At 40.1% G+C, this 72,089-nt stretch overlaps 1 protein-coding gene across 1 annotated transcript; it reads right to left on the reverse strand.

Moving 5' to 3' along the window:
• Nucleotides 1-6,697: 6,697 nt before the first annotated feature.
• GATB (glutamyl-tRNA amidotransferase subunit B) lies at nt 6,698-48,773 on the reverse strand (the record flags this gene model as incomplete). Its single annotated transcript, XM_082483063.1, has 13 exons — nt 6,698-7,366; nt 9,924-10,058; nt 15,570-15,648; nt 16,062-16,195; nt 22,693-22,882; nt 25,012-25,056; nt 25,428-25,512; nt 26,530-26,643; nt 29,956-30,078; nt 31,058-31,256; nt 34,398-34,511; nt 46,434-46,584; nt 48,616-48,773. The coding sequence occupies 13 exons, from the start codon at nt 48,771-48,773 to the stop codon at nt 7,238-7,240; spliced, it is 1,656 nt and encodes a 551-aa protein (XP_082339189.1). The 3' UTR covers nt 6,698-7,237.
• Nucleotides 48,774-72,089: the final 23,316 nt, after the last annotated feature.

Here is a 72,089-nt window from a genome sequence, read left to right on the forward strand (position 1 = left end):
TCAAACTGTGAATGCCACAATTCCAATGATGTAGCCTTTGAGTGTGTTTTTAAGATGTTATGCTGTAGCAAAGAATCTTTCTGGCAATTTCAACCTATCGTTTTTCTTGCAGCCTACCTATAAAGTGACCACTTTGTGTCTTTAAAACAGTTGTGGTCATTCTCTTTTACCTTCCAACAATTTTTTGGATGCCCTGTGGATTAGTCTCGGCACACGCACAGAGGGTTTGTGTTAATTGGGCTAATGCATGCAGCAGCTTTCATTCAGAACAGCATCACCCCTTGCATGTGCTGATCTTTGGACATGTACAGTCAGTTGCAATTCATGTGCTGTGCCGTTGGCCCTACTTACTGCCTTTTTATTATTGTATTCTAGGCAGTTTTCTTAAATGTGATCTTTTCCATTTATGCCCTAAAGAAGAATATGGGATTTCAAATGAGATCAAGTTGTTGGTGTTGCCGTTTCAGATGTGAAAGATGCACTGCCTTTGTTGTCCAGGTAACTTCTGACCTTGGTTTGGAAGAACAGAAATGAAAACTGCTGTTTTCAGTTGTATTCCGTGGAGATGAGAAAATTCCCAGTAGCAGGCATGGCCTGTCCCTCCCACCGGCACACCCAGACACATCCTTCAGAGCATGCAGTTCATAAATTACTTATTTCTTCCTTCATTGGGCTTTGTCGCTTTGTAAAAAGTCTGATGGATCCAGTGGTGGTGTGCTGCTTAGTGCATTTGCCTTTCAGATGTGATTTGGTCTTTTCAGTAAGATCAGTAAATTTCCTAGAATGGCAGAAAACACGGAGTGATTGAGGTGGACCTCGGACATTGGCGGGGACCGCACTTTGGAATGGGAGCAGGACTGGATAGGCAGCAAGCCTGAACAGCGTTCCTGCCACCAGCGCCATTCTAATTGCTCTTTGGCCCGGGCACAATGCCCAAGTGGTCTGTGCACTCCTTCAGAGAAAAACATTTGCAAACAAACTTACTGCATCCCGCAGAGTCCAAGGGTTTAAGTTCAAGAGGTTAAGTTCTATTTACTGAGAGAAGTAGACCATCTAGCATAGCGCGTAAGCATTCACTACCCCTCTGTGCACTCTGCTTATGCCTCACAGAAAGTTTCGTGCTTCAGGAAGGCTTTTTAGCTCGTCTAAAATCCCAGGGTTAGGAAGAAAAGGATGGGAGCAGTGTGATTTCATGCAGTTAAATTATGTCATTGCATCATTTGAATTTGTAGCCACAGCTACTGTTTGAGGGCAGCTTAATTTAATAAGCAATTTACTGTGCTGTATTTACTGAAATTGCTATGTCATGCCTGCAGTTTTTATGACGGCTCCTATTACATTTGTAACATTTAAACTGCATCTGTGGTTATGAGTAGAATACTGGGATTTTCCTCTTTCTTTTCTGTTAACTCAGATAGCTCTGACACAATACATTAATGTTGCTGCTGTCTCCAGATCCGATTTAGATAATTACAGTATGTTCTTCCTTGCACCTTTTGAGCGCTATCAGCAGAAATAGAGGGTACATGACACTCAGGCTGCTTACGTTAATAAGCAAACCCAAAGGTAAACCACCACAGATTAGCAGGGGGCACTTGTCTCTGTGTGAAATGTGGTAAGAATTTACATCTGTGTTACTCTGATTTACCAGGGACCAGAAAGAAAAAGCTCATAGCAAACTTCAAAAATGAATATGACCGTGTCCTGTGGTAACAGTCCGAGTGGGTAGTACTGATATGTAATGGTTTGGGCCAGAACTGTGCGAAGGAGGGTAGAAATTGCTCCTTGTTAAGGTGGTTTCAGACTTGCATAAATATTCAGCTACAATGACAGTGGTGCCAGCTGTCAGACTGAAGACAGCCACAGAACGCAATGCTATCTCAGTGACACTGTTGGCGGTGAAAGCCCAGCTCTGACTAAACGTACTTTATTTTTTAGGGGCCCCCAGCTTTTCTAAACACATTGTGGCCCAGCATCAATGTACTTCATTTGTTATATGCTCAGTTGGAAGCCTCTTATTTATGAATAGGAGCATTACTTGGAATCTCAAAAATGTAGGTACTTAAAGTGGCGTTTTGTTGCTGACTGTGCAAATCTTCTTTTTGTTCATTGATTATAATGGTTCTTGTGTGGCAGCTGGATTAAATTAAGACTGAAGTCTCCAGGCTAAAAGCCCTGATGGAACTTTTGTGCAAAGGCTGCATTTCTCAACTAAGTAACTTTCTCTGGCGCTTCGGCAGACTGCCCGCATACAATTACATATTGTGGACTAAATACCTGCAAATTTACATTTCTGACGAAGCCATTCCACAGCAGCTGTATACTTTAAAAATAACTGGCTTGGATTTAGACCAAAAGGTAACGTGGATGAGTCAAATCCAAGACAACTAAACTGTGTGCGGCTCAGTGCTGCTGTGTCAGTTTGGCCAGAGCTCAGACGAAATGCCATCTCGCCCTCAAAGGAGAGGGAGCAGCTCCGGGACTTGATATCCCTTGCTGCAGCTTGAGCCAGGAACTCGTGTCTCTCGAGGTGTCTCTCAGTGTCCAAGCACAGCTTGGTGTTGGCAAGTCTGACCAGCGTCTGTTGTAAAACTCCAGAGTCGTAACATCAGTTTCTGAGCTTCAGTGTGAAAAACCTAGTGGCCTCTACGACCAGTCTGAAAATACAGCCTCTCAAGCTTTAGAAATGAGAAGGTAAAATATAATTTACTGATGGCTATGCCTGCTTAGTGGGTGTAAATGCTTTAGATGATAATTAAAGCTGTGGTTGATGTGACTGTATGTCAGAACTTTGGCATCATGCTTTCCCAAAATGCCAGTTCATGGAGGGAGCATTCCCTACAGTGAAACTGTTGGCCTTCAAGTGCTCGTTAGGATTAGCTCATGGTAGTACCACCTCTGCAGCTCTGAGTACTGAACCCAGCTCTAGGCCTCTCTCCAAAGGCTGCGATGACAAGGCAATGGATGTGGCATAAATTATTGGCTGCCCTTTAGGTGCTGGGATAATGTGGGGTCTGGCAGTAGAATTCTCTCTACGTATGTTACCTGACAGTTTGCAGCTTGTGGCGGGACAGGGAGGACTTGCACTGAACATTCAACCCAATGCAGGTAAGCTGCTAAGCACTTGGGTCAATAAAATCTTGACCTCCTATCTGCTGTATCTTGGTTTTGTGTGGCTGTTATGTGAAGCAGAATCCAGTGGACTTTAGAGTATTTGTAAACAGCACTGCAAGGAAGATGCAGGCAACAAGGGCAAAAAGACCACCAGCATGCTATTGCATCTTCTCCCTCGCGGTTTGAGAAGGCAGTTGAGTAAACACCCAATTTGTTTTTCACTATGTGAAAAAACCCAAACACTCTATGCGTTGAGCATACCCACAAGGCCATAAATTGCAGAGAAAGTGCTGCCAAGGTCAGTGGTTGTGAAAGCGTGTAGGTAGAGAGATCTTCTGAACAGAAATGAGAACATTACAGTACACCAACACCACGCAGCAAAAGTAGAGTGGAAAGGGGCCGCAGTGAAATCGCAGCGCGAATACTCGAGCTGTAAACCTTTTAGTTAATGTTCCTATCATATGCTTCTATTTTTAACACAGTTAAAATTAAACTCTGCAGCCAAGGCTGAGTGCTAGAAATTCTTTCTTCACTACTTCAGCGTTGCCAGCATCTTTTTAAACAACTTTCTTCTCTTCTGCAACCTCGGATATGGGATACTTTAGCTATACAGGATAGTAAGTATCATCTCTCTTCCCTCAGGAGTGACCTCTTAGAGGACTTCCAGCAATGAGTAGATGAGATTGTCATGCCAGTGTCTGGTGTCAGCTTTTAATTTGTGAGCATTCTCTTTGGCCCTCTGTTCGTGGAGAGTTACTGCTGAAAATCTGCACGGAACTGTCCTTAATTCACCCCGCCTAATGCCGTTGCACAGATGGCATCTGCAGTCAGTAGATCAGGGAACACTGTTGTAGCTAAGTAAGACTTGCAAGTTGGGGTCAAAGCCTCAATCTTAATTCTTGAGTTCCTAGCCTCAATACAACCACGCTTCAAACAGCCTCCTCCTCTGCAACATGTTCTGACATCGAACACTTCATAGTCCGTCTCGGCCTTTTATCTTGCAGATCCACCTGTCCTGTGGGGTTTTTCATTGGTCTTTACAACAGCAGATACTAAATTCCTTGGGGCTGCTGCTTCTGTCTTTTAATTTGCTCCATTGACCACTGCTATACAAATATAAACCAAATCTGTTTTGTGCAGTACAGAGTTCCCTTGTGGAGTATTTAAATTTGCTTTTAGCTCCATTTAAGACACAGAGGAAGGTGGTGGTTGTATTTATGCTGCTGTATCAGGCCTTGGCAGGCAAAAAGGGATCCGTTGTTTTGGTTGTATTGGTTCAATCAAAATGGTGTAAGGTGACTGATGAGCCCCTTAATACAGGCTGCCACACTGGCAGCAATATTAGCTGGCCCTGCTAAGCTTTCTCATCTCTCTGTCCTAGCACTGCCAGCTGCCATTGCTTCAAAGTTGGTAGCTAAATCTCCACAAACATTAAAAAGATTCATCATCTCGATCTCATTTGACTCAAACCGCTTTTTTCTATCAGAACAAAATTTACATTTTGTGTGTGTCTGCAAAAGATTTCTTTAAAAATTTTAGAAGTAACTGTTTCATAATATAGTGCAAAATTTATAGACTATAGCTGCTCTTTCCCTTCCCTGGAAGGGGGAAGAATATCACAATTATCCCTTTTTAATCTTTCTTGTTATCCATCGTGTCTGGCAGGTGGAGGTGAAAATAGATTGAGATTTACAGTACATCCATTTAAAGATCTAATGCTGTACTCATCTAGAACTTGGCTCGTGATTTTTAACAGATTTTGTACCATATTAGCAAAGTGTAATTACATAGGAAAATTGTGGCTAAAAAGAAGTAGCCATTAAAAAGACATTTACCAGCAGTAGCCATACTACAGTGGTGGAGATCCTTCCTTCTTTTAAATACCGCTTAATTACTACTCTTCCAAATACATTGTTGTTTTGCTTTCTCTTTTTTTAAGAGGCACCCACTACAGCAGAGGGGTAATTCAGCACAGCAACATCAAGCTGTGCAACCAAAAGCATTAACCTTGGAGGACCACCTTTTGGAAACAATTGTGTTTTTCTAAAATGGGGGAGTACCTTTAAATTAAGGTTCAAGATTTCGTGCAGAAGCCCTTGTGCCTTTTCCTTTCTTGCTGCCACGGCAAGAGTCAAACAGAATTCCAAAATTTGAAGTTTGCTGCATAATCTAAGCCTGTATTGACTAAACATTTACTTACCTGAAAACTCCCAACACTAAGTAAAAATGGTACTTGCTCATGAAGTGAAAAGTGATAGTAAAAGCCTTTGTGCGAAGGTCAGGTTACATGAAAAGCAGGGGGAGGTTGCGTTGGGGTTTAGGGTTTTTTAGGAGTTTTGCAGGGGGTTGGGTTTTGGTTTTTAAGGGTCACGTTTTTTGATTGCAACCATGTTACTGCTTTTTGTCAGCTGTATGACTTTTGAATTGTAAAGTGGTTTTTAATGAATAAAATGTATACCCATTATTCACATAAATGTATTTGAAAACCACAGGGTTTTTTTCCTTCTAATTAAGAGTTTACACTTGAACAGTGAGCCAGTTTGTACAGAAATGGCCTCCTCGAGTCACACATTAGCACTACTGCTCATGAGAACAAACTGCCATCAACCTAGTTTGAACTAGTGTTGCAAGCACCACTGTTTGCAAAAGGTGACTGAAGTCCCAGGGCCATACCTGCTGCACTCCTCTGACATCTGCCCTGCAGGCATATCCTAAAGAACAATTCTGAAGAAGTATCTGAGGGCTGAGATAAATGTGATCTTTAAGACACACGTTTTAGCAGCCTCCAGAGGGGATTTAATCACTTCAAACCCCTGGTACTAAATGGGAATTCTTTCCCTAGTAAATGTAAATTCGATAGGCTGCTTCTAGTTATGTTTCCTGTTAATGGTTTGATCAGCTGAAGTGGGTTGGGACTGGGAAGTTAACTCGAGGACCCTGGATTTCAGTGGGTACTTAAAACTAGGGGCTGAAAAATGGAAGGTATAAAAAAAAAAAAACCAAACCAAAAAACCAAAACCACAGCATAAAACACTTCTGATTAAATAGTGGAGCAGACCCTGGAACCCAGCTGGGTTGGTAAGCCAACTGCATGTTCAGTTCCTTCCCCGAAGTGGTGCAGTGCCAGGTGACAGCAGAAAGCCACCTGCCAGAGAAGCATGCAGTCCTGGGCTTGGAGCATTTGAAACACAGGGTCAAGTTTTCATCAGCCGAGAAAAAAACCAAACTGGAGCAAATGGTCCCTTTACTGAGCTACTGCCTAAGAGAAAGGCACTATGTGTTCCTCTGGAGGTTGTACTGGGCCAGGAGAAGCACACTACAGCAGAAGTCTGCTATGCTGAACCTCGGAAGGGCTCAGGCATCCATCTGTCAGGTGCTCTTCAGAAGTGAAAGAGCTGTGAGTAGGCAAAGCAGATGTTTGAGCACATAACAATGAGAAGGTGAGCAAACAATGTGACACCAAGTCTTAGATGTAGGCACATCTGTTTGTGGCACTAGCCTCAGGCACTGACTTAAGCAGCTAGCGACTTCAGCTTTTCCCCATCCCTCAGAAACCAGGAAGAATGAGAGCAGTAGATTTTTTCTGTTCTGCCAGGCATGGAGGCACACGTTGTCTTCTTAATTACTGCAAGGTGTTTTAATCATTGTTACTAGTGTGCTCACACTAATTTACAATGAGTTGTTAGTGTGCACCACCAGACTTTGCATTCACAGAATTCCATTCCAGAATCACATTCAAGTTCTGTGAACTTCCCTTCTCAGAAAAAGGCAGCTAGAAAAGCTGAGTTTACACTTGCTTTACTACAACACTAACCAATACAGCTTCAGCTCTCTGCATACTCACAGACACCCCTGGGAACTTGTTTCCCATGGCTGTGTGGAAATCACATTTCCGAATGCCACACCGAAGTGAGGGAGATGCAAATGACTGTTTCCTCTCCTGCTATTCTTTTGCTCATCTGCCTTTGGCTGACACATCCAGGGAAGGCTGGGATGTAATGCGGCTTGAGGTAAACCAATAATCCTGATGATGCACGACAAGGCACCAAAGTTCATTTGCAGTGAACCAGACAGAACGAAGCACATGATTTCTGTAGACACTTGGGCGGTTGTTCTCTTGTGGCTACTCTGACAGCTTCTTCTCTAATAATTGCTTCACCAGAACAGGATTGGATCGTCCTTGGGTTTCCCTTTGTACCAGGCCAATTAACTTATTCAGAACTTTTAGATTTCCTGCCTTTATCGCCATAACCTTTAAAGAAGAACAAAACAAAACAACAGACACCACTGTTACAGGTAAACTGGACATCTTCACTCATGCACAGCCAAGGTATGAATATTTTTGTCCTTTGGACCATTGCTGTAGAATGCTGTATTTGGGGCTGTTATTTATAAAAACTGCCTTCAGCTTTGCAATAAGCTCCTGCTCTGCTCCCATGAGACAACAGCGAGTCCCCACAGCAGCAGGGCCTTACAACTAATAGAAAGATCTCCTTTTATTAAAAGTCAGAAAACACTTTGAGATTTTAACAGTGTCTGCAACTTGAACAGCGACTTCCTGGAAAAGAGCCAGAAAAATGAGATGAAGTTCTTTTTGCTAATAGGATCTACCTTTTTACTCAATACACTGTTCAGTTATAACACTGTTCAGTTATAACAAGTAATTTGCATTGAATGACAATCTTATTTGATAATATTTGTGAGGTGCTTCAAGCACAGACATAGTTGGTTTTGTAGCAGTATGTTATTTTCTTTAAGCAAGGAATCCTTTGCAACATAGCAATTAATTAACTGATCAGAAATGCGACCTTCTATCAGACAGCTAGTGTTTGATGCACAATCACCTGCAAAATAGCAAGGACTATTTAAAAGCTAAGTAAAGAGACTGAAAAACGCATCAGAAATTTCACTTTCAGGCATTTCTAAAGGAGATGCTACTGCGGAAAGACAAGCTTCTGGCCTTCATGTTGTTTGTATGGCAGGGAAGACATTCTCTACATTGTCAGAGTTATTGCGCAAAACACGATAGCTTCAATTAAACAGCATGTCATATTTACAGATATTAAGGGAGGGATTGTGAACATATGAACCACCCACTGTGCCAATACCAAGCACAAATGCAAATATTCCTACTTGTTACAGTATCTGAATTATTGGCAGTCTAAAATCTTCTCTGTAGTGTCACAATATGGAAAGGGCTCAGGACTCCTGATCTGCTAGAAATTACCTAGGTGGGGCAGAGTGCAGTACAATCCAGACGATACTGCATTTCTCATAAAGCACTCGGTGTTGGCTTGAGCAACTGCTTGTAACTTAGTTCATTTTAAAGAAAGTTACTATCAAAAAGCAAGGCAGACTTTTTTTCTTTTTCTCGTCAAGTACTCAGCTAACTATTTTGTACGGTAAGCTCTCACAGCAATTTAAAGCAATGAATTAGAGGCCTTCAAGGCAGCTTTTGCCTTAGCAAAAGAGCACCTGGAAAAAGTAGGGAAGCAAGGCCATTCTGCTACATTTGGCTTTACTTAAACAGTAGAAAACAGAGGAATTACATTCTCAGAAAAAGCATTATTATTGAAATGGGAGTGTAGTTATGGACCTTCGGCTTCTGCACTTCCCACTCTGTTCTAATGTTCTTTCTATCCACACTTGTGCTTCTGGACCAGTCTGAAAATACAGCAGCGCTTTTATCAGGCTCTGCAAATGAGTCAGTCTGATGGAGGTCACGCCGACCTACTGCAAGCTCATTTTCTTTATCAAAAGCTCTTGCAGAGCTGTTAGCATCCCCCAATGAGATCTGGGGTGGGTGGTATTGTTCTCAAAAGATGTTAATTTTTTTTTTCCAAATGGCAAATGTATCTAGCCAATGTTTATATTAGAAGCAAGCTATTCACTTCTGCTTTTACATTTTTGCTCCAGAGAACATATAAGCACTTGTTTTCATTTTGCTTTTTATAAAGCAGATTTTAGACTCTGTCAAGATCCCTTCCCACTCCACCCCTTCATGATCAACAAAGGGTTTTTTTCCCCTTTTTCTCAGCTCAGACCTTGTTAGACCCATGAGCCACGCAGACTGCTGTGTGTTCTTGCAAGGAGATGGGGAAGAGCCAAAACCTCATCTTTCCTACTGCAGCATTTGCGCTGCTGCCACAGCCCAGCAGCAGAGCAGACGGCAGCCCTGAAGCCACCGATGCTGCTGCCACAGGGGTCCGGCTCCTCCCCACCCCACAGCCACCGTCAGGCAGGAGAGCCAGCTAGACTCGTCTCTTTGGCAGTGGAGGGAGACGCGGACAGGCAAAGAGCCAGATCCAAGTAAAATTTTTGCCTTGCCAGCTCTGATACAGTCTCTAATTCCATAACTAATGTATGCCTTGCTGGCAGATAACTTCAGTCTCCAGCTTCAGAACAGTTTAACAGCGTTGCCCTAATATCACAACAGATGACATAAAAATCAGAGTTACGTGGCCGGGTGGCCAGGTCAGGTTAATGACAGTATAGCTGAAGAGGGAAAGAGCCCCACAGCTTTCCTTTCCTGCATTAAATTTTTATGGTCTCTCAAAATGACTTAGCACATTAGCCAGACTGGTAATTTCTTCTGCTGATCATTTTGTGTATGCTTCAATTTCTAAAAAAACATTTCGTAAAATAGGAAAGGAGAAGAAAAGCCTGATAATATCCGAGCAGCAGCTTTAATGCTCCTATACTGGCTCTAGAGCCCAAATGACAAAAGGAAAAAAAAAGGCCATTTTAAGCCCCTTTTTAGTGCCACAGACTGCCACAGTGCACAAGCTTCCCAGCACCATCATAATCACCTCATTTTCTTGTCCATCAATCACCGCCTGGCAGATCTGTTCAAGCTTTTTTTGATCCTGTATCAGTTCAAGTTTCTTTTCTTTAACAATTTCAAGAGGAGTCTTCCCTTCTCCCTTCCACAATTCCGCAAGCACCTGAAAATCACAATGAGTAGTGAAGTCAGTGTCTTGACTTACTTATCCACGTTGTTTAGATGCAGTATTTCAGTTCTTATCCAAGAAGCCAGATTTTAGTTAAAGCAATGTGAACAAAGCCAAGATTTAAACCTGTGCCTTGCTGAAGGAGCTTTTGTACCCTCCCTCTTTTTCTGCATCCTGAAATAAGACAAAGCATTTTCACTCAGTGCATGAGTGCGGGTTAATGGTTCACAACCGGTCCTCTGTAGCCTACCGCAGTACCGGGACCTGCCTGCTACTACCAGTGATGGGACCTGTTCAAAGAAGTTTGCCTCACGCAGCCCTGTGTACCTTGCTGCATTTGGCAGCTGCTCCCTCACTGGGAGAGGGGGGGCACCACAGCAGAGACGGTCCCTGACTGCAAGGCTGTCCCTCAGGCAGTCCTCATGCTCATCTCACATTATCCACAAGAACTGCCTGAGAGCAGTGAGAAAATGCATTTCCATGAGCAATGTCTCTGCCCGGGAGCAGGCGATTAGCTGGCTATTGTACCAAGTCCAATCCCAGGTAACTCATCCCATTACCAGTGCTCATCAGCAAGCTGTAATGAGGATACATATGACAAAGCAGAAGAAAAATAGTGCTGAGCAGAATGAATGCAGCAGCTCCAGCCCACCTATGCATCACCTCCGAGTACCGGAATGCTGGGTGAACCCAGGCCTCTGGAATAATCACTTGTTAATGCTAGTGTGTTTTCCTATGCCATAGCAGGGCTATCGCCCTGGAATAAACTTGAGAGAGGAGAACATTTATAAAAAACCAATTTCCTTGGGCAGTCATTTTCTGTATTCCCTTTGCTCTTATTTCAGAGCTGTGGGAGGAGAGAAAGAAAACCATTATTAAAACAGCTGCTTGTGCTCCATCCTGAGCTGAAGATATGATTGTATGTCTGGGCCATTGCTGTGTACCAATATGGAAGTGGATGTCATGTCAGAATTTCAGCATTAAATACTCACTGTAGGATGAAGAAGAGGCTGGGATGGGGAGACGAGAAGGGGCATTCAAACTGCATGTTAAAAAATTAGCAGGGCAGCAAAACAACTTAGGAAAAATGAAGCACTTGGGACAGTATGTTAACTACCCCAGCAATTTTCTTCAGCATGAAGCATTTTCTGTTACAAAAGACCTTCAGTTAAGCAATTTTGTAGCCACAACAGGTACTTAAGAACCATGCACTGACACACTCCTGCAAGAGGAGATTTGTTTGCCAGCCGTACCCCAAAGCTTTTTATGGGATTTTATCTCTCTGCTGGAGACCTTGAGAGAGGGTAATGACACGCAGCTGTATTGTGGCAGCTACATTTCCCCCCCCCCCGCAAGAGGGTTAAAGGCAGATCGCAATATTAAACTTACTGATAAGCAGCCAAAGTTACAACCGCTATAAGTAAAGCTTTCAGATGTTTATATCTAAATAAATCAGTGCAGTATATGATCTTCCTTCTAGTGCAGTATTTAAAAATCATCATGCCAGTGCTACCTGGAATACCCCTAGAAAGACATACATCCCAACGGAGATTCAACCTGTCTGCAGCCACTTGCCTTTTCTTTGTTGCGCTCCACTGCTACCCCAGGCAGCCCCCTTCTGCTCCCCTTCCCTGAGGGACCAGGCAGGAAGCTTTCTGTCCTCAAGGCCACCCGGGGCACCAGGAAGGTACATCACCCCTCAGAAGGAGCCCTGTCCTCTTTGCACAGCAAAACAACCCGGAGGGTCTGAAGCGCTGCAAAATCAGGGGCTGGACAATGAATAAGCCATATCGCTCTCCTGGAGAAAGGCAGATGTGATTTTTAGGACTGGTATGTATTCAAGCAGGATGCCATGGACTGCAGGAGGGGAAAATCTGCAACAAACAAAATCTAAGCAGCCAACCATGGCAGAGTTACCCAGGAGCAATTCATATACCAGGCTGACTTAGATCAGGGGCAGGACAGCTTGACAGTCAGAGATCCAGCTCTGATTCCCTGCTATTCCTGTGCCAAACATCTCCTGGCACTGAGAAAAGCTCGCCCATTAGAAACCTTGAAGGCACCAGATTTTCCTTGTGACATCTGCATCCTGTGTACTTTTCAATTTGGTAACAAGCATCTCCACTTAGCTAGTAGAGCAACACTGTTATCAAGGCCCTTGCTTGTTTACAGGTATGCAGAAACGCAGAAAGAGATGTGGCCAAGACCTGTCAAAGATGCACTTTTAAAAATGTGTTTCTCCACTTGGCAAGGAGTACGAATCTAAAGAAAGCAGTTTAAAAAATGATTTCAACTCATTTACACAAACTGCCTGCACCAGAACAGGAGGATCAAATTATGAAGTCTCCAGAGCCAAAATGAGAATCTCAGACCTCATTTCCATTACTGAAATCTCAGTAGTTTCTACTATTGATTCTTGCTTGAGCGTGATTAGATTTTAATGATGTTCTGCTGCCGCTACCTACACAGGCATAGCAGCAAACCATTGGTCAAGATGAATTAATCAGGACTTGCATGTCTGGCTACCACGGGCATCATATCAAACATTTTGCAACTGGTGAACATGCCAGCTGAGTGCTGTGCCTGAGAACGCTCCAACTGGAAACCCTATCTGCAGTGATTTGATGCCAAGGGTGGGGGGAAGCAGCAGGCAGTACCACTCCAGTCAGTCCTGCAGGCATCTCTCCTTTCCAGTGATGGAAAGCCTCGATGTCTGGCAGTTGTCCCTCAGCCGCTGACAAAAGTGAGGGGCAGGCTGGGTCCAGCCTTCCAGATGGTATAGCCGTAATTGTCAAAGCAGATGGTTCTGTTTAGGTTTGTGTACTGTACTCATTTCCCCACTATCTACTTTAAAGTAGGGGTGCCAAGTGGGCCTGTTGAAGTTATTAATATGTGGGTGACCTATGCAACTGCAGAAGCAAACAAGACTTGGAGTCTGCTCTGCTCCACACCCTGCTACAGCCCCCCAATGAACGCGTGATGAGGGTGTCCATGCGGAGTTGCTCCAGCAGGGCTCTCAGCAGCAGGGGCAAGTTTCTGGCCCAGGAACCAGCCTCCTCCCCCAGCACTGTAACTCAAAGGCAGGCCCCTTGTGCCAGAGATGCACCCACTGCCAGCCCTGCAAACGAGGACTGAGGTGCCACCTCAGGCAGACTGGTTTTCAGACTGGTTTCAGCCCTGGGTGAGCAGCAGCAGCACCTCTCACTGTGGGCTTCAAAATGGTGCCTTTGTGGTGGGCCACAGCATGTGCCTGCGCAGGTCCCCTGATTCAGGACATGCTCACCCCAAAGCCCTGCCCACTGGCAGAACTGCAAGCTGCTCCCCTTTGCACAGGCACACCAGCCTGAAACTGCTTCGGAAACCTCTGGAGTAGGATGTTATATTTGATGGCAAGTTGGGCGTGAGCTCTGTAATTACCTAAGTGGTAATTATGGAAGCACACAGTGCCCTTTCCTTGGCATATGCATCCTACCATACAATGTTCTGTGTCTATAATCAGCGCTTACAGCTTTTATCTGTCTGTGTTTTAGCGCCTTATACAGCGGACACCAAACACAAAACCTCTTAAAAAATTTAAACTGTTAACAGCTTCCTGCAGCGAGCATGTATGTGTATACAGGTCTGCGCGCTCACCCCATGGAACCCTTCCATCCTTTCTCCTTGGATCTGTCTCTACCACTGCAGTTCATTCCCCCCCACCCCAAGTGCTGTAATTCATCTGCTGTTGTGTATATATAGCCCTTTCTGCCCTCAGGCCATCCAGTATCTCTGCCTACTGCTGAGAATTGTTATAAACATTTGTTATTCTTCCAACATCCAGGCAACCAAAATACTTTTCTAAATGTAGCAAGGTTTCTGCAGTTTGATAGCATCATTCAGTGATGGCAAACAGTACTGTTATTTCTCTGTGTCCAATTTCAGAACACCGAGGACAACATGCACATTACAAGGAGTTGGTAATTAAACAAGAAAAGCATCTCTGAAATTCTTGACATTTCATAAGCTGTCAGAAGTGCTGGCACACAAATATATCACAAGGCAAGAAACTCCTGTAGAAGAGCATTAGTACCCTGTCTCTACCTCCACAAAGAAGCCCAGAATCAAGACTGGAGTTCTGAAGCTTCCCTTTCAAATGCAGACACCAAACTGATGGGTGTGCCATAACCCCGCAGGCACAGAACCGCTCTGCGTTCCAATGCTTTTCCTCTTAATACTTTATCTCCTTTTTGAAGCTTTTACTTTTCCAATCCAAAATTTCCAAATGCACATGCCTGAAGTCAGGCACTTAAATCCTTGTTTATGACGCCTGTCATATGCAGCTGGCTATTCACAGAAGCAGACCAACAAGACGACCAGCTTAATTAGGAACTACAAGTATCTCCAAAAAAGAAAACAACAATCCAGGAAGTTTAAGTGTCTCCAAGTAGGGTAAAGAGCCACATTTGCAATAGTTACACACTTGGTTTATAATCATGCAAAAAACCAAGTGAATGGACTTCAGTACTATTCCAAAGTTGTTCTTGGATTAAATCAGCATGTGCTAGAAAGATGGAAACCCACCCTGTGTATATCAGTGTTAAAAGCTTGAAAGCAGACAAGGCAAGTTAACTATCTTCATTGCAAGTTAAATTCATTAACAGTTTCTCTGATGAAAACCTGAGAAGAAGCAGTCATCTAACGTACTTATCTAGAGGATAATAATCAATCTGAAAAGACAATACATTCCACATAAACCAGCTGGCAATAGTTTCAGGTGAATGACAGATACTCCCTATCACAAAAAGCCTCCAAATTTTGTCTACGTCTAGTCACCATACCCATCATAAGCAGTTCACAATTTTAGATACAAATCACCAAAGCTGATTTTTCAGACCGTCCTAAGCAAGATAATATTTAAGAGGGAGAAACTAGCTTTACCATCAGTACTTGCTTGAGAGGTCCACAATAGCACTTGCTTAAAGAAGCCAGGATAAAAGAAAGGCCAGACCTCTCCACTTTTGACTCAGGGGTACACCAAAGCAGAACTCTTTGTGACTTCACTCAGGTGAATGATATCCTTTTCCACATGCTAATGCTTGGGAACGTAGACCTTACTGTCCCTTATTACCTAGTAACAGATACTCTCAGTTTAACCGCAAGTCATGGATTAGCTCCCACTGACCTTTCACTCAGGTCTGACGAACTGTGAAACTGAGATCGTGTCCAGGCTCTTCAGAAGCAGGATCTATTTAACTCACTTCAGCTCACATTGCTTAAATCTACTATTTGGCTTGTGCCGCCTTCTAACACTGAATATGCAGATGTATCTGTAAAATTATCTACACATGAGGCATTTTCATCCCTTCTATGTATATAGTAGATACAAAATTTATCCTTCATCAACACTCTACATAACTTCCTTTTAAAGCAACCGATGAACTGGTACACAGAGATTATAAAATTGCCACACAAATGGAGTAAGCGGCCACAGATTCAGACCACAGTAAAAATCAAAAAGGTACTTACCTGCTTTGCTGCTGTAGAAGAAATTTCTTTTTTTTCTAGAAGGTTCATAAGGTCAGCCAGGACGAAAGAACTGACCGGGCTAAGGAAAAAAGGGTCAGAAGTTACCTCAGAGAATAAGGTGAGTAATACATCTAGGCTACTGTCGCTTGCCTAAAGATCACAGAGTTTAGCACAACAAGCTAGTCTTTTTCCTCATAATATGCTATATTCAACTTTGGTATTGACTGCCTGATTATGCCTTACCACTCTCATATTCCAAAGAAGGAAGACTCTGGTTACTGCTCTTAACTACACGGTCCTCTTCTCTGCAAGTTATTTGGTTAAGTTCATTCAGCAGGACAGCATCAAGGCTTAGGTATTACTGCCTAGCATAACAAACTTCACAGATAACAACTAAAGCAGAAGTGAGCAACGGAGTGATACGATACTATTCATGGCACATGAGAAAAGGAGCACTTTTGTTTCACCACTGTAGTAATCAATAAGCCTGACCTTTCCTTTACTGTCAGGGAATGTTGTTTCAAATAACTGAGCAAGACATTGAGAATCCAGCCGATCACTTTCTTTGGTTTCATCTGCGTCTGTTTTACCACATTTTCAAAGAACTCTGTTAATCCATCTTCATTCTGTTGAAGAAAAGTTAAATGCATCAAAAAGATACCAGAGTGCAAGCATGATTAATTATACAATTACATCTGGAGTATAAATACTCAATCCTAAAGTAAACTTGGTTTTGTGAATTCATTCTAAAGTCACAAGGCTTTGGACTAATTTTATTAACATAACAGCAAACTATGTTACATCTAGAATAGGTACATATAGCTTATCTGCCAGCCTGTCCACTTCAATGGAACTTCCAATAAACAAGTTTTTTCTCTTAACTCCTCCCTAAAATTAGCATTTGGGGAGAAGCTTTCTCATCTTCTCATGTGTTTTAAGTACGTATAATGCTAGAAAATATAACACTGCCATCTAACAGGCTGTTGTGCTACCTTTTACCAAGAGGAGATTTTTCCTGAAACCATCTACAGATATTTCACTCTTGAACTTGCAATCACTTCTATTTATTCTGGATTGAAGGAGTAAGTTTAGCTCACATTCACCCTTCGATGCTATGGAAAGGTCATACTGTAAGAAGCAGGGTTTTATTTTTCTAGCTTTTTCAGAGAAGCTATATAAGCTTTTCCACAGCACCCTAAATGCTCAGAAGGTATGACAGTAGGGGATTCAATTTATAGCCTAAGTGAAATCTGAGATTGTTTTTAGAAGAACAGATACTGCAGAGTCTGTTGAATGCTGTGCTGTTTGTCATCAAGGCATTGTTGGATCTTTAACTGTAGCACAGAACTCATTAGGTCTACTGAAGGCTGAAGAGATATTAAGTGGCAGCTCCTGCCTTTTCAAGGAGGAATCCAAATCTAGCGTGCCACTGGACTTCTGCAGTGTGTGGCATGTGGCATAAACGCACAAGAGGTCAAGCCAGCTCTCAGAAGTTGAGAGGTAACAGTTTGGAGACAGGCAAGGAGCTATTCTAAGTATACTGTCATCACAGGGAAAGCCTTTCCCAAACTCATACTGACTGCAGCCAGATCTCCCAACAGTTCTGAGCAAAAAGAGCGCAGGTACACACTAAACCAAAGCCTCACTTTTCTGCTCAAAACAGTCTCATTTGCCCTTGTTTTTAAAGGCAATTTATCACCATAGCAATACAGAATTTTAGACTTTCCTCCTCAAAACTTTCACAACACAAACTTTCAACAGCTCTAGATACCAGATTTTTCACCGGTAATGATGCATGGCTTTTGAGAAGACTGCAGCCTCCTGCTCTCTGTTCTGTGAAACAGAACAAAACATACTTAGATTAATGGTTGATGTGCTGTAAAACTGATGTGACAAAAATCAGACCTGTCCCCTTTACTTTGAGACTGTGAGCAAAGAAACCAAGTTCTCAGAGTAGGAAAGCCACTGAGGTGTATTGTGAACCAAGGTAAACCTTGTAACTCCCCCTAGTTATCCATCTAATACACACAGATATAATTCCCTTCTTTTCCAGTGTGCTTACAAATTTAACTAGCAGTTGCTTCGTAATCAAATTATGTAAAATCTAAGGCTAAATAGACTAGAGGAACAAATTTGGCTTTAAAAGAAACAGTAAAGGAATGACGTGATTACCAAAGTACAGTAAACTTGATTAAAAACTGCATGTGCGTTAAGTGGAATTACTAAAATGATGCATTACTAAATACTGTTCTCTTTCTAATTCACCTCAGGATTCAACAGCACAAACAAACACTGATTATTTAAACAGCAGGTTCCCTTCCACAAAAACACCTGTCCAATTTAGGCAGGAAAAAGTGAGCACGTATAAATGCTGGTTTCTTTACACACACTGCAGAAGGTTCTACAAACACCGCAGGCAGAGCAGGTCTAGCTGCAACATTATGCACACAATAAAAAGCCTGCGGATGCCACATGTCTGCATGTGGGCTACACAACTCGGATGCAGCATGTCCAACACACGCATCATGTATAGGCTAGAGAGTGTACCTCTAGCAGTGGGCACATGCAGATTTCTGGATACCAACAGCCTGGCCGGAGCTACAGCTCTGACCCCTCTGCCAGACCTTTGAAAATCAAGGACAAACATACTCAGTCTTCACATTTTAATCAGATGATTTCCAGGCAGCAAAAGCAGAAAAGCCCAGGAATACTCAGACTCAGGTATGCTACCAGGTACTGAACCCCATACTCAATACTTGTGCACATAAAACCAGACATATTCCCCAAAATTCCTTTGTGTTTCATTTTAGGTTTCTGAAAGTGACTACCATTTTGTGTAGCCAAAGAGTAGGGAAACCCAGAAATGCTAGACTGAAATGAATAAGGCAGAATGTCAAAACATGAAAATGACTGACAGAAATGAAACATTTTCCTTATTTTCTTGCCATATTAGAAAAATGTAGGCATAACTTGATTAGCTTCAATTTCTAGACACTGCTACTTGAACATGACTTTATTTTGTTCTGCATTTTGGTCAACTTTCTTCATGCCAAATTCATTCCAACTCCCAACGTACACACACCCGTCCCTTGAGACAGATCTGAGCTGAAAACCACTGCACACTCTAACATACTGGTTTGCAGGAATGCTGACTGATTGTTCTCACTTAGTTCTGAATAACATATTTTAATCTTCACAGAAAGAAAACCAGAAATCTGGAATTGCAGCACCATGTTTTGTGATCCAGGCCCACTCGGGGCTCCCATTATGCACAAATATGCCGTAACCGATTCACTAGAGTCTCATTGGCATGAAATCTGACATACCAGTATTTCAACCAGATGCAAATTTCTTTCTTAAACATGGTTTAAAACAATCATTCAATAGTACCGAGATATCAAAACCCTAGTGATGGAGTGATTTCAGATGCTTTTTAAACAAGTTTAAAACAATACATTATTTTACAAAATGCTATGGGTACAATATCCAGGGACATTGGGTCTGCAATGTAAACATGCTTTTAAAGACCAATGATGCTTCTCAAAGAACTGAAGAAGAAAACTACATCAATGTTCACAAATATCATTTTCTGCCTTCTTATTCCTATTTTCACCACCACAGTTCCCACAATAACCAACTGTGAGGTAACAACTGCTGCAAAAATGTGCAAGATTGTCAGGGATAAAAACCATAAAATCTAGCCTGTTAAAGCAGACAAGCACAGCAGTCAAAGTTCAAACTTTTTCCTACACCTTATTATAAAAGGATGTAAGTTCTAAAATGAAGCATAAATTCACCTGCACACCAACATGTATGTGGACGGCATGTCATTAACAAAATGGTCAAAAACAACTTCTACAGTATCCCACTTTTTGGACTGTTTTAAGGATTCACCAATGTAATTGTTCCACCAAAGCAAGAAGCCAAAGCCCAAGTGGAACACCCACTTTTATCTGGGTAAGCAGAAAACAGTAAATGCACAGGAAGATTTGGAATTCAGACGAGAAAGGAAGTGATCAGACTGTTTTTTTTCTCTAATGCTGTACTGTGACAACTGATGTACTTTTTGGTTGGACCTCCCCAGACCTCAGCATGCTTTTTGAAAGCAAAACATCACATTAATGTCTATGCCAATAAATCTTATTTTTTTGACTCAATAGGAAGCAAGACGAAAATATAACATAACTGGTGAAGCTGTCAGAGATCCCTCTTCACTGCAGTATTTGCCAGCCCACCAGTCTACACAGCAAAGTAGAAATTGCATGCAGAAATTGAGTACCCAAATACCATGGAGTCTACATGGCTTGAAGAATTGTATCTCTACAAGTAAGAATAGTTCTGCATGGAGACAATCAGAGACTTCATTTATTTTTGCAATTTATACAAAACTGCCAAAAACATAGCAGTTTACACTTAAGGAATTTCAGATATAAAGATATTAATAGGTAACGCTCCCCTTCCATTTCAGTACATCTTGTCATAAGGCAAAGCAGGAGTCTCAGATTCTCAGTCCTGCAGTATGTACAGGCAGCTACTGTATATGAGCATAAAGTTCATGAAGCAAGCTTAGCAACTAACTTGCATGCTGAACTATGGTATTGTTTTATTATAACTTATGGTCCATAATGTTTTCTCTAACAAGTTAGCGCAGAACGGAGATTTTTGCATTTTAGAGTCATCCCTCTACCACTGCCATTTATTTAATGAGCACTCCTGGGCGCTCTAACCTGAAAGAAGGCTCATTAGATTTGTGCATCTGGCCCTATCAGCAATCTTCTGCAACTCCTGATGTAAGCTTAACACAGCAATGGACATACCGTTTTCAGATGAATTAAGGTTAACTAGTCTCCCAGTGAACAGGCAAGCAACTTTTATGGAGTGTATACATGCTGACACTCTAATGCGCAATAAAAGACGACCCACAATGAGGAATGCATTCACTTCATGCATTCAAATGGATGCATTATCTCACTACGAGCTGAATCCCAAATTTCAGCTTGGAGCTCATTAATTATCTTATACGTTGCAAAAAGGAAAAAAGTTAAAAGGGAAAAAGCAAAGGCAATAGTGGATTTCAGAAAACAGCTGGAAAGAAAGGGCAGTTGATGAGACAAATATATAGAGCTAGTTGAGAGAGATGACGGAACCACACAGCAGAAGCCATCAATACCAGCAAAACTGCAACATGCAAGAAGTGGGTTGATGCCAAGTGAAAGGAGTGAGTGTACTGGGTCTGGCTGGGACGGAGTTCATTTTAAGAGGGTGCTGTGTTTTGGTTTTGTGACTAAAGCAGTGCTGACAAGACACCAGTGTTTTGGCTACTGCTGAGCAGTACTTTCTCTTTTTCCCCACTCGGCCCCTCACACTGAGTAGGCAGAGGGTGGGCACAAAGTTGGGCAGGGACAAAACCTGAACAGCTAACCCAAACTGACCAAGGGGACAGTCCATGCCATATAACGCTCTGGTCAACAAGGAAAACTGAGGGAAGAGGATTTTGGGGGAGGTAGTCTTTGTCATTGGTCGGAGACTGGCTGGGCATAAGTCTACTTGTGGGGGCGGTAAGTGATTGCATTTGCATTGCTTTTGGGTTTTTCCCTTCCTCGTTCCTTCACTTATTTAAGTTACTTTATCTCAAACTACAAGTTTTCTTGCTTTTGCTCTTCAAATTCTTTTCCCTGTCACACTGGGGGGAAAAATGAGCAAGCAGCTGTGGTGCTTAACAGCCGTCCAGGGTCAACCTACCACAGAAGGGGAGAAGAAAAAAAGTCAGAAAAAGGGGTTTAGGAGCTATCTGCCCATCTGAGCTCTGTTTAATACGTGAGAAATATGTTGATGTGAAAAAAATGCATGCATGGACAGGAATACTGACTGCAAAACCACATTTTGCAGCTTATACAATGAAATAGAAAGGTTAAGGACTACTGACACCTCTTGATGCTACCACTGCAGCCTCATGACTTTGATGAGGCTTACGACTCAACTTCCCACCAAACAGTAAAAGACCTGCAACTCACTAAAATGGCACACCAGCACAAAAGCAGTTTTCCTAACAGCTTTCTTCAAAAGAATGAACCATTTTTTTCCTCTAGAACCAGCTTCTTAAGCAAGTGTATTAAATTACAGACACAAAGGAGGAATATTAGGTAGTTAAGTTAGGTGCGCTGCTCTCCCTCCATTTTTAGTCAAAGGAAAGGAACCCCTCCAGAGGACAATTTAAAGTACTTATGGTTCTGCTCTGAATCTTACTTTAAATAATTCTTTTTCCTTCTGTCTCCACTAATCACAGAGGTAACCAAAGCAGGACACTGTCCTAGCTTAGCTGGCTATGTGAAATGTCTCATCTTGTGTCAGGCTTTGAGTTATCATTACACAGTGTTATCATTAGCAAACAGCGATGATGCAGTTTGTATTTAAGAAGCTCAAAGTCTTTTAGAACAATTTTGGAAGTTACCAGATTTTTCTGTCACTTCCTTATTTGTATCTGTATTTGTCACATCCATTTCTTTCTCATCCCCTCTTCTGAACCAATCCCTGTTAAACTGTATTGTGAGGTCAAAGTTGATGTTGCACAGCCATTTTGTGTATTTACCTAAGAATAAGTCTGTCTGTGTGTTTTGTTTTTTTTTTTTCCCCAGAATAATGTGGGAGCCAGAGATCAATGGGCATGTGAAGCTGAAAGATTTAAACTTTGGGTTTTGCTTCCGCAGTTAGGAAAATGTGCCTATTAATTTGTTAAATACTGACAATGTGCACAGCCTTGTACCAGACCCACAGACAAGAAGAGCAGGCACTTGCAGACAAGCATTTGTCAGCAGGAAGTTGTTACCTTTGTTGCAGTCAGTCACGGGTGTATCCATGTGTAGACAGACAAGATCAATATTAAGTAATAGTTATTTGATTGCACCTTATATGAGAAACACTTCTAGGCGCACTGTGTATGGTTTCTTTTCCCCATCATTCTATGTATATGGCTCCAAGGTACAAAGTATGCATTGGACATATTTCCAACTAAAAAACATCCATGAGAACTGACAGCTGGTTAATATGACATTTGTAAATCTTTCAAAAACTGTGCAACTTTGTAGTTTCTAGGCTTATTTTAGCACTTGATCAATAGACCTACCAATAACGCGAAGCTGTGTTCAGGAAGAATCCCGTATCGTTCAACAAGCTTTGCTCTCTTCACACTGGGGAGGTCAGGAAGTCTCTCATGAATCCAATCAATATTTACCACTTGCTGATCGTTCATATTAGCTGGCAAAGATTTTGCATCGTACAGAATCAAAGGAGGAAGGTTTGGCTCTGGCATAAACCTAGTAAAAAGGAAAAAAACCTCCTTTATAATTATTTTCAGTCAGAAGATAAACAACAAGGAATAAAATTTCTATCAAAAGTTTATACTTGCCTGGAAGTTGTATTACTATTTCAACTAAACAAAGTATTAAAAATTCATGACTTGGTATATCACTGTTAAGTAGTAAGAGATCAGCCCCTGAACTGCTGCAAAGCCTCTGTTCTCTGTCTTTGAGTATTTGCCACTGATTGTCAAAGAGTCGATGATAGGAAGGGGGTAATTAACACTTCTGCACCCAAAATAATAATTAAAAAACCCAATAAAACCCAATAAGAATAGATGTGGAAACAACCCACTCCTTTGGGCATCAAGCACAAATTGTGGATCTGGACAAAACCAGGAGTGGACTGGCAGGGAAAAACCCAGATTAACAGCCAATTGCCAGGAGTGATCCGGGTCGGTTGTAACCTTTTCCAGACAAACTTCAAAAATCTTGGTGAAATCTCATGCTGTGCTAAAAGTGAAGTTACTGTGCTCAGCAGGGTGCCATCACAGAACAAAAGGATCCCTTAAAGAGAAGGCCAATTCAAACCACTTGAGTAACTGCAATTGAAGCAGAAACCTCACTCTTACATGATCAAATGAGGGGTTCAAAAAAAATATCAGAATAAAGGACATTGGGCACGCTCTACATTTAATATAATAATTTCTATTTCAAATCTGCCTAAACATAGATTTTAAGTTTCATGTATAATGTGCAGCTGTAAGTTACAAAAAGTCCAAAAACCACAGTTCAATACTGATCATAATCTTAGTAATAATCTTTCTGGTCTTTATTTGAAATATATCTTAGACTCGCCAGTTTTGCCTAGGTTTTCATGAATTTGCTTTTGCCTTTGTTCCAATTAGTCTTGTTAAATAAGCCTCATGCCACCCCTTCCCATAATAAGGAATTTACAAAATGATCACTGCCTTTTCTGCTGCATTTCTACAAATAATAATTGAAAGAACAGATTTAACTTTAAAGTTTTTTACTGTTTTCAAAACTGTTTTGTTTTGTGTTGGTTTGGTTTGTGGTTTTAACCTTAATGAAATAAACAACAACAAAATCAATGTTTTCAAAATCCTTGCTCTGTTCTAGTAAGATCAGTGGTAGAATACACATAGATCTAACAGGAATACAGATATGGCAAAGCTAAGAGGCTCTGAAAGTTCTCCTGCAGAACTGTAATTCTCCAGCTGGGAAGTGAACTCTGGGAGTAACAGGAAGACTGTCCCTGGCATGCAAAGCTAGGGAACTACTGGGAGGATCAGCGCTAAGATGGCCCTAACGAGGGGAGGAAGCAGGCATGCACAGAGCAGCAGAAAGGGTGCCAAGAGCAATCAGCAGTCTTCCCCATCCCATCCAGACACTGCTGTGACTACCTCCCATGTTAGGGCACTAAGCAGCTGTGCTGCTGCTGCTTTGCAGCGTTGTCTCAGCACTTGTTCCCAGCAGCGCTGCTTCCCAACAGGACCCGTGCCTTGTTCCCTGGCCCTCTGGCCAAACCCTTCTTGGGTGGCTGTTTAGGGTTTGATGGCTGTCATCTCACACTGGTGGAAGGCAAGAAGTACTTAGCAAGGTAACATCTTCATTAGGTCTACAAAGATTTTATGGTAGAAGCCTGCCTATGCATGCTGCCACCTTTCAATAGTAGTTAGGCTTTTCAAACAGTGGTTGTGATCTGTGATCACAGAATTTAAGCATGGAGAGGCATGGCCTGCTATCTGAAAATCATTTCCCTTAGTATTTTCTTAAAGTTGGAGCAACGCTTAACGCACAATATTATTACATTTTATGTCTGGAATTCTTAAGAATACATGTGTCCTGGCCACAAAGTAAAACTTCAACTCATCCACATTGAGCTAAGGTACTCCGGCTTAGTTTTTGGGAAAGGTCTATGGGTTTTAGCAGAGATGAGACAGTTCTAGATCTAAACTGCTCAGACTAGCACCAATTTTGACAGGTCTCCTTCCCTTCCACTGGAAGGTAAACTTCCAATACATACTCACTACGCTGGCTAACTTTATATGCTCTGACTATACTTAAGAAAGGAAATAAGTTTTCAGTGCTTGGAATGTTAACTTTATTTAAAAAAAAAAATATACCGATAATCCTGTTTTCCTTCTTTGTCTCTCATTGGTACAGTGCACCTAAAATAAAAACAAAACAAGTAAGATGTGGTAAGTAGTACACCACAGAATTAGTTTTATAGCAAAAATACAAAACAAAAACTTTGCCTCACGAAGATCAGGAGAGTGCCTTAAGGCCACTTCAGAGAACGCATGTATGTAAGAGGGCAGTCATTTTCACACGGACACTGCTCGATATAGCACACAATCTGGTGTGAAAAAGCCTCGACTTTAAGAATATATTGCTGCCTGTGAGGAGACTATGCTTGTGAACATTAGCTTTAGAAGGCAGAAGTTGAGCAATACTACATTACCTCTCCTGACCATGTCACTAGGTATGCCTGGCACTCTAAAGCTGCTATTCCTGATGTTCCTCCAAAATAAAAACTCACCCAAGCTTGGCATCAAAGGCTCTTGTTTCATTCAGGATTGTTCCTCCATTTTCAAGCTCTTCAATTTGCCTCTGTATTTCATAGTCTGACAGAAATAAAAGAAAAATAAGGTTGTTATACTGTACTATTAGCTTTTGTACACTTCACTGTTTCATTTTTCACTGCTATGCAATAACGGAATAGTTTGTTGGTTTAACCTTAATGAAATAAACAGCAGCAGTTACAGGCAGACTTATCAGTCACTGTCTCTTTCTCCAGCACTGTTTTTCTTTGCCCGTTTTCCTCATCTTCCTTCATTCCCCTTAAATAGAAAACATCTTCTCCCAGGCACTACAGCCAAGCCATACATTCCTAGTGACCATCCTTAATAGGATGAGTTTTCTTTTGGAGATGTAATAATCATCCTTTCTTGCTCAAACCCAAGCTGCATCTGAACTTCTTACCATCTACTGTACTCAGTGGAAAGCAATCATCTACATTGGAGGACACAGCTACTGCTAACATATTTCAGTACTAAACATGCTAGGCATTGAATCATCTGCTTTATTCTTCTTGCAGGCAGAGGGTTACCCCTGCAAGAACACTGCAGACTAACATGGCTGCTATCCCCACAGTACCCCATACTAAGATTTATTCTGTCAGGGAGCAGCAAGAGCAGGGCTGCTCCACAAGGGGGGACATGCCAGGAGCAGAGGGTGACCACAGCACAGGCAGAGCCCTCACTCTCTGGTGCAGTCCCACTGGTCTGAACAACATGGGCAGAAGCACATGCTATTAACAGGCTCCACTGACAGTCACGGTGAGGGGCAGGAGGTAAGACCAGAGGCAGGACTGAGAACAAGACTACAGAACAGGTCCAAGGTCCATAAGGAAACAGGACTGAAAACTGGCACACCTGTGATGTACCTGGGGCAGTCTGGATGCCCCAGCCTGAGCTTAAATGGAACGTCTGGACCCATGGGCAAGGTGCATGCATGGGACACTCAGATGAAGCTAGTCAGGGCATTTAAGGCCAATTACTGCACTCAGGAGCCTGACCTATTCTGTGTCAGACCACATAAAATATCTACAATGCTCTTGTAATGAAGTAGCCATCATTTACCTACTGCTTTTGCAAGGAATCGTATGCTATTGATATTCTTCACTTCAGTCCTCACTCCATAAGGCTCTCCGGGGTGATGTACAGAAACGTTGGCATCCACTCTCAGCTGACCCTCTGTGAAAGGAAACTTCATCAACAGAATAGTCTGCCCTGTAAACTAGAGTAAAAACCTTAACATGCAGTTTATTAATGCATGACATGTGCAGAGCATTAATAGCAGACTTCCATATGTTTAGAAAGGAGTAACAATCACCTCATCATAGCATTCTGTTGTGATTCTATCTCAAGACTCTGCCTCCAATCATTCAAAATTTTCTGAGAATACTACTTTTTAAAAAACCTACTGCTCATAGCTCCTCTCAGAGAAAATTGCATCATGCAGTGCAGCACAGATCCTCTAAGCCATATAGTGAAAAAAGCTTCTGATTCATAGCTCTTAAATAAAGGGCAGAATTAGACAAGCAATTTAAAGTGGTGGATTCTGAGCTTCCATTCCTCTAAAAACAGCATAAAAATACATTTTGGAATTACAATTTGATGGATATATACTACCCTAGCATAGAACATAAGAACTTACAGTTACGTTGAACAGATTTACTAAGGTGTTCTTGGAAATTTACAGCTCAAGGACAAAATGTGAGTAGTAGTGGATTTTTTTGTAATTTTTTTCCTCTCCTTCAAGAAACTGCAGTCTTCCCCCTGCCCCAAATTTCCCTGGTTGCCAAAAACTTAAACTGAATACAAAGTTATATATGAAAGCATCCTGCACTTTTAGTCCAAAATGGAATAATGTCCTTAGAGATCTTTAATGACTCAAGCACAAGTAACTCGTAATTGTATCTTTCCAAGTTTTGTCCCTCTAAAGACATCTTCTGAGAAGAAAAGGCTTGCCACAGTTATTCAACTGGTGGGAATAAACAAACAGGAGAGATTGTACTCACAAGAAACATCATTTTTCCCATATTGCACAGTGAACATCTGTAGCCTTCCTCTCTGGTTTGTTTAAGGTTTTTTTTTTTTTTATAATTTTAAATACAGATAAAAAGAAACAAACACTTACTGTTTAGATACAGTAGCATTATCAAAGAGAGCAAAAAATAGCTCAAAGTTAAACCTGTGAAGACATCTACAGCTTCAGAATCCATTCCGGTCAATAGATGTAAATTGACTAGAGAGGCCTTGGTACACTTTGTAAAAGTAGGCTGGATGATAGCACACTAATTTCCTCTGTCTTCATAGAGTCTTGCCAGACATGCAAATGAAGGACAAAGGTGCTGGAATAACCCAACATCTCTTTCAAGAGAAGTGTTTTGCATGTGGTCCCTCTTTGGGGTGAAATGAATACTTGTTCCAAAAGAGGAATAGTCTTGTCCTGCCCTTGCTTCATTTTGAGACATGACCTGCTTCTATTTGGATGTAGGTGTCAATATGAAAAGACAATGAAGTTAATCAGGCATAAAGGAATGGAGAGCCAGGCCCCAAAGTTCTTAAAAAAAAACAAAAAAAAAAACAAAAAAAAAACCAAAAAAACAACACACAAAAACTTTTTTCCTTTATGCCCACTTTAAGCCCAGCTTCTTTTCCTTTCACTTTGCAATGAAAAGTGAAAAAGATGCAAAGTTGCATCTTTTCAACTGTTTCTTGTTAATGAAATAACACCTGATACAACCAAGCACTTGTCTTCACTGAACACACAAGTAGAAAGAAGGTAAAATATGAAAATGTAAAGCCCTTATTTGAAAGAAAGTAATTATAATGCAGCAAAACCACAGTAGAAAGCTCCTAAAACCACCACTTTGAAAAAGTATCCAAATATTTTTAAAGCCAACCATACTGGAGCAAAAAATATTCCCAACACTGGAATTCTCCTCTCAAGTCAGAAATCTCACTGCGATAAAAGACATCATAATGCAATTCCAATGACTATCTTAGGACTAAATTCGGTAGTGATAAATGATGGTATATATGTACGTCCACAAAGGCCTCTGAAGAAGCATGCAAACTGGCTGCTTAATATTAACAACTGTGTCCCATTTGACATGTGTAACACTGGTGTAAGAAAAAATTCAGAGACATATATAATGTCTAGCAATTATCATTTCCCTCTACATTAAGTTAGATTTGCATCACTAGCGAGAATCCCATTTATTGTGTGATACATGGACCACTCTCAGTTCTTTAGGAGACGCATCCACTTAAACTATGGACTGAATTTGTTGCCGGAACAGCGAGGCCAACCGTCACAGGCAAAAATATAGCTTACATTGTGAACACTAATAGGTAGCTTATAATTGGGTGTATGGATGGAGAAGATGAATGCCCAAAACTGTACTTTTAAACTCTGAAGCAGAAGCCTGCTATTTGCTAGCTGTAACCATGGGCTGGTTGTAAATTTTGATTACATTAGGACTGAGTAAAAATAGCATGACCCGAATCCTCCAACGAATAGACATGAGACAGAATCACCAGTTTGGAGGCTGATCACACGCTGTGCTGCACATCACCTATTGGGAAAATTGGAGTCTTAGGGTTCCAGAAAGAAAAGCTGGTGCCAAAAGCAGGGGTTCCCAAAATTGGAAGTGGTCTTACAAAGATATTAGTGATCCTGGCTAGAGAGATCCTGGAGGTGGGGGAGCAGCCCGAAGATCAGGGAAATGCACAGAGAGAAATCCGAGGGAATGTCTAGGGTCCCTGGCCTCTACCACCTGAGACTGGTAGCTGCAAGCCTGCTGCACAGCACAAACCAACACAATTTTCTGGCTCGCCTCCCCAGACCAGCAGCGATCTCCCTAGTGGGAAGAGAAATTGAGACCTACTGAACATAATGCTGGAGGGGAGGGAGAGACAGAGTGAGAATGTGAAATGATCAAGTAGGGTAAAGCCACAGTCTCGCCAGTTCTTAAATTAAACCCAGCACCCATGTCTGCTATGCACTGTTGTTTACTCCATCTCACCCATGACATCAGCACAAGTTTACTGCCTACACCCATTTTATGACTAGCTGAGACCTGACACACAAGGTGGTCCACGCTCCCACTACTTTGTCCCATAACTTCCATATTCTGCAACTAATCCTTACTACAGATCTTCTGTGCTGCAGCACTGTGGCAAGCAAGGTAAGAACAGAGAGGGAGAAACACCACAAGAACCCTGGGGACACTCCTTCCTGCCTAGGTTTATTCTGTAAAATTATTGTGTGAAGCAATATAAAATCTAGCACTGCAAATCTCTGCAGAGGGAGGCAGGCCCATAAGGACACCTGACGCATGGCAGACATTAGGACAGGCTCTGAGGAATGTAAAAACAACAGCTAGGTAAGGCTATGTGTTATAAGCAACCACAGAGCAAAATAACCAGAAGCTGAAAAACTCCTGCAAATGCAGAGAATTACGGTTAACAAGGGAACAGCCCTTCCCCTTTCTGTACCTGCCATGACTGCCTGGCTGCTCCCAAGCGTTTGAAGAATGAGCTGAAGCTCTCTGACTGCTGCAGCTGCTTCTTCCCCACAGCACATATCAGGCTCCATGACAACCTCCATGAGGCCAACTCCTATCAGGGAAAGAGACAGGAGATTTTCAACAATAGCTTTTGATCTTGGCATATTAGAGTGCAACTGGCTAAACACATGAAAGCACTTGGGCTTTTTCAACAAAAAATAAACACCCATGTATTATTTAGTAACCGTCACTATGGGCCTAGCTGTGGATTGCTATAAAAACTTTTCCTCCTATTTTTTTAAAGGAACAAACAAACCGGAGACAATGCCATACCCTTTCATGACATGCAGATCAGCAGGACAGATTCCTCTTCTGCCTTTCTCTAGGAGATCTCCCATTTAAAGCCAATCCAATTCCAGATTCAAATTTATTTGCCTTAAATTAATTTTGGAACAGATAGAACTGTAAACAGATGTAGTCTAGTTTTTAGTTTCAGGATCCAGCTTTCAAAGCATATGAGCAGCCACAGCCCTTAACTTCAATGGACACCAAAGCACTGTGTCCCAGTTAGGCTAGGCCATCCAGTTTGCTGCCCATGTTGTGTGCTAATTTGGTTCATTCCGCTTACAATTTCAAAGTTTAAAGAGAAAAATCTGCATTTTTTCAAAGCTAATAATTAAAAGAAATGTACGACTCATGCACTGACAAATTCCAACAGCTGCTCCTTCTATACACAAAGTTGATTCACTAAGTCTGTGATTTTTTTTTTTTTGAAACACATGCAGTGGCAAGAGCTTAAATAACTGAGTGACTGTATATGAATGACACATACAGTTTTGAGCAAACTGGAGCCAACAGATTTCTAACTTGCTATTGTCAATTGCCATCAACAAACAGCAATGGAAAAGGTCCGTTGGCCATTAAAAAACTCAAGTATTCCCCTGCTTCAAGTGTAATGGTCATTTTGACAAATTCTTATGTTCAAGGAGAGAGTATCAGGCTGTTTTTATTTTTCATGGGTTCCGTGTCACCTTTAAAAATGCATCTTACACAGAAAGGAGAAGAAAAATAAGAAAATAATCCAAGCCTACCAGCCCTATTCAAGTCAACGAGAGTCTGGCTCCTTGTGTCATCATGGAGACTCTTTCCACTGTCTTGCTCCAACTGAATTTGTTTAATCCTCACGGTTTTGGTCACCATCTGGCTCATTTTGTTGTCTATGCAGAGATTGTATGACAGACTTCCATTCACCGCAATAGGAACTCTTTGCTGAGTGATCTGATAGCCAGCCTGTCAACAAAATTAGCTTTATACTCAAATAAAACATTCGCTTTTCAGAAAGCAACAGCATGGCCAAGTGCAATTATTACAGACTAAGAACAAAACCAAAAATGCAACATCTTCCATAGTGAAGAAAACACACACATGTAAATTCAGAAGTTATTTTCCTTAGCTGGAAAGCTAGAAGATGAGTCTAGAATTCGACATAACTGTGAGAAGCTGGAGGTCTGGATAAAATAAGAGCATTCCTCAATCCAGGCAAGTGTAAGATACTATACTAATGCAGAAATAATCAATAATCAACTGCACAACCACTTGCCAAGGATGACATAAATTTCACTGATACTGCCTTGGGGCAGGAAATGGACTAGAAGAGGTTCTTCCACACCTGTGGTTCTGTGATCATGTTAAATCTTGTCTGAAGCCAGTTACCGTACCTCCATCCCCAAGCTGGCACTATCACTCATCCTCCCATCAGGCTGAATATCCCTCTCTGCAGGTTCAGAAATTTACTCATTAGAGAGGAGGAGAGGGAGAGGGAAGGGGAGTGGGGAGGGGAGTGGAAATCAAGAAAACGAGAAAGCTCGATTTCATTAATGTAGCAGTTTAAAAGATAGACACTACAACCCCACATACAGCACATAGCTGAGAAATGCCACCTTATGCCTGGGACTCCACTCAAAGGTGAAACTGACAGCCAGAAAAGGGGCTGCCAGTGTGTCCTGGTTCCTCTGTTGCTGGCTGAGGCCAAACCACGACACAGTGACAAGGTATTGGAACAACTGCAATGACGTAAAAATATAGAAGTGAATCAACTACTCTGTTGAGATACGGTCCTCATCTCTTCCCCCTTTCCTAGCCTGCTCATGCCCCCAGTGGTGAGAATTAAAAAAAAAAAAGCCTGCCAGATTTTAATGAATTGGGAGGAGTATTCACATATTTTGCAGGGAAGATGAGCTTACTCTAAAATGTAGAGATGGTGACAGTGCATTGGAATGGAGAACAGCGGTCTGGCCCTGTGAACAGCTCAATTTATATATGCAGTGAAGTGCATGACCTTCTAGCCATATTCACTATAAGAAAAATAAAATAAATGACTTTTTGCAGCCTATGCTAATCACACAGCTCTTCCCATCTCCTAAAACTCCTCATTAAAATGATTTTTTTGAAGCCTGAAATAGTGAGTGACAATAAATAACAAGAATCCCATCTCCCATCCAAAGCCCCATTTTCAGGAGTAACAATAATCCTATTGTCAAACGACCCTACGAGCTGGATTTATTTTATCTGTTCTATACAGCTCATTAGCCTAAACTCTGCATCTTATTACAGGGTTCCTGACTAGACTGTTTCACTCTGAAATGCAGGTCGGGCAGTTTATTGTCAGTGCTTAAACTGCAGAAGTCAGCCAGTAGAAAGCCAGAATTACATGTTTCAAGCTAATAAAGTGTGTCAGCATCGCCTTGACCAAATTTCCATGCTTATCTGACCAGAGGCTCCCGTAACTCATGTCTTCAGACAATGGCAGCCCACTTGGTGCTCTACACACCACCTTGCACCCCACTCTTCTCCTCTGAACACACAGATGCAGTTTCTTTCCTATAAGAACGTTCTTCCATGCAGTTTCTATGCAGTAAACTGAGCAGCAGACATCACAAGAGTATGAGAGATCGTTTTCAGTTTAACAGCAGAAGCACCAAAGGTGCCTTGCAAACAAGTCTGTGATGGTTTTGGTGTTTATGATGCATAAAGGAGTTTTGAAGTCATGTTTATTTTCTGCTATTTCACTTTCCTCTCCTTCGGGTCTAGAAATGGGCTTTAAGGTAGTTTTACAAATAAACCCACCCCACATATTGGCAATTCAAACTGGTAAGTTTGCATTTCACATTCCCAGTAGCTCACTACAGAGCCCCCAACTAAAGGGCCTCTTAATGGCTCACAAATGTTAGCAAAGTTATCCCCAGAAACCAAATCAGTAATTATATCAACTTCACAGAAGAGGCAGAAGTTCCCAACCTAGAAGAAAACAAAACAGAAATCTCTCCTGAGATCCAGGTCTCCAGTGGACAACTATAACATAATTCTCTAAGGTGGGAAGCAATTCTATTTTAATATGTTTTGTGTAACTTCAGAATACTTCCAATGCCTGAACAAAAGAGCAGGAGAGAAAGTAGTTTGGTTAATAGTACAGCACCTCTACACATTAATTTGGGAGATGAGAAATCTCCTCTGCTTCTCTGGATGTCTGGGACACCTCACCTAAAGAGAAGATAAGCTAACACGCCTGATCTGTCTCAGATAAAACAGGAACAGATTTTTTTCTTTCAATGCAGTAATCAGATCTTCACCCCCAAATCAGAGAAAGTAAAACTAGTATCCTCCCTTTGACAGGGTAGTATTAAACTGAACATTCAGTACAAATAAGCTGACAGAAAAAAAAAAAAAAAAGTTTTAAATTAGAAACATTTAATTTCATTAAAATAGAAAAAAGGCTCAAAAACTGCTGCATCCTATTGCAATGACAGAAGTCAGGTTCTTAATTGATTTCAATATTTCTACACCCATATCAAGTGCGGCAAAATGCATTGGACTTCCAGTGACACCTTCTAGCAAATACAAAAGCTACCAACAAACCACACTGCAAAGACTCAGTCTCTCAGTTTTTTTTTAAATTTATTGGAACTAGCGACTGAGAAAGTTTTAAAGAGAAATTAAATATTTTTAGGTCCCTAAGCACACACAAAAAAGACACCATTATGTTTATACCACTGGAACCTGTGTTTGTTATACATGCACTTTAAATGAAGGACTATTATCAGACTGCTTTTACCCTAACAGACAATTAGTACTAAACACCAGGAATGGAGAACTTAAGGGGCAAAGCAGCTCCAGCTCCCAATTCAATTACATTAAGCTACCGGAATCGTGCAGCTAAGCAAGGAGTCAGCAATCAGAGCAATCATATTCAATCAGCAAGCACCAGGGTACAGCTGTCTATTCATCAGGGCACAGCACAGCATCCTGTTGGGGTGAGCAGAACACTGACTGTACACAGAAAAAGCATCTCTTTACTCATCCCTTATTGCCACCCGTACTCCAGACTTGTCCTTTGCTAGAACCATAAAGGGACTGCCTATACTGCATACTTACAGGCAGATCTGCATAGAAATAGTGTTTTCTGTCAAACAAGGACTTCTTGTTTATGCTGCAGTTGAGTGCCAGGCCTGTCATCACTGCTGCTTCTACACATCTCCTGTTGAGAACCTAAGGAAACATGACACATGGTTTTGCTCAGATACTCAGTATGTAACGAACGTGTCTCCCACACATTGCCTTATATGGAGCATATATTCAACTTTGCTTGCCTTCAGCCACCATTAGATCTCTTTCCTTGTGTGGGTAGTTCTTATTCATCATTAAAGTCGTGGTAGCTACAAATCTGCAAAAGCTTTAAGATGAAAAAACAATCCATTCAGTCATTTTGTCATGCCACATGAGGTGGTGTGCACTGTTCTGGCTTGCTACTTTTGCAAACATTCCAGTACTTTTGAATCTTCAAGGGTGCAAGACAAATCATAGCAAATGATAATTGACTTTTAACCAGCTGTCAACTCATACTGAAAACTGGAAACACAGGGGATTTGCAGGAGGGACCACAGTGCTATTGCAGTAAAACACTTCAGAACATCTGTAACCACAGAACCACAGTGAATTCATAAGTATCGACACATAAAATTTCAATGCTTTGCTTAACCAGGATAAAATTAAGCACTCTTATACTCTTTGCTAAAACAGAACCAAAGAGACATTAATTGACCCCATGGCTACAAGTATACATGCACGTGCAGTAACCAGGTAACACATGGGATTAAGGTTCTTGCAGAATGCCACGTGATCTGAAGACCCAGCAAGGCTTCCATGAAGAAATAAAGGAGTTAAATGTGGTTTCTCACCATGGACCCATCCCTCTTAGGGATACACTCTCTATCTCCTCAGCAGGGTCAGAATCCAGAGGAGAAAGAAAATTCCACTCCAAAAAGTACTAACAAGCAATGTTTCAAACGTTATGTTGTTGTTTGTTTGTTGTTTTTTTTTTTTTTTCCACACATGCTCTCATTAACAGTTGGTTTAACTACCATCAAATGGATAAAACTGAAAAGAAGACTGAATTTGTCTTAGTACAACTCCGAGATGCTCACACTCATGGTATTTTGGAACAGGGACAGAACTTTATCCATCTTATTCTGCACTGTACAACTGCCAAGAAGTCAATTTCCAGCAGGACCATTAAAGGGGTACATTATGTAAAAGAACCTACATGACTTCATCTGCATTGACCACAACATAAAAGGCTTAAATAATGTTTTCTTCAATGTTTCTGACAGTATTTACTTTTTATATTCTCTAGCCTGATTTCTGAAACAGATTAAGCAGCTGTACATTTCCCATCATCCCATGTCTTCAGCTGGAAAAGGAATCTCTTTGCTTTACTCATCTAATATTTCAAAAATCAAAATAATAAGAGAAAATATGAGAAACTCTTAATGTAACCGAAACTTAAAAATTGCTTATACAGACAAGAAATTAAATATTTAACACATTTAACGAGGGAACTTTCAGATCTTTAGTGTAGCTATATATGGCTAACTAGAACACATCATCTGTTTGGGCATATTTTATTTATTAAAAAATTTAAAAGATACATAAAGCAAACGAGAAATGAGAGAAAAGGAAGAACAATTTCCCTTTGAAATACTGATCTGCAGCAAAACGAAATTAGTCCTGACTGTAATCTAAAGTAAAATTGGTAACGAGGAAATACTAATTTATTTCAGTATCATAACTGCAAATCATTCTATAGAAGATGCTCCTGTTCTCAATAATTAAATGCTTCCAGACAATACAGACACTTTTCTTTTACTGTTTAAGGAAGCTTGTAACAGTGTTAGTCAAATTGTTCAATGTTTAAAAATATCGTATTTCTAAGTACACAGGTAAAAATTTCCTCCTACTAAATCCTTATGGCGTGATCCTGTTCAGCTTTACAAACTAGGGAGGACCATGCCAGTCAGCCCTTTAAGAACTGGTCACGAGAAATCATCAAGGCTCCATAAGAACTGGGTAGACTCAAAACACCATTGCGTCAAAGCAGTGAAGCGGTATCTTGCTCCATTTCCTGATGGTGCAGGGGTTCTGACTGATTGTAATTAGAGAATCAGACAAAACCCAGTTGCAGCCAGTTAGAACCTCATAGCACATTCTTCAAACACAGGTGGAGTTTAGCTAATGATTACACTACAACTACTGCCTTTTACCATGTGGTCTTCAATTTCTGCTTCAAACAAGGTAGAGTGTATCCTACTCATCACCTTAAGGGCTAACACTTTTGAGGGGAAGGAAATAATTCCCACATACATACTACTTACCCCAGTAAGAAACTTTTGCACTACTGCTGATGAACCATCTCAGTGGTTCCAGGGAAAAAGTATTGATTATTTTCTCTGTAGTATTACTAAGCATTTAGATGATTGTCATGTGTTTGTGTCCCCAGTGTACTGGGTCATACTAGCCAAATCATTGTATATGCATCATTACTCAGTCACTAGTAACACTTTCTGGGCTACTTCTTTATCAACCTCTGTGGTGACAGAAGGCATTGCAAAGCACATCTTTCGCAGTACAGCATGAGATGTCTACCACACCAATCTGCTTCCTCTGACCTGTTTAACTCTAAAAGAAACAAAAATCAAAACAAAGTCAGATGACCCTCTACTTCCTCAAAGATCAAAACTTATCTGTTTAATATTACTCCATTTCTGAAGTGACTACTACTACCCATTCCAGTGATCAAGGCTGTGCACATAATGCAGAGCTGTTTAAGCAAACTACTACTTTTCCTTCAAACAAGCCTAGCTTTTCAAATAATCGGCAGTGATAAACATCAATTCAGTATGTGAAACTTCCCATACTAATGACCTAGAATAAGTCCCCCAAGCTTGTTTATGCAGTAAGCTGTTATTAAGTTGACAGCTTTGACTAGCACCAAAGATTTAAATTACTGGCTTGAACTGACAAGCTGCCAGTCTGGTATGTTAGCAAAGTGCTGGCCTTGAAAGAAAGCTATGTAGTCCCTGCAATAGCTATGGACAAAACACAAGAGCCTATAAAGCCTTCCTAAATATTTCTGGTCTTCTAAAATGGAATCATCTCTCCTAGGTATTTAAAGGAAATCCTCGAGAGCTATCACAAAAGGAGATGTAAATCATTTGTATTGGAAACTCATGAAAAACCTTAACAATGGCATCACAACACCAGCACCATTTCCCTTGTAGCTACACTATCCTGCTAGAGCACCATGGTAACTGAGCGCTAAAGGAATGAAAGGACAATCCAACCAAGATCTCTCTTTTTCTGATACTCGTCTCTTCTTTACATCTAGTTCACAAGTGGAAAGACTCCTTTTAACAATTTATCATCTTTATTTGCAAGGTCAGTTTAGTCAAGACCTTGGTTTAATACAAGACTATCCAATAGCTATACAAAACTATACACAATACCTTCAATGGCATAAATTCCCAGCAAGAGCATTTTTTAACAGCTTTTTCCTTAACAGCAGGTTTACTCCTTATATTAATACCTTAAAGAAAGCTGGCCCCCTTTTAGGTGAAGATGTATGTTTCTATATTTAGTAAATGACCATTTTTACATTTTAAAGAGAGTAGGTATGCAGCTTCTTGCTTTGCTAATGAGTATTATATACAATAATTGGGGGGAGAAAAGAGGGGGGGAGAAGAAACATCCAGTAGATCTGTCTCCTGGAAAAAGCTTATTTTTGCTATCTTTAAAAAAAAAAGTAATCTTTGCCGTAATCGTGGCACCCAGGAAGCCTAAGTTATGGAACAAAGTATCCCCTGTACTAAAAACAGTAAAATCAAAATAATTCTCTGGAAATTTCAAAAGTTTTTTATTCTAGGTCACATATTTTAATAAAGTAGATTTCATATTAATTGGCTATCTTAAGACCTTCACTCCTACTTATAATCATGAAGAAATCAGCATTAATCAGATTAACTACAGGACTGTTTATCTAAGAAACATTTAATTTTAGCTCCTTTTCATTCAAAATAACAGCTGTAAGAAGTAGTGCAACATACTTAGCCAGCTCTCTGTAGACCAGGCAGTAATCTTTAGAAACCTCAACACATATATATAATCATATTTCCCAGTACTCCCATTTCATATCACACTGATTTTTATTTGCTTCCACTAATGGATATATTCAGTCTTACTATTCTTGCTGTGTTAAAAGTACCAACTTGTTCCAATACATGGTTCTTTGAAGTGCAATCATAAGTTAGACTTCAAAATAAACTACTCATATCTACTTAGTCCAAATGTAATTGTGACTGCTCAGTCGGACACTGCAGATTACTTCAATGCAGTGTTCTTCCTTGGAATCTTCACACACACACACAGAAGGGTGTAACTGCCTTGTAGCTATGCATGTACAGAATGTACATTACAATAAACGAAGAGCTAACCATTTCCCAAATGACCCACTTATTTGAATAGGTGTACAATCAGACCCCATCCCTCAAGCACACAGTAAAAATAATAAAAAAAAAGCCAACCTATGTCTTATTTGTTTGGTCTGCAAAGAGCCCACATGTTCCAAAAATTCAGCAGCAGCAGGGAGAAATGCTAACCCCTAGGAGTAAGAAAAACAAGAAGGTATCACCAGATACAAAGCTATTTAAATACTGACCGACTTCTGGGTTTCTCAGCCCTGAGACAGAGGTTGCTAAAAAAACCAACCCAAAACACATAAGGAAAAATTCATTCAGACCACTGTGTGGGCAAAGTGCTCAATGGTCTCAGTGGAATAGATCTATTTTCTGGGGTGCTAGGGAAGCAGCCAATCCAGTGGCATTGCCCCAAACCAGCGATCTTCGTGTCTCAGATCCCATCATCAGTGGCTAAAACCAAGGAAGCTTCTACCATGCAGAACCGGCTCCAAGCAGGAGAACCCACAGGGAAGGCAGAACAATGCAAAGCCAATACAATGGTTCATGATATCTGTAATCAAACACTGTGATTCTATGGTGTTCCCATCAAAAAGTCTGGTATCTCTCTAATATCCATGCTCTTCCTTTTGACAGCAGTCTTCTGCGTCTGCCACATGGGGTTTTTTTGACCTGTCATAAGGATGCTCCCTCTCTTATACCTGTTGAAGTTTAAACCATTGCTAATGCTATCTGATCCAGGATAAGTTAAATACAGGAAGATCCAGTGAAAACACTTCAGTGTTTCTGGGGGTAGACGACTGAGCAATGGCTAAAACCTAAGTTACAGACTGTGATCAAATCCAAAGCCAACCAGAGCTTTAAGGTCAACCTTCTCAGACCTCACAAATACTTGAATAGCGGCAGCCCAAATAAAGCTGAGATCGGTGGGGAGAAGAGACTTAATCACCGATTTCCTCTTCATGTGCTTGCTAATACACTCACAAAAACCTCTACAAACCTAAAATTTTTTGAGGCAAACTTGGCTGAACTTGGCAGTGAAGTTGCAAAACACTGTGTTCTGTATAGAAAACAATGGTTGCAATGGCAAAATCTGCACACCTAACTGATAAACACCAGTTACAGAAACTTATACGATCCTCTCAAAATCAAACACATAGTCATAATATATTTAAGGTGCCAAAGTGGCTGATAATCAGAGAGAACGTAGAGAAAGAAATTAATTTTACCCCAGGAACCAATTACAGCCTAATCGCACCAAGATAAGTTTCAAACAAAATACATAAACCTGACAATTACACAACAATTCACACAAGACAGCTAACCATGAAGAGAACAAAGATCCAGTCTACAATTATCTGTCATTACTGTTGGACAATGCTTCCTAAATACCTTTCAATGAAAAAACTCTTCAAAGAAAAAATTATTAAGAAAAAGAATGAAGAAGCAAGATGTCAGTTTGCAAAGTTAAAAAGCTGAGAAATTGGTAGAACCATGATTGTTAGAGAAACTTTTGCTTGACAGAGCACTGCTTTCATACGCATATATATAATATACTACTTTGGATTTCCTCAAAGGCAGTCACCTGTAACCAGACTGTTTGTGTACACACTGACAGAAAATTAAATCAAATGCTTAAGGATGCCACAGCATATATAGAAATTTGTCCCAAAAAACCCACTCACGGTTTGAACTTAAAATAAATTCCCAGCCCACTAAGAAAAACTACTGCAAAAAGCTAATGTCCATTTCAGGAGCAATTTTAGACTGAATCCAGAAAGAGGGGACACCGATCTGTCTAGCTATCACGTAATGGTTGTGCTGTACAAAAGCATCAAAGATGGCACAGTAACTGCCGTAACAGAACTGTGTGAAAGAAAGGAAACAAGATACTGCAAACTCCTGCTCTCCACTAAGAAGCAGAAAAATGTCTGTATAAAGCAAAAGGTAAAGCAATACAAAAACCAAAACAAAAAGAGATAAGAGAAAATACATAGAGAACATCGCTGATGCATTGAAGGATCTACTGAAATAGGTGATAGCAAGATGTTTTATCAACTCAATGCCATTCTAACTGGCAAGTTTACATCAGCCAGAGGGACCTGTTAGAGGATGAACAAGAAAGCCAACAAGAACAACAAACAGAAAGAGAGCTCAATAGTTACTCAGGTGCTAAGGAGACAAAGCCCTACAGGAATTGTTAGCCTTGACAAAAAGATTAAAACACCCAGAATGAGTGTCAGAACTTCTCACAAATAAACCAGTCATAGCAAAAAGCACGAGAAAACCTTACAGGGGTCTCCTTCAAAGCTTAAGAGAAGAGCAACAAATGTCACCAAATACTTCAAAGCACAAAAGCAGAGGCAACTGCAGAAAAATGGCATTTACAGTTAATTATGAAATAAAGTTGAGCTAAGCAGCTGCAGTGACTGAGGAAGTATAATGCTTCTCAGACCCCAGTGAAGGAGACTAGTTCCACTGGTAACCCCGGGGCTGTGCACGATCCTATGAAAGAGAAAGTTATAGACTAAGGAACAACCTGCACCATAACCCAGCCCCGAAAGCTGCCTGAAGCAGGCCTCCCTCATCTTTCAAACGCCTCTCCTGACCAGTGCAACAGCATTGAACTGATTAATAGCTTGAAATTATGTAGGCAGGCTTTAATCCATCATGCACTCGGAAATTTAAGGGTCTATGAACTGCAAAGGCATTCTCAGGGAGCAATGGTTTGAAAGCTTATTTCACTCCCCTAGTTTTTTTCTAAATTATGTGAGATTTTAGATGCTTACTGGGACTGCAAGTCCATCAAGCTGGGACTGTGTGAGCGACAAAAGACGGTTAACCACTGATGATACAATGCATGTCGCAAACCCAAGTATTACCAGGAAAGAAAGGACTGACACAGAAAGGTACCATCAATTTCTAAGAAAATATCTCCTTTTTTCCCCTAAGTATGATTATTACAGTTTTACTGGAAGAAGTAACAAGCAGTTAAAGTGAACTTAGACATAAGTAAATAGTTTAAAACAAGCATGAACTCACTTTTTCCTTCAGACACTGCCACTAATTTATTTTTAGAGGAGAAGTCATGGATACAACAAGCTAGGCATCATGTGGTTTCAAAGAAAAGAAGAAAATTTATATAATGGAAGCTAAACCAACATGCATACAAAGATCAGAAGATTGTCCGGTTCCCCAAGAAAGGTACATGCAATTGCAAATGTACTTATCAAAAGTCAAGCTAAGAAGCATGTTTTTTTCAAAGAGAAGTAGTACAAGAAGGGAGTAAATTCATATGCATGCCAGAAGGAATGTCAAAACAAAGCTGAAATTGCAAGTTGGTAAAGCAGCTGTTGCAATCACCAGATTTAACAAGCACAGGATATCAAAAAATCTAGTTTCAAGCTGTAAAGTATAAATTCTGGTCTCAAATGCTGTTCCTGTTCCAATATGTATAGCTGACAGACAGGTCCACCAAAATCTCACACAAACCTCTTGGTGCCTTTGAAAGCAAATGCATCAGGTAAATTCTGTATATTAATAACATCTAAAATTCATCATAAAGTCTGATAGTCTGTTGCCCAAGACATCTGAAAAAAACACTGGGTATCTGCCACTGGATGGATGCAGTGTCAATATAGGAAGGGGAACTAAAGCAACCTTTATGTCCCCAAACTGGTTATTACCCCTGTCACCTCCCTGGGCAGCCATCTGGACAGCACAGGACTGCAGGGTGGGGAAGGCAACAGCATGATACATGTGCTCTCTGCTACTGCACAGTGTTGCAGTGACATTCCTCAGCTTTGGAGAAGCCAGAGTTTAAGTTACCAGCGGTGCAATACCAGAAGGAACAAGGGCTAATAGCTGTTCTACCCCCACTTACTTCCATGAAAAGGCATACCTGGTTGCCCAACTGCCATTATACAAGTGAGAGAAGATACAGTAGGACCAAAATGCTTCCTTCTACACTATTTACAGAGGGAAAACTAAAGGAGTTTAAAGCAAGAGATATGAAAATCTCAGTACTGGATAGCAGCAATAAGTTAGTTGCCAAGCCCCCAAGAAAGTCCAGCGGAACAGGAAAAAATTCTGTATTCAGATAAAATCATGCATCTCATGATATTCTACAGCAGTGTTCAACACAGATCTTGCTCTGTTTCTTCTGAGGTCAGACGGTATTTACCTTTTCTTCATTAGAAACGGAGCTTGATCATTACCAATTGTTTCCAAAAACTCTGTCTTAAAAAAAGGATTAAACAGATGCTGTTCACACTGTGAAGAGAATGAAATTCAAATGCACGAGAAGGTGTCAAAAATTTGAAAATACTTAAGATTGTAGGGCTAACATTCATTTAAATCTTATTAATTTAAACCTTGGTTATGTAAATCCTAGATTATGTCTTAGTACACTTGCCTACAAGGAAATAGGATCAGGCTTTCACCTTAGTCATGCAGGAGACACGTAAAATGTGCATCTTTTGGTGTGATTAGCAACAAAGACTAAGCACAGACAAAAAAGTTTCAGCCTTTAGCTACTAGATCTACCACCTTATTTCTGTGGCTGAGCTATAATTAACCTTTTAGTCAGCCATCTCAATCATGAGAATAGATAATCATGGATAATCATCTCTTTCTGTGAGCCCAGTCTTATCTTTATAAACCTTTATAAAGATTCTCAGAATTTTCAAAGAGGATAAATCAGACTGGGAGTGCAAGCACCTTTATGGATCCTCAGAAGAACTTTAGATCAACCTGCAGGTACGATGCACTACATGCCACGATGTGTAGCATAATACCTCCTTTATAACAGGTCCTGTGAGGATACCAAGCGAAGATCATTGCCAGGTCCATTCACCTGGTAAAAAAAACAGGCCTTTGCACATTTCATTTCATTACATGAAATGTAATGTATGTAGTCTTACACAGTCCCAAAGACAGGAAAGCCTTACAATAATTTGAGTAAGATGCCATTTGGTCTAGTGGTGAGTGGCTCCATCACCACAGGGCACAAGAAGCGTGCAAAGTAACACAGGATGTGCCATCCAGTCTGACTACTTCTAAATCTACTTTTTTAATCAAAGCTTTGCCACATCAATTTTTCTGTCTCATGCCAAACAGGACTGCACCTGCATAGCTGTTCTTGCCTGTAGCTGAACATCAGAGGCACATTATGAGAGCAGCACAGTGAAATGGCCATGATACTACCACTGTGATGGTCCTCCTATGGCCTACTTGCAGCAGAAGCATAAAATAAGCTGTATTACAGTACAAGAAGAAATATAAAGAGGAAAGATAGAGGAGAGCTAAATACAATCTTCTAATTTCCCCTCTCACACCCACAGTCATTAGTGACCCAGAAAAGTATAGCAACCAGAAAAGCTCTCTTTAGTACCATTCTTTCTGGTCCCATTGTGAAGCAGCAGATACTAGCATGGCTGTCTATCATAACCATTCCATGGTGCCACAGTAAATGAAAATCCCTGTGACATTGAATACTCTTCCAGGAACTCCCAGTTTATAACAGCAGTTATGTTATTCTCTGCTACAGACAGCACAACTACTGTATTAAAACTTTGCTCCTATTTTTTCCATTTCTCAACAAAATAGAGTCAAAAGGAAAGGCCAAATATTTACCTTCTAAGGAGACTTATTAGTTAATAATCTTAACATTTGTTAAAAGCTTTTGGGTTTGTTTTTTTTTTTTTTTTAAATACTCAGAAATTTTCAAAAACTACCATTCGTCTCTCAAAATCCACCAAAATCCAATTCTACTTCAAATACTATTGCCATGTACAAATACATATAGTTATTCCAAGAAAATAAACCCAACTGTTTGATTCCAGAACAAACACTGGTGTCTAACATTAATTCCTGTGCAGCAAGCACAACCGTAAAATAAAGCTACGGCTACTGACTGGACTTTGTGTCACATTCTAACATGCAAGAACATGTATTTTGTAGCACTGACTTTCAACTCTATTTTCACCAGTACTACAGTGAGAAAAATCTTTCCTCTCTTTGTATAGATAAAAGCAGATGGTGGAAGCTAACATAGCATCACTACTTTTAAATTAACCTAACCATCCTGCTTTTTGCTTCTCAGGTGCAGTTATACTCTCTGCCAAAGCCCATGTGTACTGGGATTTTCCCCACAAAGGTCACACCAAGCCTAATCTGTAGAGCCCTTTACCAGAGGAAAAATAAATAAAAATAACACACATAAAACCCAGATAAATAGTAATGTACATAAAAATTAATCTCTTCATAAATACTAATTTTTGTTCAGTTTTTGAACAGTTTTTCTACTTGACTGAAGAAAAGCATCAGACAATTTATGAGAATTTCTGTGCATTGACAGAAGGTCTAAAACAAAAATCTTGAACCCTTTTAAATTTTCTGACTATTAACTCCCCAACCTAGCCCTGCCCCCAATCGAAAGGAAATCATTTTCCGTGTTTAAGTCTAACTAGATTCTTCTAAAACCAAATGATTGCATAAGATTTCCATTCTCTGGAAAGTTTTCAAAATTTCCATATAGTTAGATCTGAAACTCAGCCCTGAATTGCCACTGAGACCAGAGTGACGTCCAAGTTTTATCAACATCTAAACTTCCTTAGGTTTCAATACCTTTGCAAATACAGAATGGATATATCAACTCATTTCTCTTTTTAAGGATCACATGGCATATATCGAGATCCTAGAAATCCAGTCATAAGTTAATTCTCCATTTCATAATATTATTTAAGGCTGTATTATGGTGATGAAAAGCTTTCTATAGATAAAAACAAGTATATCTGCAACTGGAATTCAAACCTCCACTCCAATAAATATACTCAGCGAAACACTTTCGCATTAAATAATTTGACCTCATTCACTGCATGCTTGCTGCATGAGGCAATGCTAAGTCTATTCAATATTTATTTTCACTGTAAAGTAAGAGCTTACGTTATACTTTTAAACTACTTCGATTCCCAGAAAACTCTACAGCAGTATTATCATAGCCATCAAAAAGTTATAATTAAGCTGTGATTTAAAAAGTCTATTACGTTGTCACCAGCAAATCTCGTTGCTAAGTGCTAGCTAGCTATTCTGACTTATTAGTCCACAATGTCTCACACAGATTACTTTTTTTTTTTTTAATAATTGTTTTGCTCTGGAAATAGGAATGCTTGACACTTCACTAAATCAGAGACTTTCTACTTAGGAAGCCAAGAACCTCCATAGTGAGACATTCCAAATGGCAAATGACAGCTACATAAACAAACATATGGCAAAGTGACATCAAATGGCCACTCAGAAATCTAAGATGTTCTCTCATAGGATTTTAAGTATCTTTCATATTTAAGGAATTTCCTGTGTGGCATACTAACCAAATACACCCACTCTGGCCTCAAAGAAATACCGTGATTCATTCAATATGTTGAAGAGACACTCCTTATTTTTTTCCTTTGCAGAGGATATCAAGTATCTACAGTGAAAACTAGGGAGTGAGTAAACCAAAAAGAAACAGTACTAGGCATCTCATGTTATCAAACAACCAGACAATAGAAAAATATGTAAAAGTAGTTCTATAGCTAAATCTTGGGAAGAACAAAATATTAGAAATATACTCAAAGTTGTCTGACATTAATCCTGCTATAAATTAAGTTGAAACATAACTTACTGGTAATGTTCCTGGTAAAGAAGCATCAAAGAAAGATACCAAAGAGTTAGGAGGTGCTGCAAACTGGACTTGGGAACCAGAGAAAAGTTTTGAGTTGGAACTGATCTGTGCATGAATTTCCAGACCCACAACTGGTACCCATGGAGCAAGACTGAAAAGGAAAGAGAAGAGAAATAAAATTTAAATATAGGTGACATTAAATCCCATAAGCATCTAAAATACAAGAATTAAGAACCTTTTATTTATTCTTTTAACAAAAATTAAATTTAAAAAAATTGTAAACAATGTTGTAAATACATCTACAGTGTAACAACAGAAGTTGTGCTGTAATATTGGAGAACCAAGACTAACTGCCAATATATACAGAGGGGACTATATGGCAAAGTGTCGTCTTCGTTATATACAGAAAAGAAAGCTGTAAAAAAAAAAAGTAATGGTCTGAATTTTTTAATTTTTCCTTACATAAGAAATCTTAGAGAAATTAATGAGGCAAACTTGCATGCTGGATGAACCCTAATTTGGTACCTCGTGAAAATCACAGAATCATCATAAATATCAATTACTTCTCAGGTAGTTTGATAAATCTCCAACAGACAGGTGGCATAATAAATTATGCATTCTTTGTTGGCTAGTCACTTGCATGCTGGGAAAGATTGTTCTCCAGAGCAGTGTTAGTAGCATATTAGCATAAACATTAGTAATCTGGTAATAGAGAAATCATCATTTCAACTAGAGAGCTACTGCTCTCTGAACATATTCCACAGAATAAAGCTTCTCCATATCATCTAAAAAGTAATTGCAATTCTCACATCCATAACCTCTATATGGACAAGAGAAAAAGGTCACCTTTACAGTATGAATTGCTTGACAGTTTCTGTAAGTAATTATCTGGCCTTGTACAAATGAAGTGGCACAAATAATATTTCAGCGATGAAGTCACATTTCTATGGCAGAATACTTCAGCAGCATAAGTACCCACATAGCTATAGGAGATAAGCAAGCTATGGAAAAACATCAAATATATCAAGTACAGTGTTCCTTCCAAAGGTGAACATAATACATTGCCAAGATTTTAGTTTTCTGTCTGCCCTTCAACAGCTGAGGGCATTCCTACAAACACCAAACTAGCGATACGGATGCCACTTATATCGCTGCTTTAGGAAGAATATTATCATAAAGGATTAAGGTTCAGATGTTTAAAGTAGCTAATACATTTTCTTCTACTGAAACTTAGTATTTTCTTCGGCACTTTCAACTATTCATAAAAATGCCTCAAGGTTTAAGAAAAAAAAAAGTTGGTTTAGTTTTTTTTTTTTAATTTTGGAGACCAGTTTATTTAATTGTTTCCTACATTCTTCAGAAATGCATCCTGATCACATCATGGCATTAAAAATTACATGAGTCTTCACTTAATCAGTGTGCTCCCTTACACTCAGATAAAAAGATACGTGTATCAGTCAGTCCTTGAGCCTTACTAACAACAGTGATGAGAAACCTGGAGGTTCTTGTTTGTTCGAGGTTTACGTTCTAAAGGCTAACAGCAGCATACTTCTGCTCCTGTCTGCACAATTTCATGTAGGTGATCGGCTGTGCAGACAGAAACCTCAGTCTCACCAGAGAACACAAAAGCTTGTACAGGTCGTAACCCTCAGTCGCCGCAGGAACAAAATGCCCCGTTCCAGGCACACTGACAAAGTTCCACAGTTTTCCGCTGGAAGAGAAAGCTTCCTTTGGACCACAATAACCCCTCAAAAAATACTCGTGAGAATTGGTGCAGCCCTTGCTGTTTATACTCCGAACGGGTGAATACTAACGCTGTCTAATCGCTTGCATTGTGTCTGGCTCTTATCACGACCAAACGTCTCACGACGCAGCCCTACTGCTAAGACAAATACTGGGGGGAGGGGGATGCTGGGGAGGGCTGTGAGATATATGCGTGCTGAGAAGGTGCTGCCAGTCACCAGCAAGCCGTAGATGCCTTCCACGGCTCAGAAGATGGTATTTAAAGCGGGCCTCGCTGCTACCACCACGCCGCCACCGCTCAGCTCCCGCAGACGCCCAAGCCCGGCGGCCCCAAACCGGGCCCGATCTTCACCCTACGGCTACACCCTGAGGGGGGGATGCCTCAGCCGGAGAACCACCTCCACCGGCCCCTCTCGCCTCAGCCGTCCCGGCACCGTACCCGCTCTTCCCCGCCGGCACCGCCCCAGCTCTCGCGTTACAGGCGGTGGCAGCAGCACCCCGCTGCCCGCGGGGGGCGAGACCGGGACCCCCGGCGCCCCGCTGCCACGCCCGCCGCCAGACCCCACCGCACCCCCTCGCCGCCACCGCTGCCGCCATTTTGTCGTGCTCCCTTGCCAGGGGGCTCTCGCAGCGCCCCCTGGGAAGTGTAGTCCGGCGCGAGGAGCGCCTGCGCGGAGCGGCGGAGTGGGGAAAGGACTACAACTCCCGGCAGGCCCTTCTCCCTGGCTCCGCCCTCCCCGCACAGTCCGGCACTTCCAGGGAGGGGAGGGGAGGGGAGGGGAGGGGCCGGGCCGGGCCGGGCCGGGCCGGGTCGGGTCGTGTGTGCCTCCGCGCGCCACCTGAGGCGGGCAGGGAAGCTGTGGTGAGATGAAAGTTCCGTGAAGGGTTCTGCTGCTCTTTCTGCTGCCCGCCTTCACCAGCGGCAGGGTAAAGGCCAGCTCTGCTCAGCTTGAGGTGAACGTGGGGCATTTGTCCCTCAGCTTTGCCTTGGAAAGGTCTCCCTCTGCCTTTGAGGCTCAGTGTAATGGCGCCCTGCTACCGGCCAGGTGCAAGTCCTCCTCACACACAGCTCTCCTGCTTACCTCCTCCCGGAGAGGTGCTTCCCCAGGCACCCAAAAATGTGGTAGCATTCAGGTGGGAAGCAGCTGCGCTACAATCTTGTGGGGGTTTTGATAGGCCTTGATACAGGAGTCTACAGGTCCTCTGCTGAGCCTGAGGAAATTATTCGTTGTCTTAGAAGTGCTGGAGCAAGAGACAGTGATTGTATTTGTGTCTTTCTTTTAGCTGTTCTTCAAAATGTCTTGGGCTCAGGTCCTCAAAGGGGTTGTGTATGGGTTTTCCTTTGGGTTTGCACTGATAGAAAACCAGCTGCTATTTTATAGATGGCATTTTGCAGATCTTGGGCATCAAATGATACAGTACCACGCAGCTGAAATCTTGGATCTTAACTGTGTATGTAGCACAGCAAGGTCCAGTCTCTGCAGGGCCTGGGGGTGTTATTGCTGTACAAATACATGGTAATAAAGAACACACCCAGGACATACGCAAACATCTTAAATGCTGTTTACGCAGCCGCATTGCACAGACAATAGAATTAACAACCTTCTGTCCTAAGCCACAGGCCTGTGGAGCTTATATGGGAATGCACATTAGCTGTTGCTTATGTCGTCTTTGGTCTGTCAGTTACTCCTAATAGAAGCTAATCAGCCACAAACATATGAGTGAGACTGATTTCTTCCGGCAGAGGACAGTGGTGCACATAAGCACTTGACAGTATCTTGCAACCTTTATACCCTCTTGTCTTCCCAAGCTCAAATATGAGATGCTGAGTGGTTCAGAATCATGTGGAAGATGATTTATCCAACAGAAAATGTTTTATAATGGTTGTTCCATAGCACTAATTTTCTAATATATTTATATTTTAAATGAGTTACATTAAGAGGAGGTTCTTTATAAGAAGAACCATTTGACAGATACCTTCAGCAGACACTGATCTACAGCTACTTGTACAATATAGCTTAGTTTAATTAGTTGGTTGTGTTCTTTTTCTTGCAGAATATCCCTCCCTTGTACATCAAAGTGCAACCAAGACAAAATTCCTTTCCAGTAAAGAAGAACTGGATACTGGCCATCTCGGACATGTTGTGGAGAATGAAAGAACACTGGAGTGACTCTTTTCCTTCTCTTCTGTTGTGAACCTCTTAACATATGAGACAACCTAATGTAAAGCCTATATAGCAGTCTTTAAGCCAATGGAATAGGTAAGAGTTTTTGGTAATTTTGACATGAGGAAAACCACATTGTCTTTTGGATTTAGCAGGGGCCTGTGCAATGTATTGTGATGACAAAGAATGCATTTCAGGCTGGAGCTTAAGTATGTGATTATTATATCTGCAATAAATTTATTCTTTTAACACTTGTCCTCCATGAACTCTGGATTTAATTATTATTTGATACTTTGTTGGGATTGACATATCATTTTAATCCAGCAATGAGGAGGTTCTGAATATAGCTCTGAAATGTTTTTAGTGGTGTAAAAAATGGTAAGTTTTGGATTATTTTACTTTCTTTTAAGCCTGTTAACCTGATGTAATAGAAGATTTCATAAGTAATTACTAAGAAGTTAATATTAAAATCATGTTACTTAAAGCATTACTTTGCCTTGATTGCACAGACTTCTGCCCCTTGTGCATATTATTTAAAAGGGAGTAGACAACACAGAGGGGTTGAAACCCACTTTCTGCATCCAAAACAATTCACCTGAAACTTTTAGCTGTATGGGTGTTGTCTTATGTAGAGAGGAGGATTGGAAGATGCCATTGTTTGTGATTTAAATTGTCTCAATGCTATTTTAATTCCTTTCCCAGAAAAAAAATCCTATTAGAAAGACCTTTTGCTTTGCAGCCCTGTGCCAGTGACCAAGTAGGTAATAAATAAAAGCTCACACATCCATATATAGGAAGCTGATCAATTACAGACAAGCAGGGAATAATTGCCTTTCTCAGCAGCTTACTTTGAGGTAGGAAAGGCTACATATTGTTCCTTATGTACCCTGGGCAGCAGCCTCTACTTTGCAGTGTGTTTATAGATCACGCTGTGGCTTGGAATAGGAAAGTATCTCCAGCACTGCATAAAGATTTGTACAATGATAGTTCAGTACTAACTGTGGAGATTTCTGTTTTAGAGAGGGTAGACGCAGAGGACAGTTTGCTCTGAGTTTCTTATTACTGTAGGAATTTAACCAATGCCTGAGAGGAAATTGGAATTTTGTAGAGGACAGAATCCCAACAGCATATAATTTAAGTCATAAACATGCAGTCTGTCCCATTTATTTAAAAGAAAATCCCTGTGAATTTCAGTTTGTAGGCTCTGAGCTCTAAATTTTGCTTTCTTGCAAGCCATGTTTAGCACCAATACTTAGTCCTTTTGTGGGCTGTGAGATATCCTTTTGGTATAGCAGGGAATAGGGTGTTCAGACTTAGATACCTCACAGGCTGTCTGCAGTGTCTTATTTCAGCATATGAAATAAGGAACAGGCAGGAACCTCTGTTAGATTTTGAAGCAGAGGGTGTGGCTTTTGGAAGAGTACATCTGTAGTCTATCAACTAATCAGGCATTGCCCTACAGGGAAGAGTAATGAAGCGGATTGTTAAGTTTGGAAGCAAACTATGGTAAGGGATGTTTTCAAACTTTAGGCCCCTAACATCACCTATGTAACTTGAAAGATTTTTTTTCTCTACAGGTATAAAGAGCAAAAAATTGATTCTTTGTCTGCAACTTTCAACTAATAAGGACAATGATTTTCAGCCTGGACTATAGATTCAATTTGTTGATCTACCAATAATGGGAGATGGCAAATACAAAAAAAATGTACCTGATCTTGCAGATTCGAAAAGGGTATTTCTCTTGACCACAGGAGACAGTATTTAGGCAGCTAATAGAGCTGCCAGGTGTGATCTGCTGACCATGTGTGCATGCATGCATGCAGTGATAGGTTGGGTAATATGAACGGATTCATGGTTTGAAGGGTCTTGTTTCAAAGAGTGTTGATGCACAAAATGGTATCAGTTTCTATTGACAGACAGGTAATGCCGTTTTACTTTATTTCATAAAAGTGTTACTACTCATGAATTGAAAATAAGGGCCATACTCAGCTAGAAAAAACTACCACAATAAATAGGTATGCACAAACAATTTCTATAAACAGTAATGAAAATATAAAAGTAACATTCTGCTACTGATATTATTGTAGAAGGTGAATTCACTGTTCCTCAGAGACTGTGTTGTGGGAGAGAACCTGTATCTTTGGTTCAGCCATGAGAAACCTTTACATTACAGCTCTTCTCTACTGGTTTTCATATGGCATGTCTTGGCTGGAAGTGCTGCAATGAGCAAGTCACTCCACCTGTGATTTGTATCAGGTGTTGGCAATCTTGAAAATGAGTACTTTGGTACATAATATGCTCCTTGTGTGTCATGACACTGAGTTACTTGGAAGCGAAGTGGTTACTGTAGCTAGGGAGCCTGATAGTGCATTCCCAGAAGGCAAAGGCAGTGTTTGTTTGAGGGAGTTCAGCACTACTAACCTTGTCTTATGGTAAGTGCTACTGTTAATCCTATTGTTTAATAAATTAAACTTTTCCCAAGTTCGGCTGCTACAGGCATAAGAGGTTTTTCTAGTATATCACTGCCATATTGGTGTTGTATCTTGACTAATTTATTAGAAAATTCACATTATGAGCCTATGCTACCTTTGGTTTGATTGCTAGCTGCCTAGGGTTTAATTTCTTTCAGTTGGAAGTAAGTATGATTTACTTAAAGGGTGATTACTGCTTTTGGTTTGGACCTGTTATAATATATAATGTCTTCTAAATGCTTGAGTTGTAATTCAGGAATCATGTCAGGTTTATATTTAGATGCAGCTCAGTCTATAAGGAATGTGTTTTGGTGGTGGAGGTTTTCCTTTATAGTATGTTTTTCAAGCAATGGGAACTACATTTGAAAAAGGCAGAGACTAGGCCAAAGTGTCTAGATTAGAAAAGAGTCCATAAACTTATTGTATGAATATTATGCGTGTACTGTCTGTGATGAAGCATGCAGTGATTGATAATATTTCAGTCGATCTAAAATTTAATAGTATATTCTCTCTAATTGTATTGGCAGTCACAAGAAAGCCCGTAAAATGTTTTTCCAGCCTCTGGCTTTCACTTTACATAGTAAAGAACAAGGAAGGGTAGAGGAAAAGTATGTAGAAGTGAGACTAATTTGTTCCTGTGTTTTATTATTTTTCACACTGCATTTTTGTGTATTCTGTTTCTTCTGTTTACAACTTTCTACTGAAATTTCAAAGAGCTGTGTTATGTCTGAGGCCTGTTACTTCCTAAATTAAGAGCCACAACTCTTGTTGCAGGCTATCTATGACTTATGTAGAAAGTCAGGGATATAAGATTTCAGCAGCATATGTTTTCACATAACCAGTACTTGAATGAGAACTTTCTCCCTTGACTCCAGGATAAGGGAAGGAACTAAATGCTATTGTACAAAGTACAAGACTTAATCCTAATTTTTTTTTTTTTTTTTTGATAATAGTCTGACATTGTCTTGATGCTTGTTAAAGTATTAAAATTTAGACAAACTATACCTTCCAAACAGCATTTGAGGTATAGATTGTCCATTCTGGTAGCCTTTTAAATTGTTTACGGATTCAGTTTCATATACTCATTTATAAGATTGCAGCTGACAGCCCTGCCCCGGGAAAAAATAGACGCAAAGATCTATGCTAAATTTGTTAAAGAAGAAAAATTTTAGTTGAACAGTCAAATCAGGAATATGCATCAAAGTGTTTCCCTTGTCTAAGAGATGGCATTAATAATCAACAAAACCTTCAATTAGTATTGACTTCTCTGTCATGAATAAAGTCAAGGAATTGTTTGAAAGAGTTGTCAAGCAGCATAATGCTTGGAGTAAACCATTACAATAATGACATTAGTTTAGGCTAAAATTATTTTTTTTAATCAAAACCAATCTAAAGATAGTCTCAAGTGTTAAATCCTATTATGGAGCTGCTTTTCAGAGAGGGATTTCTTCAAAACGTGAGATTACTTATAGGTTGAAGCCAATTTGAAGAGGTTATATTTTAAAATAAAATTATATTCTGGAGCCTTAACACAGTGCTGTGTTAAGGGCTGCCTTTATTGTTCGTAGCACTAAGGATTGTTTTTGATTGTCTGAAGCAATAAGAATGTGAACTAAAACTGTTGACCAGATGGAATTTTGTGATTAATTACTGCACTAAAAGCACAGAAAAAATGTAAACGAAGGGAAATACTGCAGATAAATGCTCAAAAGCTCTGAATAAGGTTCCAGATCCTGAAGTGAGACAGCCTTGTCTCACCTTTTTTTCTGTGCAAAACCACAGACTTTTGTTTTGCTTGTTTAGAATTGATTTATAAGGGTTTATTTATTTTCAAGACTGTTTGTATATTCTTGCCTTCAAATGTATGCACCTATAGATTACATTATGCATCACCCAAGTGGTCTTGAACAACACAGGTTGAAACCCTTATCCTGCTGGATATAATGTCGTTACGCTGGGACATACTTTATTTTTATTTTTTTACTTATATAGTTGCACTGCTGTCCTCTTCTCACAGTGCCTCTGGCATTTGAAGCAAAATCTGATTTATGTTCTGCCTTTTTTTTTTTTTTTTAATAAGTGACGAGAATGTTTGTGGTGTCTGTTTTTTTTTTTTTCCCCCTCTGTACTGTATTTCTGCCATACCTATGTGTTTAGTAACTATTCTTATAGTGAAATAAAAAATGTAAACATTGCTTCCTCCTGAGAATGAAAAGACAATGGCAGTGTACTTGAAATTACTAATTCATCTCACAATTTAAATAATACTTATTCCTGTATAAACGCCAAATACTCACATACCAAAGTGGTGAGTGAAATAGAGGAGAAAGTAAGTACCACCATTTAGGAGATTAGATGGAGAGATGGTGTTTGGGGTTTTTTTCTGCAGACTAAGAAAGGCTTGTTGCTTTTGAATCTTGGTTATGATTTCTCCGTGGACCTGATAAAGATAGTTAGTGTGTTCGTCACAGGCATTAATTGAGAACTTGTAAACAGAATCATATTCTGACAACCTGGAGCAATGGGTGCCTTTGGGTACAAAACAGAGCAGAACACACAGAAGCAGCACAAATGTATTTCCTGCTTTGTTACTTGTGTATCTAGTGTCCTACTGGAAAGGACTGCTAATAAGTTGAATCGAGTATTTAATCTTGTGTAGTTTATTCTGTCCTTGGGCTTGCTGTAGCACCATCAGTTCACGCTGACTGGTGTGAACTGCTGCCTACCAGTAACAGCAGCCTACCTCACACAGGCTGCTGACTAACCAGGATCTTTTTCATTTTGTTTTGAACTTGTGACCTGGTTGCTTGTGAGATAACTTGTCCTGATTGAAGACTCTTGGGGTGATGTTTTGTATGTATTATATCACAGAGCTTCTGTTTTCCAATTTATTCTTTAGAAAAAAGTATGAGTAATTGTGCAGTCTTGTGGACAACAGCTGTATTAAAGCCGTATGCCAGTGTATAAAATACATCGATAGTAGAATACCTCTTTTACTATTATTTTAAAGGTGAGAAAAAGAATTAAGTGCTGGGTTTTGGGGCATTTGGTGTTGGGTTTTGGTGGTTGTTTTTTTTTTTTTTTTTTTTTTTTTTTTTTACATCATGTCAGCCCTTAAACTTCCAATTATGGAAGTGAAATTCTTTCTGTAGAACTTTTATTAACCGATCAATCAGTAACTGCTTTGGGACTGAGGTGCTTCAGTAACTGATTAGTAAATTGCAGTCTGAAGCCAGAATGTAAGAGGTGTTGTGTGCTTTGCACATATTGAGGCAATGGCTCATTAAGTTTTAATAAACTGGATAATCTTTGAAGTTTATATTTCCTCCTTGCCTTGTCCAGCGTAGCAGCATGCGCAAGGAATTCAGTACAAGCCAGGAGCAGCACGGTATACTTTAACTGTGTCAGAAAGCTACTTCTACAGGCCTTGTTCAAACAGAACTCTCAGGAACTTCAGTAGGAGTTTGGAATCAATCCCAAAACTGCTACTAAAGCAAAACCAAAAGAGTTAGCCTGTGTTAGATAATTGCAATAATGTCTTTGCCTAAGGGACTTTAGAGACCAACCTTCCTAGCTTTGCAACATGCCCTTCATCTCTTTTCTCTGAAAGTATTAGCATTTATAGTATGGTAGCACAGCTTTCTATTTACTCTAGTAGTGTTTTTCTCTCTCCTGATGCTCACTGTAGTGGCATAAGTTGTGGTAATGGCATATGAATGCATTGCTGGCTTTTGTTCTAACAATACTTTTGATCTCTTTTCTGTCTTTTTCTGCTACTGTGTAGATTAAGGCAACAAAGAAGTGATTGCATAGGAAGCCTTTTTCCATCAGGCTAGTATCAGTAAGAGGAGAAGTGATACTCTACCGAGTCACTAGACTATTCATATGTTTCTAATGAATGTACAAAAGAACATTTCTGCTAGAGCAAGCATACAGTAGTGAGTGACTATGTATTGGAAGCCTGTGTGATGTACCTGGCCTCAATGGCACGCTTTGGATTCCTGCTTCCCATGTTACTGAGATGGAGATTCAAGGAGATGGTATTTTGAATAGATACACAGCTGCCTTTTGCATGGGTGAAAGAAATACATCTGTGTATCAAGAGGCTTTATTTTTCCAATTATGATCTGCTATTTCATGGTACTAGATAGGGACTGTCTAGTTCAGGGAGCATTTTATTACCACAATACGAGTCATGCAAAACTTACTATATCCTTCAGGGAGGGAGAGATTTAGCTTCATCTTGGAGTCCTCTTCCCCAAAGCTTGTCTTTTTTTTTTTTTTCTTGGAGTGTTCTGAAATGTGGAATTTAGCATTAATTGAAAAAAACACCACACAAAACAAATGGACAGAAATTAAAACAAATACTACAACTGCCACTCTTTCAGTGATTGGAAAACACAAAGGACAAGAGCAGTACAAGAAGCTGTGCTCTGAAATATGCAGGTCTGGACTTACTGTATTGTGAGTATGTGTATATGGTGTTTGGTAATGCAAAGTAGCTTATAATCTCAATGAGATGGGGCAAACTACCTTCCATGGTAGTTTCTGTGCAAATTCTGATGTCTTGTAATTACACAGTCTTGCTTGTGCTCATATTTACTTGGTCTTTCCCAATCACTAAATGTTTCCCAGTCTCCAGCTGTTTCATTTTAAAATCCATTTTTATTGTCATACACAGAAAGCAAAGACATACATTTAGTCAGGATGATTTTACTCTAACGTAAGAAGAAAGAATGAGAAAATTTCCATGAAAAATATAGTCAGTGTATTTGCTAACCTCTTCAGGACTGAACACAAAATGAATTTGTTGTCTCTTTGTACCAAAGAGTGCTTGAAGGATTTGCAAATGCATGGTAGTAGCATAGAAAATAAGCAGAACATTGTGAATATATCTTTCAAAGGCCAAGGAATAGCTTAAATACTATTTTAAATTGTGGTTGATATAAAACGTTTGCAGTTGGATCATGTATAGAGTAATTACTTTTGACAAGTTAATTTTGCAAGTGTCCAATTAAGCTATTCATTCATAGCTTATCTCTTCACAGTGTGGCTGTATTCACTTAGATGTTCAGGCTTGATTTTTCTGTTATGCATTTAAGTATGGATCCAAATCCATGCAATGTGAATTCACTGAAAGGGCAGTTCTTAGCGTTGAGAGTTTGAACCCTGCAATCCAGTTCACAAGACTGGCTTAAATCAAGAGGCATGTGAGACTGGGGTTTGTTGTTTTTTTTTCTTTTCTTTTTTAAGCAGTAGTAAGTGTTTGTTTCTTACTTACTTGTCTTCTTTTTGTTGTTGTTAAGATTCATATTCTCAGTTTTACTTTAAACTCACTTTAATTAACAATATAAAATCAAATTTAGAGGTGTGGTTTCTTAGGAATCCACCAGACTCCTGAAGCTGGGACTTTAAATGCAGAACCAAGTATCAAAATGTACCTTAGTATTAGAAGATACAGAACTACTGACTCTGTATAAATGTTACAAAGTAAATATGAAGAGAGTATGGGGTATTGAGTCTTTGAGATCCCAGGGTGGCACTAGGTATTTCCAGTTGGTAATGGGAGCCATTGATTTGCTGCGGTTGATTGAAGTGGAAATAAACCAAGTTGGGAGCATACTGTGATTATTCAAAATGTTCAAGGGCATCTGTAACCTGCTTCACTCAGGTGTTTGGGTTTTAGGAATGAACTAATCATATGCATTAAAGATGGACTTTGGCCTCTACAAGCTTTTAAAAAAGAACTTTAAAAAAATTAGTATCCAGTGCTTATCCTCTGAGTGAGCAGAGTAGGATTAGGGACTTGCCACACGATTAATCAAGCTAGTGATTATACCAAACTGAAAACTCAAGGGACCAAACTTACTAGGCCCTGGGCAGGTAATTTACATGATCTGCCCTGGTATTAGTGAGGCAAATTCAAGAAGATGTATGGTAGTGATGGTAAGTGGCGTTTCCTCTGTCATCTATCCTGTTTTTTCACTTGCATAGAAATGTCTCTAGGGGTAATGGAACCAGGTCAAAGCATAGCTGAACCTTTATGATTCTTTGCTGCTGACACAAAAGTTTGTAGGTTGCTGTTCTAAATCCCCCTGAGAAGAGAGAGAGAGAGAGAAGCATGTTCATCACAGACATGACAAAACCCAGACTAATGCTTTTGGACTTTTTTTTTTCTTCTCCTTCTTGCAAGCCTACTGCCCCAACTTGGGAGAGACATTGATTTAGCAACCCCACCCCCTTTCCTTCTGCTTAAATTCAGATTGGCACTCACACACACTCAGGTACCTACATGGCTCTTTCCAGTCAAGACTTAAATATTTCCAGGTTCTTTCAATTCCTTTATCTGTTTTGAAACTTAAGGTATAAATGGATCTTGACAGCAGGTTTCACACAGAGATCTAGATATCAGGCTGTATCATCCCACACAAATATTTGGATTCATTTCATATCTATTCTGCATCTCTCACATTGACACCTGTTTGAACGCAGCAAAAGCTTACCTTTCCCTTGCATGGCTGGAAGTAACTAACAGGAGAGGAGGGGCAGGCCAGGCCAGAAGAGTATGTGTTGGGAAAGATAACTGGAAGTCTTGAACGTGACGTGGATTTCTAGGATAGACAGGCAAGCCCAGCAGATTTATCACCAAGTTTCATTAGTGCTACCCAGCAACGCAATCTGTAAGCAGCAGTGATTCTTTTTTCTGTACTCTGCGTAGCTTGACTTTCTCAGAAGCTCTGCACGCTGGAGAAGATCCTCCGCTATAACTTACCAGGTGGTTCAGGATGCCAAGAAACCCTGTCTCTTCTAAGGCTTTAGAATTTGTGTTCATCTTGCACACTGCTATTTAAGTACTGTTGACCTAGGCTTCCTAAACATGGCTTGTCTAATGCTATTTATCTACCTACTTATTAAACCAAAAAAATCTGACCTTCAGTATCTGTCTGCTGGGCTATTTCTCTGAGATTAATTTTGTAAGAGCTGAAAATCACTTTATGTATTGGCTTTCATATCCAACTGTGGAATTATCTAGAGGATAATAGCAAAATAAATCTTCCACTTGGACTTTACAGCGTTGTTTCTACTTTTTTCAGCACAGTTACAGTAGGTCTAGGTTCAGGTTCACATTGTTCCCTCTTGCATTTTTGCTTGTATGTGAGAAAATAATGGCAAAAAGCACAGTGTTCCAGGGGACACCTCTGTTGACCTCTGTTTTGGTGCAGATAATGTGATAATTGCTGACAAATAATATAAACATACCAGTTTTAGTGTAATTACCCTTAGCTCTGGTGAGAAAGTTTCCCTAAACTCAATTGCAAGGACAGGAAAGCAGCAAACAAACAGAACTCCCGTGTCCTGAATTTTAGTGACAATAGCATAAACAATGCAAAAAAAAAAAAAAAAAAAATGTATTTGGGGGCGGGGGGGCTTTGAAAGAGCGTTAAACCTATGAGGATTTTCCAGGTAGAAAAGCACGTTCAGATAGTGCAGTCTTAAGCAGATTGTCCTAAAGTTGGTGTGAGAAAGCTGAAGAGGTGGCAAGGTTTTGGCTGAAGAAATAAAGCAGTATTAGTGTTCTTCTGAGTGTTGGCAATGCAGGGTTTCAGACAAACTGGTTAAGTATCATTGCATTAAAATGTAATTTAAAGCCAACCTGATGCTCTTCTAAGTTATAATGGAAGTCAAATTGCTTCTGTATGTTAGCAAAGTGGCATGAGTGACAGCAAACAGAATTGTGGTGTGGTTGAAGCTTGGTTTTCATCAATGCTAATTTAAATCAAACCTTGTTGTAATGACGATAGTGTCATTACAGCCATATTAGATGAATGTAGTCTAGGCTGGTATCCAGTCCAGAAAGTCTGTTTGTTGGGTAGAGGTTTTTATGAATGGGCTGCACCTGCTCTGTGCCTAGAAGTAAACTGGTGAATGCAGTGCCTGATGTCTTATGGCTTAGGCTGCATCCTGCTTGGACTACTGACTTGCCACAGCAATTATTACAGAGGTAATACAGTAATTTTGTATTGCATGCTGGCAATGAGTGAGTTGTGTGTTTGTTTTTGATGTCTAGATTCAAAGATGTTTTAACCTTCAGTTTCAGAATTTGTTCACATATTTCATAAATGTTTCATTAGTAAAATTTAGTACTCTCATTGTACTTCCTGTCTTATGTTGCTGCACTAGTATTTAATTAATCTTCATTTCATTAGTTATATATTCATTAGCGTAGGCAAACACTTGAGGCTGGATTCATTGTCCATGTAATGGGTGGTACAATAATTTAGATGCAGGAAAATAGCTCTCTAGAGTATTTAAGTGAGAGGGGAGTGTAATTTACGTATTAGGACAATTCAGGGCTAGCCAAACAGTGGCTGACAACCCATTCAACTATATTGGAATGGAAATGGAGGGAAAATATAGTCAGCAGAAGAAATGTGCTTTATTGAAATGTGTGTGTATATACATGGGCCTTTAGGGAAGTCCCTCATGAAATGGGAAGCGAGTACCCTACCTGTTTTTTCCCTTTGTATACAAGGGGGAAGTAAATGGCCTCTTACAGTTTGACCTAATCGAATATAGTCACCAAGTGAGCCTCTAGTAGAACAAAAGAGGCATTGTCACCTCTACTACCAGGTCTTGGGGGCAGGCAACTTTTACCATGTCTGATGTTCTCTCCACCTGTATGCCAGAAGTTAACACCATCTCTCCTGCAGCAGAGAATGAGGCCTGTGTCTGTGCTTTGCTGTATTGGCACAAGCCACGACAGAGTGTAGGTTTGTGCAAATGTTCTGGACTGTGAGGAAGGCTGGCTGAAATCCAGTCATGGTTTTGCCATCCTGTCTACGATTTTAGTTGTTCTGCTTCTACATTTGCTCCAGCAGTAGAAAAAGCTATTCACGTATTCTATACCTTGGCGTAGGCATGTGAGACTAATGGCACACTCATCCTTTCAATTCAGTGAGACCGAGGTGTAAATTAGTACTCCTTATGAATATGTTGTTTGACTCTGTCCTTCACAAAAGTAGATGAAGTTCCAGGTACTGATAATACTGTTTGTGTTGAATTGTTACCTCATTCCACAACTGATCTCAAGGATGGAGGAAAAATATTTTGGGTCAAACCCTTCAGTCTTTTCTAACCTGGGTAATTCCTTGATTGCACAAATAGTCCCATAAGATTTCATACTAACAGGGACTATTCATTCAACTGGACACATGTATCTTAAAATATTAAAAAAAAAAAGTAATAATATAGCAAGATTTTAAGATAAAATAAGCATAAGTAGTAGTCCAACTGTAATATTGATTAACTTGCCATGTTTGTCCTGTATAGTTGCATGGAATTTTGTAATGTTCATCCTACTGGAGCCTGTAGGAATCCTGTTGGTTGTTGGTTCTTACTGGAAGATAAATAACATAATGAAGCTAAGAGGTCAATCAGTGCAGTGGTGCAACAGCTATTTTGCGGCTATTTTGCCAGTGTGCAGTGCTTCAAATAATTCTATTATTTATTACTAAAGTATTTTCCCCATCTGCCCCCATACTTATTAATGCCACTGTGCTACCCATTAATAACCCTTTTCATTAACTCTCTCATCTACCACCTCCTCCTTTCACAAATAAATACCAGAGTTGCTAAATGATGTGTAACGGAAGAAAATATTCTTAAACATTGTGAGAAGTGAATCGGGTTATCTGTTTGGTGTGCTGTGATTTATTTGACAAATGAACACAGAGAAGGATAGGGCATGCAAACATTGCGGTGTTCTTGCTTTGTCACTTTTGAAATTTCTCTTTCTTAATTTCCTTTATTTCAGTTCCTAAATACAATTAGTAGGTGCATGTATGTGTCAAGTGCAAGGTGATGTGTATGTCTTCCTAGAATTTGCATAGCTTTTCAAATTTTTTGAAAGAGAGAAATGAAGCACAGTACACTGGATAAGTTGACAGCTTTGATGTATTGCTTCTCAGCTGCAGAAATGCGTAGCTTTGGTTTAGCAAGAATATTCTCAGGCCTTTACCAGCTCTCAAGAAGTCTTACAGTGGATTGTACTTCCTAAGTTATTACTTCATTCTTTAGACTACTTTTTTCCCCTCACAAATTCAGGTATCTTCTATGGGATTTTTATCCAGTAGAAATTTCTTTAGCTAATACTAGGCATTGGTTTTGAGTCCTCAAACTTGGCAGTTCTGATTGCAACAGCTTTCAGTGCATGAATGAACACTTGCACTATCCTAGGCCAGAAAGTGGAGATGAGCTAAAATGGTTAACAGTTACATGCTACAAAACGCTTTGAAAAAGAGGAGAGTATGCAAAGAATCAGAAAATATTCTTGGATCACAAAAAATCTTCTGTGTCTGGGCCTGTACTCTGGTGGTGTTCCTGACAGGTGTTTGTCTAACCTATTCTCAAGGACTACCAGCAGTAGATATTTCCTAGCTCACAGGCCAACTTATTTCAGTCCTTCACTATCTTTAGTGATGCAAACCTTTTCCTAATTGTCATGGTTTGGGCTGGACTGGCCACTGAAATGAATGACTGATGTTCTCCCCCACCTCTTCTGTAAGGGAAAGGAGAAAGAGACTCGTGAGTTTAGGAAAGAAAACTAAACTACTTTAATGAAACATTAATAATAAAATAAAAAGGAAATAATGACATATACATAAACCCCCTAATGAGCTTCCAGGATGACAGTCACATCACTGGGGAAGTCCCAGACTGGACCCAGCAACTGGGAACTGGATTCTGGATCTGGATTCAGGAATGCATAGATACAGATCAAAGGCAGACAAACAGACAGAGTCCTCCTCAGGTGCTGACCCTTTGATATCTCAGCTTTTATACTGAGCATGATGCAGGTGGGATAGAATACCCTGTTGGTCAGTTTTGGGTCACCTGTCCTGTCTGCTTCTCACTGCAGGTGCAACCACTCTATGCTCTTCTGATTCTGACCCTCCAATGGGACACATAAAAGTTAGCTGGCCTTGGTTGTTATAGCAGTAAGTATGGGCAAGAGCCTCTTTGCACACCATCCTTGGCATAAATTATAAATAATCAGGTCTTATCACTCTAGGAGCAAACAACGTCTGAACAATATGCTGTGAATTTCAGAGGGTTCAGTTAGTTAGAAGAGGCTTAACTGCAAAGTAAAATTATTGAACAGAAATTGGTTTTGTTTTACCTCAAACCAGGACACTAGTATTTCTCACAAATTTCTCTTTTGCTGTGATTAAGACTACCACTTTTCGTCCTATCCACAGTGAATGGGCAGAATAAATGAATCCCTTCTCTTTGCAGCAGTCCTTTATAATCCAGTAAGACTACTAGTATGTTTCCATTTGATGTCTTAAAGCTAAAGCCGTGTGTCTATCTTTCCTCATATCTGATATTTTTTTTAAATCCCTCATCTCTCTTCTCTGAGCTCTCTCCATGTAGTCTATGTTTTTTCCAAAATGGCATGCCCAGATGTGAATCCATAGCTTAGCTGATGTGTTACTTGGCTGAATAGAATCACTTAACTTATCTTTCAGCTTATATTTATGCCTACAAATGGCACATCTGCTTGTCTTATTATATGGTACTAAAAGAAACATAAAATTATTTAATTCATACTTGTGATCCAATGTAACCACCAGATTCTTCCAACAGAACTGATACCTAGCAAGCTGTTCTCCACTGTGTGCTTTAAGCAGTTAATTATTCCTGCTGAAGTGTACAAACTCGTGACATGAACACTTTCCAATTACTATTAGAAGTTATGTAGTTTTTCTTAACGGACTAATTGTTCTGCTCGAGAGAAGGCAGGTTCGATCTCTTACCCTGTAAGAGAAATGATTGCAATACAGAAATAATTTTTGTGATGGTAATTGAAAAAAATTAGCTGGTGAGTCAGTCTTCTCTAAGGGATTTTTCTGGGATTTAATGCTGTTGTAGTCATTTTGACTTCTCAGTAGTACATTAAGATTTCTTTTTTGAGTAGTGTGTTCTTTCTTTTTTTTTTTTTTCCCTTACTCTGAAATAGTTGGAAGAGGATGATTGTTTTGAAAATCTGTCTTAGCAAACATACAATGATCTTGCATTCAGAGATGATGATCGCAAATTTCCACAATATGGTTTGTCCTGTCATGTCCAAAAATTGTCTGTTAAAATTTCAGAAGCCTATAGAATTTTAGGGATGTGATGGTCTTTTAAGCTAATTTTTCTTCCATTTCATGTTGTAATGTTCCCTTATGGGATTGAAATATGAGTGTAGATTTGAATGTTAGAATATGAACGTGTTTAAAGAGTTGGTTTTAGAGAGAATCAATCCTTTATATGGAAAACAACAGAGAGATGGAAATGATTAGCAAAGAGGACTCTAATGGACTGGACTTTGTGCAGGAAAGCAAGTCCTGCCCATCTGGCTGGGGCACTTGAACTGCATATGATCAATAGATTGTAAGACCTCCTCTGCCCAAAATTCTTGAGAAACTATAGCTAACTAGATGGAAAGAATATGACCTCCTGCCAGATGATAGCATATGTAGATTTCCTTCAGAGGATCAATTTTAGAAAGAGAAAGAAGAGCAGCAAGTCTTTAATGCCCTAAGCAGGGAATTATTTAAAAAAAAAAAAAGACAACAAACAAAAAACCAAACAAACTTCATCAACAAAAGCTAGAGAGGAAAGACCAAAGTGGTGCCAGTTGTCACAGGAGTCTGGGAACTGTCCAAAACTTAAAACACTTTTTCCTTTTTCAGTAATTTGGGTATTTCCATCAGCATCCTTGGTCGCTAAAAAGCTGTTACTTTGAGACCTCCATAGGGATGAAGATGTGTGACATCTTGACTGTCACTGTCCAGCTGATCCCCAGATCTGAGATGGTGATGCAGGCTTATGAGACTATGATGTGGATTATTAATATTTATTTTTGCTATAGTTATTGTGATCCCATGGATTTAATGAAAAAGAACTCTAGCTGTTGTTAAATTCAGTGACTGATTTGCATATATTGATGCATAATTGCAGCAATAAAGATTGATAAGATGCAATAAATTGGCCTAGTGATGATTTTTAAAGCACCATCTGTGGCCTGATACTTCTGGGTCTTTAAAAGTGGCATTGTTCAGGAATCTGTTGTGTGGCATACAGGTGGCTCATTCTGTGTATTTGCCTGCTAATCAGCAGTGGCCTGTGTTGGTGGGGAATACCTCCACAATGAAAGACAATGGTACTTAGCATTGTTTTTGGAACAGAAGCACTCCCCACAGGCTATAACATAGTGTTTTATTTTGATTGTCAATTTCCCACAAGACTAAGTGTCCTGAAAAGGGTGAACAATAAACCAAATGCTTATTATTGGGCTTCATGTATTTGAACACAACACAGCAATCTGATGTAATTGATTCAATTCTACTAAGTAGCATATGATGATGTTGTTATTTTAGGTGCACTGTACAGGGAAAACAGTAGGAATAACAACACTCTAGTGTCATGTCCTTATCTAGTGACCTTCAAAGCTGAAAGATATGTGTTACTGAATCTTAAACCCCCAAAAACAATAGAAAAAAAAAAAAAAAAAAAAAAAAAAAACAAAACCAAAAAGAACACCCCGCTCTACCCAACAGTCCAAAACAAACACAACCCCCCCAATGCTCAATCTGTTAAGAGTAAATCCTGGATCCCCTGAAGACATTAGTCAAAGTTGATGTCAAGGAATACATATTTGTATGCCTTTCACCCCTCAACTCCTTCTGTTGGCTTTTATTCCTTTATTGGACCCAAATCTGCATAAATCATATTGCCTATTCTGTGCTGGGTTTACAAGCAGAATCTTATAGGGTGGTAGCGGAGTAGATGGAGAAATAATTTCCTATTCCAGGGAATTTGAAAGTGCTGTAGGCATTTGACCAGTTATCTTTAAAGGGGACAGTTTAGAATGGGTTTTGCAATCTGTAGTTGTCCTTAATGTGGTAGTGAGAAATATCACCAAGAGGTATGTTACACCATCAGGTAAACCATCCAGCTCCTTAAATTAGCAGGTGCCCCCACATGAGGCCTACCACAAGGAAGGCAGAGAATACCTCACAGGAAAGCAAACTTAAAATGTTAATTTTACTGCATTGCTGTGCAGGGGTGGTACTTACTTGTCAGTCAAGCTGGCATCATGTTCTACTTGAGTCCATCTAAAATAATGCACTGAAGTGCCAGGCTGAAAAGTGTGGTTAAAAGACAGGGGTACAGTGTGGCTGGAGCAGAACTTGAAAGTAATGTGTGTTACAGTGTGGCATGTGATTATATTATTCCTGGTAATGGCAGATCTGTGTCTAGCTTTGGGGCCCACAACATGAGAAGGATATGGACCTGTTGGAATGAGTCCAGGGGAGGGCCACAAAGATGATCAGAAGGCTGGAGCACCTCTCCTATGAAGACAGGCTGAGAGAGTTGGGGTTGTTCAGCCTGGAGAAGAGAAGGCTCTGGGGAGACCTTATAGCAGCCTTCCAGTACTTAAAGGGGTCCTACAGGAAAGATGGGGAGAGAGCCTTTATCAGGGAGTGTAGTGAAAGGATGAGGGTAGATTTAAATTAGTTATTAGGTAGAAATTCTTTACCATGAAGGTGGTGAGACACTGGAACAGCTTGTGGCTGCCCTATCCTTGGAAGTGTTCAAGGCCAGGTTGGATGGGGCATTGAGCAACCTGGTCTAATGGAAGGTGTCCCCCCCCATGGCAGGGGGGTTGGAACTCGAAGATCTTTAAGGTCCCTTCCAACCCAAACCCTTCTATGATCTCAGTATTTTGCAGTTTTGGCATTTGCCATGGCTTTCATTTAGAAGAGCAATACTTTCTCTATTGATATCTCACCTATCACTGCTGGGCGCTTATTTGTCTGTAGTATTAGTAACATAAATGTATTTCTATCATATGTTAGTGAGATGGAATTTTATAGTATTAAACAAAATATGAGTATTGATAAGAGCTTTGAAAAAGTTTCTTCCAGTTTGGCTAGGTTTTCTTATTTACAAGGAAGTGTGTTTGTTTGTGTGTGTTTGTCCTGGTTTGAGGTAAAACAGAACCAATTTTGTTCAGTAACTTCGCTTCTTAGCTGGGCCTCTTTGTAGAGGGGAGCATCTGTCGGTCCCGTCTGGGGTCCCTCGGGTCCCCATCAGTGGATTTGGCCTAAACCACGACAGTGTTGTGTGTGTTTTTTTTTTTTTTTTAAATAAATAAAAAAAAAAAAAAAACACCAAAACCTCACATAGCATTTGCCCAGAGCCTATCATTGACCTTTGGAAAACTGTACTTTTAAGATACTTCATTAACACTAGTTAGAATTCATGTTGTATAGTGCTGGTCAGTTAGAACTTGGTTACCGAATGATGTAGAGTCTTCCCACCCCATATGCCTTAAGATAGTGAATGAGATAAATATATGACAGGACTAGAGAGGACAGTAAATTCTGACACCTCTAAAAGAAAGGATATTAGTAGAAGGTATTTGTTCTCCTATATAATTTGAAGCCCATTGTACGATTTGCAGTGCATTTCCTTCAGCCACAAAAGCTAACTCCTTATCACTTTTATTTGGAAAATATTTTGGATTCCACTCCTTTCTGCCCTCAAGTTACGTTTTGACTTGTTTATGCTAAAGCTTGATTCAGTAGTTTTTGAAATTAGTATGCTGTTAAAAAGGATGGATGAGGTTGAAGTCTATAACAAAAACTGGTGGAAAAGTTTTAAGGATTTGCAGAATCAAGGTGAAATGTTGTCGTTATTTAACCCCAGCCAGCAACTAAACACCATGCAGCCCTTGCTCACTCCTGCCCCCACCCCAGTGGGATGGGGAAGAGGATAGAAAAAAAGGTGAAACTCTTGCTTTGAGATAAAGACCATTTAGTAGGACAGCAAAAGAAGAGGAAATAATAATAAGAATATACAAAATGAGTGATGCACAGTGCTGTTGCTCACCACCTGCTGACTGATGTCCAGCTTGTCCCTGATCAGTGATCTGAGCCCTCTGGCCAACTCCCCCTGGTTTATGTACTGAGCATGATGTTATATAGTATAGAAAATCCCTTTGGCCAGTTTGGGTCAGCTGTCCTGGCTATGCTCCCTCCGAGCTTCTTCTGAGCCTCCTTGCTGGAAGAACATGGGAAGCTGAAAAGTCCTTGACTTAGTATAAGCACTACTTAGCAACAACTAAAACATCAGTGCGTTATCAACATTATTCTCATACTAAATCCAAAATACAGCACTGCACCAGCTACTAGGAAGAAAATTAACATTATCCCAGCCAAAACCATGACAAATCTCTTAGAGAAATCTTTATTGCAGATAACCTTAGTTCATTGCAGAATAGGAACTATGGAAAATAGCATTAAATCCTACAATGATAAGCAGTAAGACCTGAATATTCTGTAATGTATAATAATTTATCTTTAATATTAAGAAGTGTTTTAGCTTATTTCAAGTGTTTTTGCAATGCTTCATTTCATGTCTTTTGCTATAGGCTTGAGCCAAAACCTTTTAAAGTCAATGAGAAGATAATATTTCACCTTTACATCAATCAGCTTTGGATCCAATACTATGACTCATGAAGCTCTGTGGAGTTCTCATTATTGCACTTGACTGATAATACAATGGCCATTCAAGTAGCCAGGAATTTAAACAGATTTTAAAAAATGAAACTCTTCTCAGCTTGCACACAATAGAAAATGAATTTAGATTTGTTTTTTTTAATGTTTTGCCATTCTTTTTAAAGACATTCTTTGGGTATGGTTTGTACCATTGCACATAATGCAAATGTAGTATCAGACAACACTTACACCCCATCTGTATTATTTTATGTGAAGATTAAATCCTTAGACCACTTGCCCATGCTTGTTTTTGATTGTAGTCTTTTTAGCAGTCTATAACTCAAGTGAAATAAAAAGAAGTGGGGGAAGAAGAAACAGAAGACTTGCAAATACTCAAATGTAAAAGGCCTCTCTTCAGACTGACACTGCCATGTTAAGGAAAGGCTACATTTTGTGAACAGCTTCTTTCTTGGGCACCTTCATAGTGCTTGGTTCCTGTGCCTGAGTGTTCTGACATCCCACACATTCGTAAGAATGAAATTATTTTATTTAAGCAATGTCACTCACCATCAGGTCAAGCTTCAGAACACTAACAATCTGTTTTTATATGCAGAGGGCATATGAACGAAATCCAGGCTGTGGCAATATTGCTACTAACTTCTAACAAGAATTTGCTGGTTTTATCTTCTGCAACAGGACACGTTACTTTCCTGGATTGCTATTTTGTTTGTTCACATTTTCTCTTGTAGTATCGGGGTAATGAATGCTGGTGAGATAGTATGCGCCACCACTCTGTTTTGTTTTTTTTTTTCTCCAGTTTGTCTTTTTTTTTCCCACTTATTAAACTTAGTGTTCAGTAGACAGTCTAGTAGATGTGATCTCAGGCTTATATTCTTATGTCAGTCCTTTTACTTCTATGTTAGTGTTTCAAGCTCACATCAGCACTAGTATCATGTTGCTCTTCAGTAGCCAATGCAAAATATGTTGGTGATCACAGTGATGTTTAGAATGGATACATTGGGTCACTGACCATCACTGCAGCCGGCACATGGGGTAGGCCTGAAGAGGATGGAATGTGGAAGCTCCTCTACCTTCTTACTTTTATCCGAGAGCTGATGTGAACTGCTTTCATGCAATGTTTTGTTTATGCCCTAATGCTATGCATAAATTCAGCTTTTGTAGATTTTAATCTGTCCCCCTCTAGTTCAGTACAAATTACACTGGAACTACTGGTTTTGGAATGCTCCATAAGGCTTTTAATGCTGGGATCTTCTGTGTACTTGTATCTACTTTAGTAGAAACTTGCAAAGCTTGAGGAAAACAGAAATCCCCCTACAGATGATATGATCCAACAACTGCAGTTTGATTACATCACGTGCAATGGACATATGGCTGCTCATACATGCCGCACACCCTGCGTGTTCTGGCTGTTCCCCTTCTAAGCCACTCCATAATGCTTGCACAAAGCTGTTCCTTGGTGTCTTGAAGAATAAAGTAAATGCAGCTTGTTTGTTTGAATGAGAAAGTGGCATTTCAACCTTACTTAGGACTTTTTGCCATGCAGTGTAATATTTTAGTTTGACTAGATCCTCAGAAATAAGCAGAGGAGGTGTTTTGGACAGGTAATTATTAAGATGAGTTTACAGTAGTGATCACAAAACCATTTTGAAACTGCACCACACCAGCTGCCTAGAAGAACAAAGTTTCTTGTACTGAATGCTGTATTAATTTGAGGGAAAGCACTGAACTTCATTTCTTTGACATAGAAAAGGAACCTGTTGTTCCAAAAGTTGCTTTGTTTTACTAGGAGGGGAGTTGGGCGAGAGAGATGCTGATGTTTCTGCCTGTGTTAGAATTTCATGACAGTATGTAAGCAGCTATACCTGTCCTGAGCTGTCAGTAGCTCAGTCTTCTACTTTGATTAGACCCATGACTAAAAAAATTATCATAATCCACTGACAGGCATGAAAAAAGCCATAATAAGACTGATAACAATGTGTCAGTTAAGAGGCTATTATATTTTACTGCCTTACTACAGCAGACTAAAAATCCATTCAAACTTACCATTGATATAACTAAAGCCTTTTAAAAATCTGCCACCTGCCCTAATCTTAATAATACTTATTATGCCGATGTGAGAAAGAACTAAAGTATGCACCTGTTTACATGAGCATTTAGATGTCGACAGTTTTACTGCAGGCATACAGGGTAGCTACAAATACAGGGCCTTGGGTTTTTCCTTCTGTAAGCAGGAAATTTAGAGATCTGGGCTAGAAAGGAAGCACAGATGAAGACTATGACTTTGAAACACTATGCAATGACAGCTCAGGCCTGCAAAGCCCTTTTTTGTGGCAACTTCATAGGATACTAGATATCTAGAAAGGGAGACAAGCTCTCTCTGCTTCAATTTCTACTCCTTTTTCCTGTCATCCCCTACACAAAAGAGTTTTCAGGGTAAGTCAGTACAGGGTTTTGGAGGCCTTAGGTAGATGGAGCCTTTACTGTAACTTTTATTTTTTTAATTTCATAGTATTTCAGTGGGAGATATTTTACCCATCTGTTGCATTAAACAGGACAAATTTCAGTGTTGACAAAGAGGTTAGTGGCATTAGCTGTCTGCACTTTGGGTGCAAGGCGGGTTGACCAGGGAATGTGTTGATCTTCTGGCATAAATTGAGCAGCTCTAGGATTCAAATTTGCACTGTATTTTTCCTGAGATCCATTTGG

This window comes from Vanellus vanellus (genome assembly GCF_965231255.1).
Source record: "Vanellus vanellus genome assembly, chromosome: 4".
Lineage (NCBI taxonomy): Eukaryota > Metazoa > Chordata > Aves > Charadriiformes > Charadriidae > Vanellus > Vanellus vanellus.